This window comes from Mytilus galloprovincialis, chromosome 2, assembly GCF_965363235.1.
Source record: "Mytilus galloprovincialis chromosome 2, xbMytGall1.hap1.1, whole genome shotgun sequence".
In the NCBI taxonomy this organism is placed as follows: Eukaryota; Metazoa; Mollusca; class Bivalvia; order Mytilida; family Mytilidae; genus Mytilus; species Mytilus galloprovincialis.
In genome coordinates, this window is record NC_134839.1 from 106,164,090 (window position 1) to 106,229,394 (window position 65,305).

The following is a 65,305-nucleotide window of genomic DNA, read 5'->3' on the forward strand; positions in this document are numbered from 1 at the left end:
GTTTTATATCATGTTGTGTTTGTCGTTGACGGAATATGTTCGTTGTTGTTCAGCAGTTTGCATGTTGAGACGACTATAATATTATTTGTTTGTGCGTTTCTCTGTGACGAATGTTCTAGCGTGTGTTTGCGCTGTATTTCTGTCACGTAGTGTTGTCATTTCAGTTATGTTTTCTTTTAGCATTGTCATAAAGCGGGAGGTTTTGCTAACAATTGAACCAGGTTCAATCCCCATGTTCCTTAAAATGTCCTGTACCAAGTCAGAAATATGGCAGTTGTTTATATATAGTTCGTTTATATGTATGTTGGCGTTTGTTTTTGTTGCACTCCAGTGTTCCTGTTGTTCCTTTCTTTTCCTCTTATAGTTGATGAGTGACGAAGTCAGTAATGATTTTAAGTTTATTATGTAATTACAAAGTCAAGAAAGATTCTAAAGTTCAAATGTTCGAATGTTAAATAACTCATCACACGAGCACGTGATCGTATAGTGATATAACTGTTCAATCCTGAGGGAGTACGTTCGGATATTAAGCACATGAGTTCTAGCCTACACACAAGGGGGAGACCTTGGCGGAATCTCTCTGCACGAATCTCTTGTACCAATCTGTCCCATCTTCAAGTCCAAAGCTGGATCTTATATAGTCCAGTGGTCCATAAACAATGGCCCATAACTGTTGGCAGGTTACGTAGTAGTCTTGCTGTTGAATAATGCTGTCTGAGGTTAATTGTCAAACAATGCAATTAACCTCTGCAGGCTACATGTTATTTAACAGTGGACATTGTCATTTATTGGCTGCAGGGTATATGTCTATAATATTCGTACACATTGTTATTAAGTGTCTTAAGGGTAAATGCAGTTGTTTCGGTTATGCTATATTTAATTACACCTTGATAATTATTGTTATGAAACACAATTGTGTTACAGATGCGTTTCTCTTGGTTTTAGGTGTAACCCGGATTCGTTTTCTCTCAATCAATATATGACCTTTGTACACCGGTATATTACTATTGCCTTTATTTACATCAGAAGTTCTATGATTTGAATAAAATGCCTTTTAGAACTTCGCCAACCTCACATTTATAATTACATACAATATAATTACCGAGTAGCCTTGGTTTATTTGTTATATTTTGTAAGCTATCCCAACAGTGGCGGATCCAGGGGGGGGGGGGGTTCCGGGGGTGCGCACCCCCCCCTTTGTTTTTGCCGATCAATGCATTTGTATCGGGACATATGTTTTGCACCCCCCCTTTGCCCTGGGTGCCCTGGGTTAGCACCCCCCTTTCGAAAATTCCTGCATCCGCCCCTGCCCAATGCAAGGATCCTATCATTAAATTGACCCTGAACCTGGTGACAGATCAGAGGCGGCAAATTTAAGGGGGTTTTGTCTGGAAATGACTATTACTAAGGAAGGATCAGGAAGATCACTTAGCTATATGAGTATAACAGGATAATGAATCAATACAAACAAAGGTAAAATAAGTTAAAGGTGAAATTTAAAAAAAACGGTTTAATGAAAGTGGGCAGTATGAATAAAGGGATATGTTCAGTGTATCTCAATGAGATAGCAACCCGACCAAACACATACTGTTAAAAGTCATTTGCTCTTATTCTGACACCTGCAAGGGTAATAACAATATCCTGGGACAATCAATATCAGAGACAGTTTTCAGTTAAATAGCACATGTTGTCTGAGGAAGAATAGAGAGCAAATTATCAATAAAGTCTTTCTACATGAATAGTCATTAGTATTATAGCAGTATTCAGGAAACACATCACTGTAAAAGATGAATTTTGGACTTAATATAAACTCAAGTAGCTATAAGGCTCAGGAAATGTACTATTCAATAACATTAAAACACCCAACGTGCAAAGCAGGTAAAGCTACTGCATGTTGTAGGAACAAACGAGGTTAAAAGTACATACTGGTTTTCAACAGTGTTATAACAAATACCAAAGCTTCAAAACAGTTTAATTGTTAAGTTTGTCATTTCAATACTATTTAGAAGTTAACGTTCTCAATACCTTTGTACTTCTGTATTTTCTGTTGGCATAACAAAAGGTTTTTGTTTGGAGAAGAAAACAAAATATACTTTCCTTCCAAGAAAAAGCAAAAGTACTGTAAATACGCACGATATTAAGGCAATCAGAAGACGCTGTTTTATGCCTAGCTTGCGATGGTCTGAAACAACAACTAAAAAGTTTATTGCGTGACAAATTTCACCATTGGAGGATATAAAACATCCATATGTTCCACTGTAACTTGCCTGGATATACTTCAATGTCAACACTGTCAAATTACTGGATAAATGAGCGCCAAAGTTTGTGTTACCATTAGTAACTACGGGTACTTTATTTGGTATAACCCAGTTTATTTTTGAATCCGCGGAAACATTACAGTTTTTGTGGAAACAATAAAATAAACGAGTTGTTCCAAAATCAAATGTTAATTTAGTTTGCTGAATGTCCGTTGAAGAATCAGCAACGTTTGTGATTAATATTTTACGATACAGTCCATTATGGCAGTTGTTTACGCTGGAACTCACAAGCTGACTATTCTCCGCGTCAGACAGCATTATTGACACAATAAACCACAATAGTAACATTCCTAAAAACTATCACTGTTCTCTGCGTCAGATAGCATTACTGACACCCAATAGTAACATTCCTTCGAACTATGATATCTAAAATAAAAGAGTAAACATTCAAATATATATATATATTCTAAATATATATGAAATTCATAACTATAAAACCCATGTTAATTCTCAATTGTTAAGGGCAGTACACATCTGAGTTGTCGTTTTTGACGAGTTATCTTATTTATGGCATCTTTTTCGTGAAATAAAAATGGCACTCTTCAACATTAATTTATTTGATACTGGTTGATTGTAATGTAAGTGTTGATCAACTCGTCCCGAACATGGCGTGATATGCTCAAATTGACGTTTAACCAGCAACAGCTATCACTCCAATGGAATTGCGTGTTATTTATTAGTCTCTGATTGTGTAAGCGTATTGGCTGGTCTCCCAGTGCATTACTCAATAAAACGGTTATTTGCGACTGACATGGTCTAGTTTTGGAGTGAATGATGGATTATGCCTTTGAAGGTTTTGCCAGCACTATGTTACTGCCACTTATCAGAAGGTATCGTAAGCGCTTTGCTGTTTTATTATACCGGATACAATTTCGATCATTATATATGTGTATACATTGGTTAACACGATTACTATGACGAAAAGTTGTTTTTCACCGTCATATTTACTTGCCATTTTGCATGAGACACACATGGAAATGACTGAAAATGTCTGTTCAAAGTACCTGGCGAAACATACAATTTTGGATTACAACAACACATGAACAAGAAAGGACGAAAAAAAAAAAATAGATAAGTGTTGGAATAAATACAAATCTTTAAATGGTAATACAAAAAAGTAAGTACATAAACCTACCTACAACATTGCGATGTTCATTCCTGAATGGAGCTATCTTAATTAAGATAATATACATAACAATACACAGAGGTATATTCAAATGTCACAATGTACAATAACAAAGGAACATCAAAACATATTTCCTTTCCAATATCCAATTAACGTAATTACTTCAACTGTTATGTACTGTTAATGTACAACTGTATCTCGGATAAGTTGGATTACAGGTTTAATTTCAACTCAACTAGTAGAACAAGCTAATATAACTATTGAAGTTTTACATTCTAATTAATTTGAGTCTGTACCTTTCCAGTGAACAATTCTTAGAAAAGTGATACTTCGTGTACTGATTACGATCTTTTCTAGCTAAGTCTAACACAATAGTAATGCCAATCTCAGTCTTGATATCCAAAGTTTCAGTAATCGAGAAACCCATCAAAAGAGCTGACACCAAAACGTTCATATTGAAAGTGTAATCAATAAAAAGATAAGACTACAAATACAAATGCTGCGTTCACATGCTATTAGACTGTTATCAATCAATTCACTACACCGGAAATGTAGACAAAAACAAATAGATTTTTTGGAGAACTACAGTTAAAATTTACGCAAGATTTTATGGTTTGTAAATTTGTATTAAATGAAGTTCTATCTTTACTCATCACTGAACTGTTGTTCGTTTCAATGATGATGTTTACACATTTCACTTTTGAAATATTAATAAAGATTATCGTTGGTCATCTCAAAGAGAAAAGCAATTAAGTCGAGATGACCAATGATAATCTGTTTATCGCTATTTTTCCTATGACGACATTGTTAATTTCATTGACAACGGCTCTTGTGCCCTAAGTTTCTAGCGATAATTTTCATATCAATCTACTGTGCCGAGAAAGGAACTTATCAGTCAGTAAGATTAATGAAAAATTTCGTAAAATAGCGATAATTTAAGTTATTTCCAATACTTAGAATAGCCCAAATGGGTTTAAAGAGCATATCATATCTTAATAAAGAACCGCATGTCAGATGGGAGTTCCGGAATTACCAGATCTCTATACTCCAGTAAACTCTTGCTGAAACTTGACATGTCTTAATGAATCATAAAACAAAGTTATATGACCAATCTATTCCATTAAATTGCAAGTTATGTTCATCTTTCATTGGCTCTTTTCAGCACACATGTTTGACATACAACTTTAGTACATGAAGTCAATGTAAAGTGTAAAATGTACATTATTAATTTTAAATGTATTCACGTCTTTGAAGTCGGAAGATAAAAGGACTTGCTAAATTGCATAAACACATGTGTTATATCTCTTCTTATATATATCTTTATTACTCCATTTATTTCACTTGATTGGGCGGAGTTTAACCGATTCGCTCACAATAAACCAGTCCATCTATAGATAGATGTTTTAGGATAAACTCATCAATGAAGTGTCCAGTCATTGTTTTGTAAATTCCTTTGATGACACTGATAGTTGATTAGAAATCAGTAATAATTATAACGGCAATCATCTTTATCACACACATCTTCAAATAGACTGTCCTTATGCAAATTAAAACGTAAGCTCCGCCCGATCAGGTGAAATAACATTGGTAATACACATAACAATCATCGTATAGATCATACATATATGACTTTAACCACGAAAACATTTGTTAATGAACATGATGTCATGATGAACCAAATGTATCAGACTCATAACATTATAGTGGAAAGAATTTGACCTCATTATGAAAACGAGGTGAAAGCAAGACAACAACTCAGTTCATTCATTTTTACTCTAAAAAAAAACCCATCACATTATTAAGAAGTATAATGTTACACTAGCACATTTTAGCGCTACATTTCAACGTCAGTATATTGTACCATAGTAGACAACCTATATTCATCTTATCTATAATACTAGAATAACGAGGTCCAATTTGTCAGCCGTCATGGGGTAGAAACGACAAATCAAAGAATTCGACTTCATATATAGCCATGGAAGTATTATATTGACAATATAATACTTCCATGATATAGCTAATATAGGACAATGGTGTAGATTAAAAATTACACCACTCCAGACCCTTTTGTTTTCCACATAATTAATATTGCCAATAATTAACAAGTTTCGAGTCGAATCCGACACCGATACCAATAGTATATTTACCTGTTACCTATTATTACCTTATCTGTACGTTCCGCATCTGACAGACGCACCACCAAACGGTGTATTTAAAGGATTTTGCTATATACACGGGTCATAATCACAGGTTTGACACTACTAAATTTAAGCATTGTCAAATTGTTCCCTATTGTAGTATTTTAATCAGTAAGACTTTCTAAGATAACAATACGAATACTAAACATCACGGGTGTGTTCTAGTAATATATAAGTTTTAGAGTTTAGAGTTTTAGCAGCACTGGTTTGTACAGCACCAGTTCAAAACTTCAACTACCACTGGTTTCTATTACAGAGGAGTTTAAAGTCACCAAAACCAGACGTCATGATGTTAAGGGACAGTAAAGATGACAAAGTGAAAGAGGCAAATGTTGAGGTCAGGACAGGAAGGAAAAGGGTGACCAAGAGCGCTGTTGAAGATGCAGAGAGCCCATTGAGACATCGAGACATAGTGTGAGTGGTTACATCAGGAAGACTTGGTTTTGGCAACATTCAGCAACCATTATGGCAGTCAGTAGACGCAAGACATAGAAGGGAACTTGTTCAGCAAAAAGTTCGTCGTGGGGAAGAGGAATCGACAAGTAAGAGTCGCCAGTATGAAACAACAACGACAATATATGAAATCGGAGATGGCAAGACAAAGAAAGATCAGTTAGCACGCGCTGGGGAGAATGGACGGACAGAAAATAAGTTTCCTTCTTATATCAGTATACTACGCACTACCAACACCCTCAAACCAAACAATATGGAAACTGATTGAAGACCCTAGTTGTAAGTTGTGTGGTAAGCCAGCAAATCTAGACCATGTTTTGTCATGTTGCAGGACAGCTCTGAAGGATGGCAAATATACATGGCGCCATGACCAAGTCCTTCGAGAGATGGCAGCAGTCTTGGACACAAATGTAGAGGAGGAAGAAGACTAAGATAGAGAAGGGACCAAAGTTCATCAACTTCATCAAGGGAGGTGGAGAGTCATTCAAAAACACATACAGCAAAGTCAGTGATATCCTAGCAACAGCAAATGACTTGGGAGATGCAAGCAGACGTTGGGGGAAAAGACCATCTTCCCAAAAGAGGTTTTAACGAGGCATGCCTTTTAACAACAACCATCAGACCAGACATTGTGCTGTGGTCCAGAATCAGTAGACATGTCATACTTGTAGAGCTGACAGTGCCATGGAAATCAAGACTGGAAGAAGCCCATAAGAGAAAGCTAGCGAAGTACCAGGAATTGGTAACAGACATCCAAGAAAAGAATTGGGGGATATGGTATTTTCCAGTGGAGGTAGGATGTAGAGGCTTTGTTTCTCAAACTTTTTGGAGAGCCTTGGGCCCCTAGGACTAACTGGTCCAGTAAGAAGCTTGGTAGGAAAAGTTGGAAGACAGGCAGAGGAAGCTTCTAGATGGGTATGGAGGAAGAGCAGTGGAAGAGCTAGCTGGTTCCTAGATGAGCCTGATCAACTCAGCCGGCGCACCCTTGGAGATTGTCGTTGACAGGGCCGAAACAGTCGAGGAGAGGGGATCCAACTGAGCAGTGGAAACACTGTATTTAAGGTATTAACGGAGTAATTCTCCGGTTATAATATGTTTACCAACATCAAACGAAAAGAATGGACCATGTATAGTTTGTTACACTTAACCATTTGTGAGTCAAGAGTGCACACCCTGAAATACCTCGCCTTCTTTACTAACCATTTATATTTTTTTATAGTCCTAAAGATAAAGCTTTACTACAACTATCACATAAACTTAACATGATCCAAGAAAATGAGGTCAAGGACTCAAGGTCATATAAACAGAAGGAGAAGTACATGTACACCTTACAATCATTCAATACACTAAATAGAGTTGACCTATTGCTTTTAGTTTCTAAGAAACAGGACTTACAAAGAAAACCTAAACATTGAGGTTAAGGTCATACCTGCCATTTGGATGTATACCTTACAACCATTCCGTACACCAAATATAGTAGACCTATTGTATACAGTATCAAAAAATCGGACCAAAACACAAAAACTTTAACCATTGAACCATGAAAATAAGGTCAAGGTTAGATGACAAGCTGCCAGTTGGATATGTACACCTTACAATCCTTTCATACGCCAACTATACTACCTATTGCCTGTAGTATCTGAGTTATGGACTTGACCACCAAACCTTAACTGTGTTCACTGATCCATGAAATGAGGTCGAGAACATGTGAAAACTGTCTGAAGTGAATGAGGACCTTGCAAGGTACGCACATACCAAATAAAGTTATCCTATTACTCATAATCGGAGAGAAATTAAAATTACAAAAAAATTCTAAGTACTGAACAATAAACATTATTCCTGTCACATTTTGTCTAGGTTGGTTTAAGGTAGTCTGAAGATCAACATAAAATGGAGATTTACCATATTAGGTCAATGGATTTTTGTACTAGTAAATGGTTTGAAGATTAATGTTATTTGACTCTTGATAAAATTTTACTGTACTCTACTTTCACCAAAATGTCTTGCAGCTACCGTGTTCTTGTCCTATGATTTTACTGGGGTTCCATTATTACTCTGTGGTACAATTTTTTTGTGGATTTCATGGGTACCTGTGAGGAGCCTGTAGTTCTGTGGTTGTTGTTGGTTAATGTCTGTCATATTTGTTTTTTGTGAACTGTAATAAATTAGTCTATTAGTTTTCTCAATTGAATTGTTTCATATTTTTCAAGTATGGGCCTTTTATAGCTGACCTTACAGTTTCCTATAATTGATTACTTCCACTTATTTTTAACTTTGATGGATTGTTGTCTCATTGGCAATCATACCAATGTTCAATGAAATACAAATATTCTTTAGACTTGTATTCAGATTTTTTTTATGAAGCCATGAAGGTATTGGTGTGTTAAAATAACACAGACTTGTCTTAAATGCTATTTTGAATCTGTAAATCATTTCACTAACTAATAAAATCTATTAGCTGAAGTAGCACAAAACAATCTAGCTCTCTAGAACTGGGTATTGCTGATATAGCAATATCAAAGCCTGAGATACATCGTTTCTTAATTAAATCACATTACAAGAAGAATAAAAGAAAATAGATATTATTATTTTAAAACATGATAAAGACATATGTATATATATATTAGTGTAATAATTTACTTTTCGGTTGGAGAATGGCATCGTTGTTTTAATGTATCTACGACAGATGAAGTTAATTCTGATAAATGTTGATGAATTCTAAATATATCCTGAGTTTTCAGGTCCTTCATGTTCTCAGTTTTACACTGTTCAACTAAACTTTGTAATGTTGATATCATAGAAGTTTTGTCAACAGATTTTTGTTCTGGATCAGTTTTCAGTTCACTAGATGTGCCTGCTGTAACGGGATCTGACACCACTGTTTCTATGTCCTCTGTATTGGGTATTGTATGATCACTAGTATGTAAAATAGCTTGAATTTCAATGTCCGCTTTATTCAGAGTAGATACCGATTTGTCACCAGTTATACTGTCTGCATTATCCACTGTAGATTTATCATCTTTTAGTTCAATAGGTATTTCTGCTATTGAAACTCCACCGTCAGCTTGCATGTTTTGTAAATCTTCTGTTGAACCTTTGCTGTCAGCCTTATTGTTTTTTGAATCTTCTGTTGAAACTTTGCTGTCAGCTTGTGTTCTTTGTAAATCTTCTGTTGAAACTTTGCTGTCAGCTTGTGTGTTTTGTAAATCTAGTGTTGAAACTTTGCTGTCAGCTTGTGTGTTTTGTAAATCTAGTGTTGAAACTTTGCTGTCAGCTTGTGTGTTTTGTAAAACTGGTGTTGAAACTTTGCTGTCAGCTTGTGTGTTTTGTAAATCTGCTTTTGAAACTTTGGTATCAGTTTGATTTTTTGGTAAATTTGTTGTTAAGTCCTGAATATCTGCTTTATCTACCTTCTGTTCCTCTCTAGCATTTCCTGAAAAAAAAAACCAGTAGAAAAATAAGAAGGGGTAGTTTGATTACAAATGAGACAACTATCTACCAGAGACCAAATGACATAGATGTGAGGAACTTCAAGCAAGTTCAAGAAACCTTTGCTTTAAATATAATAATATTGAAACATAAGCAAGCACAATGTCTAGCCAGCTTCACTAATTATAACTGAATTATATGTCAAAGAAATGTCTTAAATTCGATAATGAAGTCATTTCTGGTGAACCATATAAGGCATTTATTACAACCATTCTTTTTACCAGTAATGAGAAAATGATAAAAAATAATGATCATTAAACATGCAATTAAAGTCAAAGTCATGTGCCCCTGTCAGTACATATATGCACACCTTCTATGAACAAATATAAATAAATAAATGACCTTTTATTCAAAGTATTTTAGATAATGACATTAACATAAAAAGGTTATGTTAATCAATGAACTAGGTAAATGAAATCAAGGTAAGTTGTAACAACAAGTTGACGTGCACACCTCACAATGATTATTTAGATAACATCCTGTTGACATTTTACTAATAACAGAGAAATGAATCCAAATGTGAAATGAGAGGTCAAGATGACAATGATTCTATTGATTAATTACATCTGAACATGAATTACAGTAAATCAGTGTCGACTCTATTTCTAAATTTAAGAAAGAATTAAAAAACGACGGTCCATTAAGTAAAATTGAAATGTTTTTATATTCCAGGAAAGTACTTAGGAAACTGAATATTATCTTAACGCAATTGCAATGTTCCACTTAATTCTTTAACAATGACCTATTTAGAGCTAATATTATAAATGATCCTTCTTGTCATTGTGGGCTAGATATTGAGGATGTCTACCATTACTTCTTTGTTTGTACAACAAACTGGAAATAAACATCATGTAGAAAAACCTTATTCACTAATCTTAACTGTCTATCAGAAAACTTTGTTTTAGATACAAAACTATTAATTTGGGGACACTTGGAACTTTTTTATTTAAATTTTCAAACATGTTCACAAAATTTCCTAAACAGGTCAAACAGATTTCTTATGCCTTGATAGAGCGTTATTGTTATTGGCACGAAACATCATTATCACAGTTTTCATGCTCAACTTTTGAGTCAACAAGCCAGAAGCTCAATTTTTAAGCCCGAAAGCAATTTTACAAGTCAATGCCATAGGACTTCTGGTTAAGCGTGAAGACTGTCGTCATCATCAATACACACGTCATCGTCACAGAATTATATGAGATTTCAAACTTTCTTTTTCTCTCTCTCCTCTTTTTACCTATGAAAGCTAGTATTATATTCTATGAACTGTTTGCTTTATATGCATGTCCTTTATGTTATACTATTATTGTAATTTTATATTGTATTATGGAGATAAATTCATTTGTATGATTTACTTGTGTCTAGTTCATTTTGCTTTAATTCAGCAAATAAATTATGTTTCAGCAAAACAGTAAATGATACAACAAACATTGCCAGTTTTTGAAATGATTATGCTAAACAATGAAAAATATTAAAATATTCACCAAAATTAAGTCAGAAAATAAAAGTAAGTACATGTTCATTTACTAGGAAATATATCCATTTAAAAAAAAAATGGTGGGATATGGAAAGGTTTCTATCTTATTCCTTTTCATATTGAACTTGTTTTGCTGGAAGATACTTGTACAATTATCTCATGCAACTTAAAATGTGCAGTTACCTTGTTTTTCCTGTGTGGAAACAGTTTTAGTCTGTTTAGCACCTGTTTGTTCTTCATACTTTCTGAGAACCTTCCGTACCACAGATACCTTAGGCGATCTGATGGGTAATTCATCTACTTGTTTTTCTGTCAATGATGATAAATCTCCTATAGTGTGAATATTCCTCGCTTTAACTAGTTGTCCCAGTCCTCTTGCCCTGAACAAATAAAATATATGCAATATCTTTTATTTAATGAATTAGCTTCTGTGGTCGATAAGCGTGTGAAATGTATTTTTTTTCTATGGTTCAAAAACCAAACCACCCCCTTCCCAGTTAGCCATACAAAAAAAACCCAAACACCAATGTCTGCTCAACTTTTCCATTTGAGAACCCTTTTCCTTTGTATCTTATCTACTGTGAGAATTTTACTATTTGTGTGGTAAACATCTTGTGTTTTTTTGGTGTAATAACAAGGGGCTCCAAGGTGCCTATTTTGCTGACCTGATTTACATTACATTGACTTAAGTTCCTTTAAGATGTTTATAATTAGTTCTCAAAGGTACCAGGATAGTATAAAATGAGTGATTTGACACCTTTTAAAAAATGCCAATAAAAACGCACAACATATACTTAAATCTTTATTCAAAATCCTGATTAGAGGTTTTGTTCTAATAGGGTATTCTCATGATTAGAGGTTTTGTTCTAATAGGGTATTCTCATGATTAGAGGTTTTGTTCTAATAGGGTATTCTCATTATCAATCCACTATCATGATTAGAGGTTTTGTTCTAATAGGGTATTCTCATTATCAATCCACTATAATGATTAGAGGTTTTGTTCTAATAGGGTATTCTCATTATCAATCCACTAAAGTTACAAAACACTTTTAATTGTAGTCTCAGAGAAGTAGACAATGGGGTCAAATAGATGATTGTTTATATATAGAGAACCTCTCATTCGATTGTTTATAGAGAACCTCTCATTCGATTGTTTATAGAGAACCTCTCATTCATCATTTTACAAAGTTCACACTAAGATTCACTGTGGTGAACATTTTTTTAATTGAATTTGAACCAAATGAGAATTATTTATAGACTACTTTCTCGACATCATTCCTACAAAATCTGACTAAAATTGGCGCAGTATTTTTAATTATAGCACCAATGAAAAATTCTTATGTAGAGGTAACAAACGCCTAATAAATATTAAGAATGGTATCTAAGAATCACTTGTAGAAGACTTTCCTTTCCTTCAAAAATTTAATGTTGAGTGCAGATCTCTAAAGGCTTCTTGATAATTATTCCCCCTTTCTCTTATTCTCTATTAACAATTGTAAAATCACAGGTCCCTTAATCTGAGAAAGGTAGAGGTTATAATCTAGAACATACCACATGGATGATGTCAACTGTGGTAGAACTTTATCTACACTGACAGCACAACTTTGGAGTTCAGGAAATACTGCATCTGAAGTGTTCAGTTGAGATTGTTGGGTACTGGCATAACTACTCTGGCTCATATCACTATCTTTCTTACTCTGAAAACAAAAACTTGTACATGAGTGACTGTCAGATAATAACTACTCTGGGTCATATCACTATCTTTCTTACTCTGAAAACAAATGTATACAATGTTAATAAAGTTGTATAAGATAATAACTACTCATGCTCATCTCACTATCTTCATTACTCTGAAAACAAATGTAAACAACTGCCAGATAATAACTACTCTGGCTCATATCACTATCTTTCTTACTCTGAAAACTAATGTAAACAATGTTAACAAACTTGTACATGAGTAACTGCCAGATAATAACTACTCTGGCTCATATCACTATCTTTCTTACTCTGAAAACAAAAACTTGTACATGAGTGACTGTCAGATAATAACTACTCTGGGTCATACCACTATCTTTCTTACTCTGAAAACAAATGTATACAATGTTAATAAAGTTGTATAAGATAATAACTACTCATGTTCATCTCACTATCTTCCTTACTCCGAAAACAAATGTAAACAACTGCCAGATAATAACTACTCTGGCTCATATCACTATCTTTCTTACTCTGAAAACAAAAACTTGTACATGAGTGACTGTCAGATAATAACTACTCTGGGTCATACCACTATCTTTCTTACTCTGAAAACTAATGTAAACAATGTTAACAAACTTGTACATGAGTAACTGCCAGATAATAACTACTCTGGCTCATATCACTATCTTTCTTACTCTGAAAACAAAAACTTGTACATGAGTGACTGTCAGATAATAACTACTCTGGGTCATACCACTATCTTTCTTACTCTGAAAACTAATGTAAACAATGTTAACAAACTTGTACATGAGTAACTGCCAGATAATAACTACTCTGGCTCATATCACTATCTTTCTTACTCTGAAAACTAATGTAAACAATGTTAACAAACTTGTACATGAGTAACTACCAGATAATAACTACTCTGGCTCATATCACTATCTTTCTTACTCTGAAAACTAATGTAAACAATGTTAACAAACTTGTACATGAGTAACTACCAGATAATAACTACTCTGGCTCATATCGCTATCTTTCCTACTCTAAAAACAAATTTACACAATGTTAACAAATTTTTGCATGAGATACTGATAAGTATTGCAAAAAGCAAAATCTATTTAATGTCTTTTTTTTAATCTATCTTATAAAACATCTTATAACCTATAGAAACAGCTCTTGCTAGCAGCTACCATATTTCAATACTTACTAATTCAGAATCTGTAACTTGACTCTCACTTACTGAGGATGTGAAAATCTGAAATATTAAAAAAATATATACACATTTCTGCATTATCTCTTCCAAATTTTATTTTAACAATAATTGTTGTACTTATAATTAGTAAAAATAATTAAACATTGACATGTTGTTATATTGTGTCATAGATCAAGGGTTTTCTGTTCAGTGTATATTGAGTTGTGTTAATATGTCCTGTGATTGAGTTTAGCTACTTCAATTGCTATTTCATAGTGTGTCTTTCCATGTTGTGATGTTACTATTGTTTCGGTTATGAGTGCAGGTTGGTTCTTAGTTATTAAAACGTTTAAAACTGCTGCATTTGTTTGCACCTGTTCGAAGTCAGGAACCTGAAGTTCAGTAGTTGTCATTTGTATATGTGGTTCATGAGTGTTTCTCGTTTCTTATATACATTATACTGTAGATTTTCCTGTTTGAATGGTTTAACACTAAGTCCTTTTGGTGGCCCTTTATAGCTAGCTTACTGCTCAGTGTGAACAAAGGCTCTGTGTTGAAGACCATTCTTTGACCTATAATGGATTTCTTTTACAAATTGTGATGGTCAATGAAATAATGTTAACTATATCCCAAGTATAGTTGTGAATCAAATTCACCAAAAAGACTAATTTTTATACGGCATTAAAATATATCTGTACAATGTATTTAAAAAATTTCATTTTACATATCAAATGATGAATTTATATCTTTAGAACTGGACAAGACATATAACGGTTAAAGTATATCTGCCTCCATGCAAACCATATGAAGCTGTGGATTTTTTTCTAATTCTGAGTCAATCAGTATCTCCATATCTAACTAAGCAGGTTAAAAACATTCAAATAAATAACATAACATACAATTAACAAACCTTTTCAAGTGAGGATGAGACTTTAGATGATGTTGACGATACCAGTGGAGAAGCTGGTCTCTCTGTTGTTTCAGTCATCTGTTTGGATTCTGATAAAGGTGTAGCAAATGATACTCTTCTTTGCTATAATTCAAAAAATATTATGATGTTAGAAGTTCCAACTGACAACTTTTGACACCTTAACAATTTATATCAAAATAAACTGAAATTATTCTCTCAATCATATTATTATCCAAAAATATCAAAGTTATATTGGTGTTTACCTTTTAATCTAGCATGTAAAATTTCAGAAACACTGAACATAGAGCACTTGTGTTACCTCCAAAAAAATAATCTGAGTGAATAAACTAAACATAAAATGTATCAATATCTTTAGAGTAAAGGTCAGCTTTTATATTATTTCCCAATGCGTTTACATCAAATAGTCAGTATTTTGTGCAATAACAATATTTTCCTTGCTGTATTACTAGATGCTTAACTATCACATTTTGTTATTTATAGAAAATACAACCTTTGAAGTTCAACCCCAAATCTGTGATTACTTTATATACTATTTACATATTTATTGCTGTAAACTATAAAACTGTACCTTTGAAGAAGGACACTTTCAAATATTTATTGTATATAATTATGAAATTGTACCTTTGGTGGAGGAGATGGCGAGTCCTTTGCTTTCTCTCCACTAAGTCTTCTTCTTTTCAATATTCCTGCACTTGGTGAAGCAGATGGAGAGTATATATGGCCTATTTTGATTGGATGAAAACTTTTACGCTGTCTTGGAGATTCCAGACTTAAGGAGCGGATTGTTGGTTTAAGTATGCTACGCCTTGCCATGATTGACCTTTTCTCAAATTTACGTGATACTGTGATCAGTTTACTGTCGGAATGTCTATCAGCAAAGGTTAAACCTTTTCTTTTATTTATTACATCTGGAGTTTTACGTGGAGTTTCATCCTGCATCATATCATTAAATTTTTTCAGATTATCAGGGTTAATAATTTCTTCTGGTTCATCAACTTTATCACTTGTAGACTGAGATTGAGATGGTATAACAATCACTTCGTTGGCTTCAGTAGTAAGTTCTGACAAAGCACCTTTTTCGTCTTTTTCTTCGTCTATCTGTGCTATATCTTCACTGTTCCTTTTGGTCCTTTTTGATTTAGATAATGATAACATATCACCTGCTGACTTCTTTATACCACGTGTACGTAAAGTTCTACCTGAGGATCTTAACCTTTGAGACAAAGGAGAAGTCTTTCCTTTCACAGCCCCTGTTAATTTCTTTGGCCTGCCCTTTTTTGACTTATTTGACAAACCCTCTGGTGATGAAAAATTTTCTAAATCTGAAATGGGACTGACATCTTTTGGCTTCAACGAAGAAAGGGGGACATTGTCATCGCTTTCACTGTTAAATGATGTTGACATTAAACTGGTATCCATTTTTTCTTCTGACTTATTGTTTATATTTTCTGAACATCCATTTGTATTTTCAGAATTGTTGGTGCCATTAATGTAATTCTCTTGTTGATTATCATTGCATTCCTTTTGAGTATCATTATTTTTATCTTGACTATCATCTTTCTTGTCTTGATTATTTATCTTTTCACCACAGTCATCAGTACTTTTAATCTGTTTATAATTATTTTCTAGTTCCTTATTCTCAGAATTCTCAAATGTTTCAGAGCTTTGTTTTCTGTCATCCTGGTTACTTGAACTTTTAGTACTGTCTTCTAGGTCACCTGTTGTCTTGTTATTAACTTGTTGATTACCAGAACTTTGATCATTGCTTCCCTGGTCACCCGGAATCTTATCTTCCATCAGTTCAGATGATTTAACAGTTTCACCAGAAGTATCATCTTCCTCTGGTATTTTTTTCAGATCCTCCATGATTGAATCCTGCACATCTTCAATATCTATAGCTTCTATTATTTGTTTGTTTTGTTTAATCTAATCAGAAATGTCATTGACTTCTTCAGTCAGATTTTCCTTGATAGATTTGAAAATATTCTCACTTTCCTGAACTTCTGATTTTTGGATTGATTCTAGCTCTTTATTTTGTGTCTTTAAAGTCTCCTTGCCATCATCAGTGTCTAATTTAGTATCTAAATCAAGTGGAATGGCGGTCTTTCCTTTTGATAAAGATCTCCTTTGAGCTACTTCCTTTTTCTTTTTGGTTGTGCTAACCCTTGTAGGTGTATCAGTAATTGAACGATTTTCTGGTGTTTTCTCCATTTTTTGTTTATTGGTACTGTCTGATTCAGGTGTTTTGTTAACTTTTAAATGAATTTTACCAGTCTCTGCATCTTCTGTGAAAGATTCATTAAAATCAACATCCATGAAGTTGTCAGTCTCTGTGGTTAACTCGCCAAACTTTTTCTGTTTGAATATCTGACTTTGTTCATTAGTATATGTGTTATCTATTTGAACATGACCAACTGTAATTATATTGTCATTAGCTGATTTTGATGAAGAGTTTTGAAGACATTCTTCCATCGAAATCAAAGCCTGGCTTTCCTCATTTCTTAATGAATTAATTTGTGATGATTCTGATAACTTTTCTGACTGAGATGTTAATTCAATTTTGGTGTCAACTTTTCCATCCTCTATTTCAGCTTTTTTACCATTTACTACAGGGTTATTGACCTCTGAATGATTTTTTCCTCTCATAACTCTTCGTCTTTTTGGTGTTGATACAGTATCAGATAAATTATGTCCATCCATGCCAGAATCTTCTTGACTAGAAGTTTCTTCTTTTTTACTTGTTAGAGAAGCATGTCTTCTTTTACGTCTTGGTGGTCCAGCACTTTCTGGTGATAATTTTTTTGGTGTTTTCTGCTTCCTTTTTCTAGCAGAACCTATTGTAGGTGTAGCCAATGTAGGTTCTAACAGAGGATTATACGTTCCTGGATCAGATTCCTGTGTACTTTCACAAGTATCCGTTTCAATAACAATAGGGGGACTTTCGTCAACAGACTTCACAGATTTTTCTGCTTTGGTTGTTGTTTCACTCAGTGTAGATTCTAAACAAGGGTTATATTCCTGTAAATCCTTTTCAGTAAACAAACTTTCAGAAGCTGACAAACTTGATTGTTTAGGCCCACTTTGTTCAACAGAGAATCCTTGAGAGGCTGGTATATCCTCATTCTGTGCTGGTTCCTCACTTTGTTCAGGTTGAATTGGTTTTAAATCAGAAAAATCATCATGTTCATGGAGGAAAAGCTGAGCAAGTTCTTTGTCACCGCTTCTGTTAGAAGACGGATCACTTGAACATGGTGTAAGACTTGAAGTTTTACTTGGTCTTCCACGTCTTCTAGTTGGAGTCAGACTAGAACTTGTGCCATCTTTTCGTGATGGACTATACTGTAGTATTTCATTTTGAGTCAGCTTCCTTAGTTTTAATACTGGAGTACCAAGTTTGACACTTTTATTAGAAGTAGGAGAAGCAGGAATGAAATTAGAGTCTTCACAGAGGTCAAGGTCTAATTGGTTAACTGGTTTAGGTGGAGTTGTCAGGATAGGATTAAATCCTGTTGATTTTTTTGGAGACTGGGTTTCTTCAATGACAGCTATGACAGGGGATAGTTTACCGATCTTTATAGTTTTGTCATTCATTTTATCTCGCATGTCAGTTGTTGGTTTCACAAAAACTGCATCATCATTTGGTGGCTTCATCTTTTTAGGAGACTGTGTTTCATCTACCAGTGATATTGATAAAGATGACTGCGAAGAAATCTTCTCTTGTGATGATAGTAGCTTGTTGGATGTCTGAGAATCATCTGATTTGTTGTGTACAATCTTCTCATCTTTTTTACCATTTTCAATAGATGATCTACGTGTTCGAACTCTTGGTGAATTAAAAACATTTGTTGATTTTTTTCCTTTCGTTTTTTTAACATTACTTCCAGACTCTGACTGCTTTGTAGGAGATTTAATTATCCAAGAATCTAGTCTTCTTTGTGATGGTGAAGGAAGGCCTTCCTCCTTTAAAGGAGAATCAGACTGTGAGGATTTACCAGGGGGTGACAATCTTGGTGTACCTAATGACATAAGCTGCTGAACACAACTGATTTCATCCTCTTCCCTGCCCATTAGTGACTGATGATCATCTGTCTCATTCTGTTTAGTGGGTGTACCTTTGGAGGTTATGTTAGGTAACATACTCTTGATGACATTAAAGTGAGCAATATCTTTTTGTGAGGCATCAGGACTTGTAGCATCAATATTGATTTCATCAGAAAACCTGACAGATCTCTGATTGGTTTTAGAAGTCCCCTCTGTATCATTTGTGGAAGACTTTTTCTTGTTTCTCTTCCCATGTATACTTGGTTCTCTCTTCTTTAACTCTGGTTTTTGTGAGGATTGTTCACCTTTATCTTTTTCTTGTCTTAGAGTTTCAGACTGAAAACAAATAAACAACATTTGTGTATCACGAGTTAATAGGTCAACATGTTGTTTTTATATAGCTAGTTCATATATGTGAAAAATTATGTATCAGCAAACATGCAAGATGGCGTCAGAAAGGGCCCAAACTTTACAACTCATCACTGTCAAGTTGAAGACCAAATATGAAGCCACTCTGTACATTAGTTGTAGTTCTTGAAAATAAAGATGGAAATATGTGTTGGACAAACAGATAGGCAAGGGAATTGTAATACAGTCCCAACTATTATTAAGGGTGGGGAATGATTAATCATTTTCTTTTTTACATATTCATCGATGCAGTCATGAGGTTTAGAAAAATCTTCTAAAGCTTTCAATGACAAACAACTTTAGACCACAGATCCCTGCCTAAAATTATGGGTAATAGATCTCTTATGTCTTCAACAACAAAGTTGTTTAAATTTTGTTGCCATGGCATCATGGACAAGTGGCATGCCTATATTAGCTTTTGTCCAAAATTCAAGTTTTGATCCATGTTATACTGTTCATATGGATGTAAATGAATTTTATGTATTTAAATCAATTCCTTGTTTTAAATTCTGTTTTGAAATTGGGTAAAAATTTCAAAAACTTTCAATATATTGATTATCTGTAAAATTTGTAAAATATTTACTTACATCTTTGGCTGGTAAAATCTTTGGTAGCCTATATAAAATACAGAAAAAGCATGTTTATATAATTTTAATGTATCATTGTTGTTTTGTTCATTTCTTCAGTTTTAATAGTTATAAATTTCACTATAAAGGGTGGTTCCATCAAAATATGCAAGTTACAAAGGAAAGGCACTTCGAAAAGGAGTGAACTACCTTAAAGAGGCAATTTTATATAATCTCTTACACTTTCATTGTACTCCAAACTGTAGGTTTGAATTTAAAGTGCCTTCAATGGCTCCCATAAATATTTAATGAAACAACCTCAAGACAATAAAATCATATGCAATTTTTATTCAAATTGAATGAGTAATTAAACAGCAGAATTCATTTAGTAAGATATATTCTTTTTATTGGCGAGAATTATTAGGTCATTGAATTATTATTAATTGGCTGTTTCTTTATTTTTTTAATTGAATTGATTCATAATTTTCATGTCAGGTTTTTTTTATAGTTGACTATATGGGTTTTCTCATTGTTGAAGGCTGTACAGTTGCCTATTATTGCTTACAGCCACTTTATTTGAACTTTGATGGGTATAATCTCATTGACAATCATACCATATCTCCTTTTCAAAAAGCATTACTTTTTAACCTTCATATGTATACTTTGGTTAAACATATGTGTAATTGAACAAACTTTATCTGTTTACAAGTTTCTACGTACTGTGACTGAGAATTCCCCGTGTTAAAGTGGGACATCAAAGAGATATCTTGAGAGGCATCCAATGTGTTGTACATAGCTGGTACTGTCCTGAAATATAAACTTTCAAATTAGTACTTTATATATGTGTTGTACACAGTTTTCAGATATATTATGTAGTTACAAAGTATAACTTTTTATGTGCCAAAATGAGATCAAACTTTGAATTGTTCACTTGACTATCGGGGGTAGAAAAGGCACTACCCTAATTGCCAGGGGAAAAGTATGTATAAACTCTAAAACAAGAAACAGTTAAAGGTGAACAATCAAAAAAAAAAAGAGAGAACAAAAGTATGTATACTGCTAGGCATTCATTTTTTTGTGATATGATTTCTCTGACAATCAAAATTTAGGATATTTTCCCCAAAAGTACATCTATTTACATAATAGCACAAAATCATGAAATCAATTCATTATCTCTTTAAATTGAACACATACCTTTTTTCTTTGAAAATTTCAATTTGATGTTCTGTCAATGGGTTCCTTTTGGGAGGTGGTGATTTTATAACTACAAAAACCTGAAAATACATTATATACAAATCATTTTAATATTTAAATCATTGTATTCTATGAAAACAGCGATATAAATATGAGTGTTTGAACAGATAGACAGATAAGGTCATGGCAATATTATAATAAAATTTCTAAGGCTGACAAGAAATCAAAACATGCATTAACAAGTTCTCTTGCATATGTAATCATTTGTAATAATAAGAATAAGAAGTTTATTTATCAACCGATAATATCTATCTTTTGGCATCAACATATACAGTCCGCCAAAAGTTAAGCATCACCGAAATATAACTGGCAATATTTTTTTAACTATTGCGAAAAAAATATTAATGTTTGGTGTTATGAATTACCTTTAACATACACTATGAAAATTCATTACGACCAAAAAGATTGAACTCCGATAAAGCAGTCAAGCAACCTTTTATTAAAGGTCACCTGCATGTTTACAAATGCACTGTTTCTCCAGGTGGTCGTGAGAGTGTTCGTACATTGGTCCGTCGACTTCATAAAGGCACCAAAGAGCAAGTCGAGGTGTATAGAGACCTGTACTTACAGACAGGCACTCTACCGTCAGGTTTCAATGGGTTAATAACTATCTTTGCTTGAACATAAGAAGCTGACAAAACACTCATTGGTCAGATGGGAGTCAGTTTCTTTTACTGACAGTAGATGCCATAATATGAATTTCGCAGGAAAACAAAACGGCCTATGACCAAAACAATGTTTGCACAAGGACTGCATTCAGTGCCGGTGGTGTTCCAGTATGGGGTTGCTTCTTATACTGTTATAAGCTGGGTATGCATATTCTGCAGGGTAACATACACCAAACGTACAGACATACAGTAATTTGGTGCCTTAAAACATTGTAGTCCCTCATTTTAATAATCCCCCACTTGCGTCAACATTGTCAAGACCCTTGTACATGGACGACAACGCTAGACCACACAGGGCAAGGATTTTAACCAAGTCCAAAGAGCAACAAGTCATTTACACTATTTTTGGCCTTCCATGTCTTAATATATAAACCCTATCAAACATGTCTGAGATGCCATTGGTGGAAATCTCGATCGCAGAGCTCCACCTTCACAATATTTTGTCGATTTAAAAGTGGCATTTGTTATTTAATGCAACAGATTTCCTCAACTAAAATTTAAGGCTTGTACAGAGAATGATACGTCGTGTTATGAAAATGTACTGGAAGAAGGTTGTTACACATGCTGTTGACTCAAATATTGACATTAAATTTGCCAAACATACTAATGATTATGTGTAGAAAATTTTAATGATATTGGGTGATCAATTGTTGTAAAGAAATAAAATCACAGTGAAACTTAAATTCCGTTTCTGAATTGTGTAATTTACACTATTTCTATGAACGAAAAACGTACATGCATAGAACCTTCATAATTGACCAAAATTATATTTGTGGTTTGTTTATGGTATTCATTAGCAAAATTGCTTTATGATTGTTTTCTTTTTTTCGAGGAATCATTGATTTTTTAAATTTGAAAAAAATCAATGCAATAAAAACAGGTGGTGCTTAACTTTTGGCATAGTAAAAGGTGGATCACTTACTTCATTCTGAAAGTCATCGACTGGTAAAATTTTCTTCTTTGCTGAGTTTGGTGTTTTTTCTACTGGTCTTGCTGACGATTTGTCCATATGAGGTGATACTGCTTTCTTGAGAAAACTTCCACAGATCTTATGTGGTGATGGTATTCCAGGGATATGAGGTTCTGGAGCTTGGGAATCCCCCTGAAAGATGGCATACATGTTAGGAGTTTTGAATCTTATAAAAATTATCTATATACATCAAATATGAACTGATACTATAAGGTCGGTTTAAATAAAATTTATAGACGCATTTGTACATGGATAAAGACCTTTACATGGAGTTTTGACTGAATAAGTATCAAAAACACTTAATTTTCATGAATTTGTTATCAAATGATAGATCCGCTCACAATATCTAAGTCCCAAGCCCAGAATTTTGTCAAAAATCAGTGGAGCAAAACTAAATTTAAACTCCTAGTAGACTCACATACCAAAAATGAGCTTCACATGCGAAAGTGATTAGAAAAAAAAGTCAGCACAACTGATCCTTGCAGAATGACTGAGAAGAGTTAAACTATATAGCCACGACCCGTGTGTGCTGGGCCACAAAAAAGAAAACAACTCAGTAGTAATTCAGTCATTTTCGCACGTAACATTTCCTTCCTAAATTATTTCATATAAGTATTGAAACTCAAGAATACTAAACATGTAACGCAGTGGATTAATAATAATGAAATGTATATTTTTGTTTACCTGTGTAAGTTCACTACAAGGTGTCTCATCTACAACATCTACTTCATTATTGACAACCCAATTGGGTAAACTGATCCGAAGACGATGTTTCTTAGTCATACTTTGTAATAACTCACTACAAAGAAAAAAAGTATTATTTATTAGACAGACAACATCTCTAATTTTTAACATGTATTACATTTTATGTGTACAAGAAGAAACAAATCCTACTGTAAAAATATCTATTACTGTACACAAATATCTTGCAGTTTTCATGTCATACAAAATGTTTGATAATTGCTGGCACAGTCAAGCAATAAAATGATTCTAATGACAAACTATTAATCACTATCTAATCTAGAGAAAGTCCATGGTTTTGAGAGATAAGACTAATGTTATAGACCCGAGACTTTCTGGATAGTCCAATTGGGGGTCCTAAATGAATTGGTCCAAAAGTTTTGAGAGATGAACCTAATGTTATATACCTGAGACTTTCTGGATAATCCAATGGTGGTCCTGTACTAAATGTATTGGTCCAAAGGTTTTGAGAGATGAGACTAATGTTATATACCTGAGACTTTCTGGATAGTCCAATGGTGGTCCTGTACTAAATGTATTGGTCCAAAGGTTTTGAGAGATGAGACTAATGTTATATACCTGAGACTTTCTGGATAGTCCAATGGTGGTCCTGTACTAAATGTATTGGTCCAAAAGTTTTGAGAGATGAGACTAATGTTTTATACCTGAGACTTTCTGGATAGTCCAATGGTGGTCCTGTACTAAATGTATTGGTCCAAAAGTTTTGAGAGATGAGCCTAATGTTATATACCTGAGACTTTCTGGATAGTCCAATGGCGGTCCTGTACTAAATGTATTAGTCCAAAAGATTTGAGTGATGAGACTAATGTTATATACCTGAGACTTTCTGGATAGTCCAATTGGGGGTCCTAAATGAATTGGTCCAAGAGTTTTGAGAGATGAACCTAATGTTATATACCTGAGACTTTCTGGATAATCCAATGTAGGTCCTAAATGTATTGGTCCAAAAGTTTTGAGAGATGAGCCTAATGTTATATACCTGAGACTTTCTGGATAGTCCAATGGTGGTCCTGTACTAAATGTATTGGTCCAAAGGTTTTGAGAGATGAGACTAATGTTATATACCTGAGACTTTCTGGATAGTCCAATGGTGGTCCTGTACTAAATGTATTGGTCCAAAGGTTTTGAGAGATGAGACTAATGTTATATACCTGAGACTTTCTGGATAGTCCAATGGTGGTCCTGTACTAAATGTATTGGTCCAAAAGTTTTGAGAGATGAGTCTAATGTTATATACCTGAGACTTTCTGGATAGTCCAATGGTGGTCCTGTACTAAATGTATTGGTCCAAAAGTTTTGAGAGATGTGACTAATGTTATATACCTGAAACTTTCTAGATAGTCCAATGGTGGTCCTGTACTAAATGTATTGGTCCAAAAGTTTTGAGAGATGAGACTAATGTTTTATACCTGAGACTTTCTGGATAGTCCAATGGTGGTCCTGTACTAAATGTATTGGTCCAAAAGTTTTGAGAGATGAGCCTAATGTTATATACCTGAGACTTTCTGGATAGTCCAATGGTGGTCCTGTACTAAATGTATTAGTCCAAAAGTTTTGAGTGATGAGACTAATGTTATATACCTGAGACTTTCTGGATAGTCCAATGGTGGTCCTGTACTAAATGTATTAGTCCAAAAGTTTTGAGTGATAACACTTATGTTATATACCTGAGACTTTCTGGATAGTCCAATGATGGTCCTGTACTAAATGTATTAGTCCAAAAGTTTTGAGTGATGAGACTAATGTTATATACCTGAGACTTTCTGGATAGTCCAATGATGGTCCTGTACTAAATGTATTGGTCCAAAAGTTTTGAGTGATGAGACTAATGTTATATACCTGAGACTTTCTGGATAGTCCAATGATGGTCCTGTACTAAATGTATTGGTCCAAAAGTTTTGAGTGATGAGACTAATGTTATATACCTGAGACTTTCTGGATAATCCAATGTAGGTCCTAAATGTATTGGTCCAAAAGTTTTGAGAGATGAGCCTAATGTTATATACCTGAGACTTTCTGGATAGTCCAATGGTGGTCCTGTACTGAGCCTAATGTTATATACCTGAGACTTTCTGGATAGTCCAATGGTGGTCCTGTACTAAATGTATTGGTCCAAAGGTTTTGAGAGATGAGACTAATGTTATATACCTGAGACTTTCTGGATAGTCCAATGGTGGTCCTGTACTAAATGTATTAGTCCAAAAGTTTTGAGTGATAACACTAATGTTATATACCTGAGACTTTCTGGATAGTCCAATGATGGTCCTGTACTAAATGTATTAGTCCAAAAGTTTTGAGTGATGAGACTAATGTTATATACCTGAGACTTTCTGGATAGTCCAATGATGGTCCTGTACTAAATGTATTGGTCCAAAAGTTTTGAGTGATGAGACTAATGTTATATACCTGAGACTTTCTGGATAGTCCAATGATGGTCCTGTACTAAATGTATTGGTCCAAAAGTTTTGAGTGATGAGACTAATGTTATGGTCCTGTACTAAATGTATTGGTCCAAAAGTTTTGAGTGATGAGACTAATGTTATGGTCCTGTACTAAATGTATTGGTCCAAAAGTTTTGAGTGATGAGACTAATGTTATATACCTGAGACTTTCTGGATAGTCCAATGATGGTCCTGTACTAAATGTATTGGTCCAAAAGTTTTGAGTGATGAGACTATTGTTATATACCTGAGACTTTCTGGATAGTCCAATGATGGTCCTGTACTAAATGTATTGGTCCAAAAGTTTTGAGTGATGAGACTAATGTTATATACCTGAGACTTTCTGGATAGTCCAATGGCGGTCCTGTACTAAATGTATTGGTCCAAAAGTTTTGAGAGATGAGCCTAATGTTATATACCTGAGACTTTCTGGATAGTCCAATGATGGTCCTGTACTAAATGTATTGGTCCAAAAGTTTTGAGAGATGAGACTAATGTTATATACCTGAGACTTTCTGGATATTCCAATGGTGGTCCTGTACTAAATGTATTGGTCCAAAAGTTTTGAGAGATGAGCCTAATGTTTTATACCTGAGACTTTCTGGATAGTCCAATGATGGTCCTGTACTAAATGTATTAGTCCAAAAGTTTTGAGAGATGAGCCTAATGTTATATACCTGAGACTTTCTGGATAGTCCAATGGTGGTCCTGTACTAAATGTATTAGTCCAAGTTTTGAGTGATGACACTAATGTTATATACCTGAGACTTTCTGGATAGTCCAATGGTGGTCCTGTACTAAATGTATTAGTCCAAAAGTTTTGAGAGATGAGACTAATGTTATATACCTGAGACTTTCAGGATAGTCCAATGGTGGTCCTGTACTAAATGTATTAGTCCAAAAGTTTTGAGAGATGAGCCTAATTTATATACCTGAGACTTTCTGGATAGTCCAATGGCGGTCCCGTACTAAATGTATTGGTCCAAAAGTTTTGAGTGATAACACTAATGCTTCGTCTAGGATGAGATAATGTGGCCTCTACAAAAGGTGACATGATCTTCAGAAAGTCTGAGTCCAATTGTCCATTGTAGTGTTTCTGTACACTATTACATATAGTCTCGGTCATTTTTTCAGTCTGAAATAAATCAAAAAAGCCAATCAGATACATCACAAGTGATTTTTCTGGATTAAAGTATCCAGAACAAAAAAATATACTGTTAATTTATCAATATTTTTTTTTATCTATTTTGAAAGACTTGAGTATTTTTTCTTCTTGTGCAATTTCAGTGGCCAACCAATGGCTATTATTACACCATCAATTAGTTTTCCTCATGATTCCCTCCAACGTTTTGGTTTAGGATACCTGGTGTGAAAATATGGCATATATTTTTAAGCTTTCTATACATGATGTACATGTGAACTAATTTTCAAGTTGATAGGGACTATAACTTCATGGTAAACTACAACAACCCAAAATATTTATCCTGATATTAAACTGAACAGCTTAGAATTTCAGAAAATATAATGGGCCTCTGTTATCATAAGCCATAGGCAGTACAGAAATGAAAACCCTTTAATATGATTTTATTATGTATTTTTTTTTACAGATCTCACTGATTTAAAACCCTTTAATATGATTTTATTATGTATTTTTTTTTACAGATCTCACTGATTTAACATTTCACAGGCGACAACCAAGTGCAATTTGTTAATAAAATATACACACTATTGATGATCTTTGTGATTTTTCTTTATATGCTAGAAAACCAAAATGTATCCCTTAACAAAATGTTCAAACTTATTTCAAAGTGTCCTTGCATAAAACTTCTAATCTACTGACCTTTTTAATGAATGGTACACCAGACCACCCACTGGATAATTTATAGAGACCTGATATTGTAGTAGCTGTCTTCTCTAGTAGTTTGACCAGAAATGTTGAAGATGTTATATGAGAATACAATATTGTTATTGTTTCAAACACAGTTGAAAGTATACTGGTTAGATTTGGAGATCCACCATCAATTTTTCTTGTCAGAGATCTCAACTGAAAATGTAATAAACAAGAATGTGTCCACAGTACACGGATGCCCCACTCACACTATCATTTTCTATGTTTGAAGGACTGTGAAATTGGAATAAATTTTCTAATTTGGCATTAAAATTAGAATGATCTTATCAAAGGGAACATGTATACTAAGTTTCAAGTTGATTGGACTTCTACTTTATCAAAAACTACCTTGACCAAAAACTTTAACCTGAAATTTGCACTATCATTTTCTATGTTCAGTGAACCATAAAATTGGGGTCAAAACTCTAATTTGGCATTTAAATTAGAAAGATCATATCATAGGGCACATGTATACTAAGTTTCAAGTTGATTGGACTTCAACTTCATCAAAAACTACCTTGACCAAAAACTTTAACCTGAAGCCAAAAACTTTAACCTGAAATTTGCACTATCATTTTCTATGTTCAGTGAACCGTAAAATTGGGGTCAAAACTCTAATTTGGCATTTAAATTAGAAAGATCATATCATAGGGCACATGTATACTAAGTTTCAAGTTGATTGGACTTCAACTTCATCAAAAACTACCTTGACCAAAAACTTCAACCTGAAATTTGCACTATCATTTTCTATGTTCAGTGAACCGTAAAATTGGGGTCAAAACTGTAATTTGGCATTTAAATTAGAAAGATCATATCATAGGGCACATGTATACTAAGTTTCAAGTTGATTGGACTTCAACTTCATCAAAAACTACCTTGATCAAAAACTTTAACCTGAAGCCAAAAACTTTAACCTGAAATTTGCACTATCATTTTCTATGTTCAGTGAACCGTAAAATTGGGGTCAAAACTCTAATTTGGCATTTAAATTAGAAAGATCATATCATAGGGCACATGTATACTAAGTTTCAAGTTGATTGGACTTCAACTTCATCAAAAACTACCTTGACCAAAAACTTTAACCTGAAGCCAAAAACTTTAACCTGAAGCCAAAAACTTTAACCTGAAATTTGCACTATCATTTTCTATCAGTGAACCGTAAAATTGGGGTCAAAACTCTAATTTGGCATTTAAATTAGAAAGATCATATCATAAGGAACATGTGTACTAAGTTTCAAGTTGATTGGACTTCAACTTCATCAAAAACTACCTTGACCAAAAACTTTAACCTGAAGCGGGACAGACGGACGAACGGACGAACGGACGAACGAACAGACGGACGAACGAACAGACGGACGAACGGACGCACAGACCAGAAAACATAATGCCCCTCTACTATCGTAGGTGGGGCATAAAAAGGAATAACTCAAAGTTTGACTTTAGCAACTATTTATATTTATGCATACATGACTTCATATTAAAAGACTAAACATTTTGCATATGTATATTTTTTTAAATGTTTGATAAAATATGAGCAGTTCATCTGTAATATATAGACATTTTATGAGTCCATAGTATTTACATGACCATCATCCACTTTAGTTCTAAATGCAATACTTTTCAGTACTATTGTAAACTGTTATGAGCCTGTAATTTTTAAAAGTGCTTATCCTTTGTTGATATCTTTGTTTTAAATTATTACACATTATATCATCGCTCTGCCTTTTTAAGCTGACTTTACAGTATGTGTTTGTTCATTGATGACATATGTACAGTGGCCTATAACTGCTTAAATTAACTTCATGTGGACTCTGTTGGATAGTTGCCTCATTGCATTGGAAATCATAACACATCTTCTTATTTTATATTGTGGATATCCTTTTGGAGAGTTTGTGTGTGTGTGTGTGAATACTTTGGAATGAGAGTAAAATTGTGAAAATTCAAAAACTTAAGAAGATTTGAATACCTTTTGTGGACTAGACATGAAGTCTTCTGTTAACTCAGAGAAGATAACACTCAAATGACACAGCAGGTCAACAAATGACTGTAAATTTTCTAAAGGTTTCTGTTTTTTCTTAGCCCATTTAGCTGGACTTATACCACCTAAAATTAGATTTCAGAATGAATATAACATTTAGAAATGGTCCAATCTATGATTATATCACAATGTCTTTCAACTGCTGCTTTTTGCATAACTTTTGAAAACATGTAGATAAAATGAAATCTATGAATTAAATTAACTTTACTAAATACAAATATTTTAAACAATCATAGAAAACCCATATTTCAATAAATAGTAGAACTTTAACTCAACAAAAATAAATAATACTGACCATATAATAATATTCAATGTTAATTGCAATGAAAGAGCCAAAACATGTTTTTTTGTCTGCAAAAGTACTATAAAAAGTATTTCAGCTTCAACTATAAAAAACATTAATTCATTATGTTTAATACAATAAATAAAATTGTAAAAGTATTTCACCCTTATCAAAGGACAATATTCATGGCTATAGTCAAGCATATGAATGACAACACCTCAGTTATACCTTTCCACTTTTATGAAGCAAACTAAAACACATATTTGTATTGACATGTATTGATGAAAACCTACCTATATTGAAGTTTCCAGTAGTTCCTACAGAACCAAAGTCCATACAGTTTATCATCGCCAAACACCCTTGTGCTACAAAATCTAAACCATTCAAATTCTGAAATGGGAATCATTTTTTTTATGTTTATATCATAAGACGTTTCTAAAATAATCAGCACTATAATACACAGTAAACCATCACTATCATGAAAAGGTATTTGTTCAGATATGAGCTTAGTAAAAATATTGGAGAAACAAGCATGTGTCCATAGTACACGGATGCCCCACTCCCATTATCATTTTCTATGTTCAGTGGACCGTGAAATAGGGATGAAAAATACAATTTTGCAATTAAATTAGAAAGATCATATCATAGGGAACGTGTGTACTAAGTTTGAAGTTGATTGGACTTCAACTTCATCAAAAACTACCATGACCAAAAACTTTAACCTGAAACTCCCACTTTCATTTTCTATGTTCAGTGGACCATGAAATTGGGGTCAAAAGTGTAATTGGGCTTTAAAATTAGAAAGATCATATCATAAGCAACAATTGTACTAAGTTTCAATTTGATTGGACTTCAACTTCATCAAAAACTACCTTGACCAAAAACTTTAACCTGAAGTCGGACGAACGAACGGAGCCACAGACCAGAAAACATAATGCCCCGCTACTATCGTAGGTGGGGCATAAAAAACTTTTCTTTTCTTTGACAACTGATTGGTACCTACAAAATGTTATTTGGCTGTTCCAAATGAAATTATTTGCTGTTTTGTTTTAAGTCGCTTGCACATAAAATTCAATGGATTCTTTGGAAAAGAACATATTTTAGGATTAAATACATGTACATGTATATGGTGAAAAATTGTATGGGTAAGAGTCCAGAAAACATTTTAGTGACAAGTGTAGATTGTACATTATTTTACGAGCAGTGAGGATTCCATGCCTAAAAACCTATGATTTTGTTTCTGGAATAACACAATCAACCATGCAAATACAAATTCAAACCTAGCAATTCACCAAAACTTTGGAAAAATGTGAACCTTAAGGTGGTACCCAACACTTTTACGAAAATTAATTTGGCTCGTTTAATTTTCATAAAATTTTGTCAAAGTATTTACTTTGAGACTTTAATAAAAAATATAAAAATTTAAAATTTTTTGAACCAACCGTTTTATCAGAAAAAATACACTGGTTATATAGCAATTTGACAAACACCAATTTTGATCATTGAGAAGCTTCATATTCCTTGTACAACACAACATAATTAAAGCGTTAAGCTGACTTTACAGAGTTATCTCCCTGTAGTGTTAGTTACCACCTTAAGTCATGAAATATATTGCCTTATTCAAAAAGAAGATAAATGTAACAAGTGTAGCCTTACTAGGAAACAATCCTTTGGGATGTCTTTGAGTATTATATGACACAACTCTTCACAGCAAACATTGGATTCAGCTGTGGTCACTAGTGCTGAGAGACGAGACAGGGTGCTATATAACTCTGTCCAGGTCTTCACCATTGTCTTGTATGTTGGCTGAAAACAAAAGTATATAGTTAACCTTTCCATACACCATGTTTTCACATAAAAGCCACACAACAACAACTGTGTTTCCGCTTAAAACTAAGATTTTTCTAAAATAGAATGTTTTGAATCTGATTATTAGTCCAATATATTTTTTTACACAAATTATCATGTAAGCAATTGAGTATAATTATCAAAAAAAAATATGGCAACCTATTGTTATATCCCAACTCACCTGAATGGAATACGATAAACAAAATGAAAATAACACAGAAAGTCAGACTCAGACAACTTCTCAAACAAATACATTAACAATGTTATAAAATCATGAAATAACTTGTCACAAAGTGCTTTTGAGAGATAAAAAAGAGATGATATATTTAACAATAATACTTACTGCCTCAACAGCATATGTCATCTTATATTTGACAGGAAATGTCAACATGTTGTACATACAATCAAAGTTGTGTTCTAAGGAATCTCCTTGGTTTATTTCATTGGTCTAAAAATGCAATAGTAAGCAAACATAAACTCATATATTAAATTTATACACATATATAACATAAAGTCTGATTTATTCTTACAAAGATTTCAAACATACTTTAATGTAGGATAGTCGCAAATATAAAATAATATTTCGTCATTAATAAAACCATATTGGGTAACAAATAAATTTAAGAATTCAACATAGTCTCTTCTAGTCTACAAGATGTACTATGAGCTATTGTTTACTTATTGTACCCCTATACATATGTATAATAGGTAAGACTAGTAGTTCTGAGAAAAATGTGACAAACATTTCATACATTTGCATGACCTTGCATATAAAGCTTGTTGAAAAAAATATAACATAATTGTGTTTCTGACAGGAAAGATGTGAACCAGTACATATGCACCTACTTAACCCTTTCGCCGATGAGTCCCGGTTTACCGGGATTCACGCTTCAGACAGCTGACGATGAGTCCCGTTTTATCGGGATCGGAATACCTCTTTTATATTTCCCGCTCATAACCGTGCAAACATGAGTTATCTTTCTTTGATGAATACCCGGATGAAAATGTAAACATGGTGCTTCCGTTTGTTGAAAACCGTGTCAAAATCAGAGGAAATTTACGGAATTTACGAGAATTTGAAATGAGGGAACATTTTTTTTGAAAGAATATGAAGAATTGAAGTCAAACTAGTATACTTTTTTGACATAAAATGTCGTTTTATGTACAAAACACTTGGAATGGACATCGTTCAGTGTGAGGAATTTGTACAGCCTCGTAAAAATTTTTCAAAATTTTGCCGTTTTGGGTTAAAAAATTACGATTTGGGGTCAAAGAGCAGAATTTTAAGAATTTCACCTAGATAATGCCGAAAATTTGAAAATTTGATTATTTTATGATGAAAAAATTATCAAAACATGAACAAAACTGTGAACATAGTGTTAGTGAATGAAATAAATACACAAATAACTACAAACAAGTTTTTATTGACATTTATTATGAAGATCTCCCACTTAAGTAATAGTAGCCAGGGAAGCCATCATCTCAGAGTAGCTTCAGTCTGGGCAGCAATCGGTGAAAGGGTTAAGAGGACATGTATACATGCCATAATCTTGCCTGCGAAATGACAATTTAAGTCTCCAAAGAATTTTGAAATTTGTAAAATCTTGACCGGGTATAACAAATGAATGCAATGAAGAAATGAAGAAATAATGGCTAATGTTTTTCTGTTTGATCATATTTTGAATAACATACTTTTGTTATCTGATCATGTAAGCAGTGAGCTAATTTACTCCATAGTCTCCAAATACAATCTGGTTCCTTGATGAATTCTCTGTTCCTACCCAAAAGCTCTAAAACGGACTGACAAAACTCTAGGTAACCAGTTCCGTTCTCCAAACCAACAGATGTTAAATTACTGAATATGGTCATATACCTTAATAAAAGAAAATATAAAACATAAATTACATAGTATTACAGTCACACTTATATGAAGCAAGTCACTAGCTTCATAGACCTGTTAAAATAATATAGAAAAATCTTTCTGGCTAGCTTTTGTCATGCGATTTTTTTTTAATTAGTTTATCGCAATATAAGATTGCTATATCTGGGCTATTAAACATTTAAAGATGACAAGAGAATAGTTTTCAAAGAGAGCAACTTTTCTTAACCACCATAACTGAATAAATTTCACATGTTAGTTAGAAAAGCTTTAAATTCTGTTTAAAATTTAAAAATAAATGGTATTGAAAAATTAGGATGCTTATTAGTGTAAAACAGCTAATAATGTCCACTAATTCATAGAAGCATCTGTTGTAATTTTTTACTTACTTTTCACTTCTCTGTGATCTGGACAAAACAGAAGGAGTTAATAAAAGTTCCATTAGAAACAATGCAGGACTTCCCTGAAATACATAGTGGATTCCTGTTTAATACATCATCTCTTTATTGACAAATTCATGGCAAATCGTCTAAATTTTCAAAACAAGAAAACATTCCTTGAAGTATCATGATTGAGATTTAATAATGAAATTTGACTAACAAATCAATTTTACTAGCACATTAAAAATTCTTGATCAAATCTGCTGCTCAATGCAATTTTAGTTATCATCTTTAATTCTTTTCATTTTAAACTTTTTTGGTCTATTTGTTTCACTGTACAATATAGTTATATTCTAATACAAATTTAATCTGAAAACATTAATTTTGGTGTTCTAACAGATTAACAGCAGCCTTATCTTGATTTTTATATACTATGCTTAGAACTGACTGACTGCCACAGCTAAGGTGGTAACAATGATCTGTTACAGCTAAGGTGGTAACAATGATCTGTTACAGCTAAGGTGGTAACACTGATCTGTTACAGCTAAGGTGGTAACAATGATCTGTTTAAGATTTTATAGTCTGTTTGTTATGAACTACCTCAAGCCACTGTTAACTGAGAATTATTGTGAAATTATCTTCCAAGTCAATATAGATGGAAGACTCTTTCAATGGTTCAGTATTTCCTTCCCTTTAATATGTATCACTTACATGTATTTTCTCCCCGTTGCTAATGTTGTAAGCTGTGGAGGACAAGGATTTTCTGGGTAAACAGCAGACAGCATCAAACATGGTCTGATAAAAAATAAAACATTGCATCTAATATGTACCACTTTGTACTTAGATATATTCATTACTATAAATTATAAACAGGTAATAGTACCAAAAAAACACATACTACATAATAAAAAATACAACAGCGATGAAAGGAATTGCCAAAGATAAACAACTGTATGTATTACTGTGGGTTCATTATTAATCGTTGGATATTGCCCTAGATAAACAACTGTATGTATTACTGTGGGTTCATTATTAATCATTGCCCTAGATAAACAACTGTATGTATTACTGTGGGTTCATTATTAATCGTTGGATATTGCCAAAGATAAACAACTGTATGTATTACTGTGGGTTCATTATAAATCGTTGGATATTGCCCTAGATAAACAACTGTATGTATTACTGTGGGTTCATTATTAATCATTGCCCTAGATAAACAACTGTATGTATTACTGTGGGTTCATTATAAATCGTTGGATATTGCCCTAGATAAACAACTGTATGTATTACTGTGGGTTCATTATTAATCATTGCCCTAGATAAACAGCTGTATGTATTACTGTGGGTTCATTATTAATCGTTGGATATTGCCAAAGATAAACAACTGTATGTATTACTGTGGGTTCATTATTAATCGTTGGATATTGCCCTAGATAAACAACTGTATGTATTACTGTGGGTTCATTATTAATCGTTGGATATTGCCAAAGATAAACAACTGTATGTATTACTGTGGGTTCATTATTAATCGTTGGATATTGCCAAAGATAAACAACTGTATGTATTACTGTGGGTTCATTATAAATCGTTGGATATTGCCCTAGATAAACAACTGTATGTATTACTGTGGGTTCATTATTAATCATTGCCCTAGATAAACAACTGTATGTATTACTGTGGGTTCATTATAAATCGTTGGATATTGCCCTAGATAAACAACTGTATGTATTACTGTGGGTTCATTATTAATCATTGCCCTAGATAAACAACTGTATGTATTACTGTGGGTTCATTATTAATCGTTGGATATTGCCAAAGATAAACAACTGTATGTATTACTGTGGGTTCATTATTAATCGTTGGATATTGCCCTAGATAAACAACTGTATGTATTACTGTGGGTTCATTATTAATCGTTGCCCTAGATAAACAACTGTATGTATTACTGTGGGTTCATTATTAATCGTTGCCCTAGATAAACAACTGTATGTATTACTGTGGGTTCATTATTAATCGTTGCCCTAGATAAACAACTGTATGTATTACTGTGGGTTCATTATAAATCGTTGGATATTGCCAAAGATAAACAACTGTATGTATTACTGTGGGTTCATTATTAATCGTTGGATACCAATTTTTGTGGATTAAGTGGGTGTAGGTGAACCAGGAATTCAAATGTTCAACAAATTACAAATTTTCTATAGGCTTTGTATACTGAGATTGACTTAACCCACTAAATCCAATACACACGGAAATAAATGAATCTACAGTATGTTATTACACTAATCATCACAATTACTGGAGTATTTTAACTAAGGGTCTACTCACCCAGATTTTTGGAAGCTGTAAAGCCTGACTCAACACTAGAGTTTGGAACTGTGTCAAGAAGAAGGAAAACATTTCTTTAACATCAGACGTGATTCCACTGTCAAGGACATTCTTAATATGTGCTATCAACGCAAACCAAATATGATGTAATACTGCCTCTGTAAAAAAATTAAAAAGTAAACAAAATGAATGAAGATTTTCCTTGCTTTCAATTCTATTTAAACTGCTATCAATCCTTCGAAGAGGCATGACAGGTGTTGGATTAATACATGGGAAAAACTTCAATATTTGCTGATTGAATTGAAGGATTGAGACAGCAACCATACAACATAAGAAACCACAAAAAGACATAAAATGTTGAACTTTTTGAATTAATTGCATCACAATTTACTCAATGCTGAACAACTCTTTCACATCACACTGACCTGTTGTAAATTCAAACTTTAATATGTCTATAGTAGCGGTGATTAGTGGTAGTGAATGCTTCAGGAAAGCAGCTGGTCCAGTTAGAAATTCTATTTTTGGAGATTCTGAAATAAAACAACAAATTTAATTTAAATAAAATGTTAGTGTTTTATTTATACTGATGTGATACAACATTTGTCAAAAAATATCGGCATTATATATTATGTACATAATTTATGAAATCTCTGTAATTTAAATATTTTGATATGAGCGTCACTGATGAGTCTTATGTAGATAAAAACGTGCATCTGGCGTACTAAATTATAATCCTGGTACCTTTGATAACTATTAAAGGATATTGATAAATGACATTGTTCATTTCATAAAAACTGACCCTCACCAATGCAAACTTGATGCTATAAACTATCAATATATGTTCCTCTTACCTAATTGATATTTAACAGCTGAACCACCAATATCAGAGGGAAATTCCCCAAAGAAATGACCTATAACTTCCCATGCATATCTCTGTAGCTTATCAAACACAGGTAATCCACTAGTAGAATTAGGCAGGTTCAGATGTGGTGTCATTGGACTTATACCGGTCTGCATACCTGTCAACAATAAATTGCATCCTTTATCATTCTTATATCTCAAGAATATCATCGAAAACTACATACAGTGAAACCTTTACAGAATCTGAAAGATTTTACTATAGATTTTATGGAGAAGAAGTTTGTTCAATTCAATTTCTTACAAATTAAGCTAAATATCAATTTTGTTGATTAATTCTGTTCATATATGTTCTATTTATAATTTCTTAAGTTTTCAATTGCTCAAAATCAAATGTTAGCTGAAAAAATCCAAAGTTTGTAAAATACATAAATAAAATGACAGATACATCTGAGGTTTACCAAAAATAATCATACTGTTTTGTAATAATATCCTGTTTAAAAAAAAAGAACCTACTATGGTATGTTTTTTTCAAAAATAACAAACCATATATTTGCAATAGTGGACTTCAACTGTTTATTACTTTTAAATTTCATTTTTTATTCAGAAATAACTCATATTTGTCAAATGTTCATGAATGTATTTGTTGAGCTGTATATTTATCAAATTTAAATAAATTGCACTTTTTACATTTTGAAATATATTTACATATGAAAATTGGCACACTTAATCTTCTCTGGAAATCAAAACAAATGACATTTAAAAAAAGAGGGGTCCATGAACTCGTTTTCAAAATAAGTTTGATTGATAAAAATCAGTTGAAAAACTGAATCTTTTCCCGATAAGACATAGTTTGACGTTGCGAAAATAACAATTTAAGTTAGCAACCTGATTACCTCCCCTGTAACTGTATCATATGCCCTTATTGTGTCTTGTACAATTAAACCTAATCTTACTAGTGAGACCAAGTAATATATATAACTTCATTCTATTTAACTTACGAGGACTTCCAGTTGAAGTGCTGGTCTCAAGTGGGACCAGCTAATATAACTATATAACTCCATTCTATTTTACTTACGAGGAGTTCCAGTTGAAGTGCTGGTCTTGACAGATCCTCCAAGACAGAAATTCAGTAAGGGCAAACATACCTAAATATAACAAAATCATTAACTGACTCTGAAAAAACTTTTATTAACCTATTTCAAGTTCTGATATAAATTCAAAATCACCAGATTTTATCAATTTGTAGTATAATACTAATAGGGCAATGCATGTTTTATGAAAGTAGCATTCCATGAAATACATGGATACCTGAAACCTACAACTATCTCACTCTAACATTGCAGTACAATATTTAAAATCAAAATTTGTTTTTAGTTTTCATATTGTTTTGTATATAAATCAAGCTGTATCACTTTTGAAACCTTCACAATTTCAGGGCCTTTTATAGCTTTCTATGACATATGGGTTTTCCTTATTGTTGAAGGCCATAAGACAACTTATGGTTGCTACCTTCTACATCATTTTGGTTTCAAGAGAAGAGTTGTCTCATTGGCAATCATACCACATATTTTCATCTTGATATGGCATATTGATTTTACAGAAAGGACCTGTTCTTTAAAATTGTCTGTTTTATAAGTAATATACAGTCAAATGATTGGTTCTAGGACATATTTTAATAATAAACATATATAATCTGTTTTTACAGTTTCATTTTAAAAATAAATGTTATCAATATCAAATGCTTAAAATTACCTGAAATTGCATGATCCTTAATGTGGTTTTACTAGCATTTATTTTTAAAAGTTGAATTTATAGAATAATACAGTTTTTGATCAATGCCTGAACATTTACTGACCAACCTAAAAGTTAATACACAGACCATATTTAAAACCAACAATTCATACCTGGTCAAAATATACTGCTGCCTTGCTACCCAGCTTGGTTATGAAGAACCACCATATTTTAAACTTTTCCACTGCCACTGGCTCAGTTTTAGCATTGTTGAACTTGAAAACTTGCATTATCAACTTTATACGTTTAGAATCTGATAAAATGCCTGCAAAAAAATATCCAAGTACACATTTCTTGAAAATTTGCATTTGTGTATATGTTATATAATTTTAAGTATCTGTGTATTCAGACAATCACCTTTTCCATCAAAATTAACCAGGATAGAGGATGAAAAAAAGATGTGAAAATAAAATCTATTGTTTTGCATTATACACTGATACAGTTTAGTTAATTTATAAAAACAGTAACAACATCCAAAAATACCATTTAATGAAAACCTTGTACAAAATACAAATCTGATAGTCAATAGGGTCAGACAGGAATTGTATGTTAGCAATGAGAAAATTCTTAAAATTCACAAGATATCAGTTGAAATTTTTATTATCTGTTTCTGGAGTTGTAAATACACATATCATTTTAAAAAAAATCTTTTCTTCTGGAAATTTATAATGTCAATTGAGAAATGAAGTGTTATTTGGTTGTATAATGTACATACTGTTGTCAGTTGAGAAATTAAGGATTAACTGTTTCCATGCTCTGAAAGCTTCTATCTTTACTTCAGCATTTATACTTTTAAATCCTTCCTCAACTAAGGGTAACATATGGTTGATGAAATTACCATAATGTAATTCCTGAAATAAATAAAAATAGAAACACTTAAATACAATTTTGCAATAATACACATTCAGTATATAGCTTTACCTCTTATATCAACAATACATGATCAAGATGTGTGAATTAAAAATAAAATTTTCAGAAATATTTCCTTTCATTTATAATTAAATTTGATTGTTAAAATAGGTAAGCAAATTACATACAATGTCAAATTTTAAACATACAAGAAAAACTTGCTAACCCTATCAACTTTTTTATTGTTAGTATATATAAGCTGCTAGTATTTGATAAGGGGCTTAATTTACAATTTACTGCATTTAATCAAATGATGCGAAAAATACTTATGATTGTCTTTAAACAGTTTAAGAACTTAAAAAAGAAGCTTTTAATCAACAAAGTAAAAAAGAAAACTTAAACTTAATTTTAAATGAGATAATAAAACAAAAGTTGAAAACAGGTCCAGCATGTTCTAATAAGTAAATCATTTTGAATGTAAATAAATCAAAGGTTAAAAAAATATTTGAAATTTGTCAGATGCAGATGTTCTGTTAACTTATTCGATCCAAAGGGATTTCTGGAAAATCTGGCATTTTTGAAAATTGGCAAACATATGCAAATTAGTATTACATGCAAATGAGTTGACTCTTGATGCCTAAATAAGAGCCAGGAAAAGGCAAAGAATATAGTTCATTCTGTAAATCAAATATCAACTATATAATTGAAACTCATGAACATTTAACTATTGTTAATTTTTTCATGCATAGTTGCAAATAATCCTTATTTAGAAAGCTTAACTAAGCCTTAGAAAAACTACAGAAGCAAAACTTTAATGTCAGGGTTAGATGACAACTTGATAATTATATAATTAGGTCTCACATAGTTTCAACATATTTGAAAACAGGGCTACAATAGAAGGTAGTTACACTGGTTGATCCAGTATGGATATTCAACCCTTTAAAGAACTGGTGCTACTTTCATCCTCAAAATAAAATGAGTTGTGGTATGTGACCAATGAGACAACTTTTCATGAATGTCAGAGAACAGAGATAAGAACAGTCAAAATTGTTTTCAACTTTGTAACATGAATTTTATAACTGGTTTATTTACTGCAAATATGTGAAGACAAGCAAATAAGTCCAAAATGACAGTTGAATGTTAAAACAAAATCTAATATCCTGTTACCTGCAATATCTGAAATCACAAAAATAACTGAAACTTAGCTTTTATACAAGGTGAAACATGTTGTGTCAATTAAAGGGTATTGAATTAGAGGACACTTGAAAATAGTCATTATACTTGAAAAATTCTTCATACAGAAATGCATAAATATTTCATAGCACTTTTGCTTATAAAATCGTTTTTCTACTTCAATTTTTAGTTCAATTCTACTATTGATGTGAAAGTTAAAAATCAACATGTGAACAAACAGTGACAATTCTTGAAATTATGCATGTGTTATTTGGTCACTCAATTTTTAATATTTGAATACACCTTAACGCTAATCCCGGCTGCTTGAACTTTTGACACATATAACAATCACTTTTCCATTGTGGCGTCAGATATTTTGTTTTATGACGTCAAAATTTTACGGGAACCTGGGTGATATCCAGTAATGGCTGACAAATAACGATAAGGTTTATTCAAGGTTCTTACATTAGTATTCTATAAATAAACAAACATATTGTTTGTTGTAAAATATTGAACTATTCTAAATTTGTTCAGTAAAGGTATAATTCATTGGGCTATTATCCAGTGTAACCATATGAACTTACCTTCCCCAGAACATGCACATACAATGACCATAATCTTAATGCATGTACTTCCTGTTTCTCACTCATCATTTTCTTTAACTCTGGTCCAATAGCCTAAAATATATAACATGTTTGGCTAGGTTAATATCTACTTTAAATTTTATTTGTAAGTTGTTACAATCTATCACAAGCATCATCTTTAGCAGTGCCTTATATCTAATGGGTTATCTTTGTATTCTCTTTATAAAATGTAGGCGCAAATTCTGTTTTGCTCACCTGATATCTATACATATGTTTGATAAGTCAATTGGACAATCCAGGAAAGAGAACATAAGATATCTTAACATATTTTTTCATCAAAGATGGGTTCTTAATGGTAAAATAAAATTACAGACATCAAGTTCACTAGCCATCTTTGTCAGGTTAACCAGTAAAGCGCTTCTAATTATGATGATTCCAACAAACTGCATAAATACTAAATATCCAACCTTTTGGTCATCAATACTAAATATCCAACCTTTTGGTCATCAATACTAAATATCCAACCTTTTGGTCATCAATACTAAATATCCAACCTTTTGGTCATAAATACTAAATATCCAACCTTTTGGTCATCAATACTAAATATCCAACCTTTTGGTCATAAATACTAAATATCCAACCTTTTGGTCATAAATTCTCTTAAAGTTTATTATTAGTCTGCTGCACTTCCTTAAATTGTAATAATAAAATCACATGTTTGTCATGAATCAACTGTTGCACAAGTTACTGTACTTGAATGGAAGACACATTATGTAAAATTTTTGTGTTTTAATATAGCATACCACTTTATATTCATCCAAAACTGGTTTCGACCACAAACTGATATTGTCCTTTGTAAAGACTTCTCTTGCTATTGATAAAAGTTGAGATCCATTCTGGGGAACCAGATGAACCAATGATAATAATGTCGCCTTTCCCCAGTCCCCAAGGTTCTCTTTCATCCCTTCTGGGTCTTGCTGATATAGCCTGAAAGATGACCTTCTGTTAAAATGTCAGTTTTTATTTCTATTAATAAAAATACAGTTTGAGAAAAATTTCAAAATTAAAGTTGATTCCTGTTTAATATCTTTTAAGTAGCAAATCATTAAAGATTGCTCAATTGACATGCATTTTCTTGTTCCATTTCTAAAACAATTATTTATCATACAAAAAAGTCATCTAGTGGTGATTGTTTTCATTTGATTTTATGTGAAAACATTTAAAAAATTATTCTGGCTACAATTTTACAAATATTATAATTTAATCCTAAAAACATTTATTAACATTATTCATATTGCTTGTTGAACTCTAAAATACTGTACCTTATAACAGCTTTAGAGGCTTCATTTTCAACTGTAGCAGATTTACTGATCCACCTGTTCCATACCTTTCCAATAGCTTTTATCAACTTAGTCAGCTGTAAATTATAATACAAGTTTGTCCATTCTATGTTGGTGTAGAAAATATGTTCAGAAACATTGTTCTGGTGGTTTGATATAACTCCATACAATGCGATTGATTAATGACTATTTAGAATAAATTAGCAAATTATATATAATTAGATAGAAACGAGCCTACTCAAGACAGTAACATGTAAATCAGATACGAAAATTCTCTAAAAATTACTAGACATATACCTGGAGTTTTTTTTTTTATTTAATGGCTCACATGATAATAGTATGCAATGATCAACATTCCCCAAAACAAAGATTATTCTGACACAAAGCTTACTCCTAGTATATGTTGTGTGCTTAGCAGAGAAGCAGTTTGTACAAATTTTAAAGTGTTTGGTTTGAACAAACATATGACTCCTCATTTTTACATGTTCCATTAATATCAAAGTTAAGCCTGACCTTTAACTCCACATTAAGAACTTGATTTCCCCTAAACCATAGTTATAGGACAAGTTTGACTCACCTCTGATCTGACAATAAAATCACTTAGGACTTGGTTCCCAATACACCACAATGCTCTAGTACATGCTATTTTATCTTCACCAAATTTTACAATACATTTTTCAATGGCCACCAAGCATTTTGTTTGAAGTGGATATCCTAATGACCTGAAATAAATTTCAAGATAGAAACATTCTTAAATATATTATAATGTACACGTTTTTTCAATAACCTGAAATAATTTTCAAGATAGAAACACTCTTAAATATATTACAATGTACATGTTTTTTTTTAATTAAGATGTTAATTAAACTTTATTTGTTTAAATACTTTATCAGCCAAATTAGGGGATACTGAAATTGAAATATTCACTAATTATTACCCATCAATCAAACTGTAAAGGCCGAACAGACAAGTGCATCACTACACAATCCACCTCATTGAGGAGTGGATTTAAATATGGGTCAGATACAAATGTTACTGTAAAAAGAGGGAATATAGTGTAATGTCATTTTAATCTATAAATATAAATATACTGCTGCTATGAGTTCTGAATTCATTTCTTACCTTACAATGTCTTTGTCATGAAGACAAAAACCTAAGACATGTAGAGCACCGTGGCTAACTTTGAGATGACTATCCAAAATATCTCTTATTGCCATGGTTACCACTAGTTTTCCATGTTTAGACAGGTCAAGGTCAAACAATGACAAATCATCATCTTTCATGTGCCTGTAAAAATAAAAGAATGTCTCTATACATTGTACATGTTGTTGTAGCTTTTAATAATTGTGTGTACAATATAAAATATTCTATAAGTTATAAAGTCTTATCACTCAAAGCGTCACAAAAATAATAATATAATTAAGTGATTTTAAATATTCAGATCAAGAACATAATTTTATAACATTGTAGCGTTACAGGAATATTTCCAACATTTTACTATATCATTAAACAGTAGCCTGGATTCAGACATGTGTTGATGTCTGCTAGATAATACTTTCTGTGTCATCACACAGATATATATCTTCAATTTAAATTAAGAGTAAAAAACATTTGAGCCAGCCAGACATTTTATATCTGATCCCGATTTTAATCCCTTAAGACTAAGTCACAAAAGGCAATTATGGTAATCAGATGGCCATTCCAATGATAATGACATTAGATTAAAAAACGATTTTAAACTTTACTTTGTTTTGGATGTTTGGATGTAAACTGTTAAATTGGCAGTGCATCATTCAAAGTGTGCACATCAGCGTGCTCATATCTGCCATAGACTCTTTATTTGTGCAAAATGACATGTCAAAAACTTCATTTTTGTTTTTAAAATCACGTTTTTCTAAAACTGGATGTTGACTTGACAATGGTAAAACATGGACCGTAAACGGATACGTAAAATCCGTGTACGTTTGCAAAGCATGACTGAGTGAAAAAGCTCTTTCCATGTTATTTCTTCAACAAAATGCTTGAAATGAACGTTAAGATACAGGTATCAATGATAATTTTAGCATTTTGAAGAAATAAAGGATGCATAATTAAATTTCCCACCTTTGCACATGCGCACACGTGTTCTAGTTCATTCGACGTAGTTCTGACGATTTTTCATTTAAACCTTTTAAATTTTTTTATCAAATCATGTAGATAACTAATTTCTTATAATTTTAATCTTTTGGACTAAATCAATGAGCTACAAACCGCTGAAATGTAAGAAAATAATTGTGAATAGACCGATCAATTCATACGATGTGCGGTACTGAACATAGTTTACCTGTCACCTGAACAGGTAGATATCACCTGTCCACCAACTGATTAGCCTTGATTAAAATTAGAAAATATTGAAGTAGGGGTTGTTTTGATAGTAATTAATCATCATGTCCCTTTTATGACCGGAAATGTGTAGATGTTAAAGGCAAAAGGTTGGGTCAAAAAGATCGTGACTTATGTTAAAATGACCGATAAAGCCTTGAAAACTAAAATGTATATGACCGTTTCATGCTTTGCCCAGCCGTACTTTTACCGTTTTGGAAGCCCTGGTTTATGGCTGCTGAATTTAGGACTTTCTGAGTCATCACACGAAAATGAAGCTAGTTTTATAGCTGCAGGATTTAAATTGAGAATCAGAAAGCTACAGTTCCCATGTGTTGATGGCTTACTTTGTCACCTGACTGTAAGCATCAGCTTTGTCTTCATGGCTGCTGGAGTATTCTAGAAGTGCTACCACAGCAGCTATGTTGATATCTCCAGACTTTGTTGTGGCCATTCTGAAAGATAAATAAATTTAATTTAAAACATATTCATAATTCTGAACAGTGTGTGCAAAGTTAAATTTATTGATTAACTGATTCTTAATATTAATGTCTACAGCAGGTCAAAAGAATGATGATTTAATATTCACAAGGCTCACACAACTTTAGAATCAGAGAGAGAAGTGACTTCTCTTTTTGAAACTGATAGAGAGAAGTGGTAAATTTTGAAAGAGAGTGCTCCTTTGAGCATGGCGCTACAATGTTTGGTCAGGCCACACTTAAAAATAGTCAGTAGGTAGGCAGGCATTTTTTTTTTCGACAAAGAGAAATTAAAGTGTCAAATGTTTTTTAGTCTCCAAGCCTATCTGATTTTCTATACAGGTATAAACACCATATAGAGGGTTTGTTCCCAACCTGTTTAATCATGATTTGGTGAGTGCACTGCTTTAAATATTTTTTTAATTGTTTCAAAATAAAGTTAGATCAAATTGACCAAGCTGTTACATGTACATTTAGTAATAACAATTTATTTCGTGTTTTTTCATTAAAATCTTCAAGGTTTTTCTCATACCAAGCTACATTGTAAATACATTCAACTGGAATTTGGATAAAAAAATTGATGCAAATGGACCTAGGAAGCAAACTTGTGAGGTGGGAACATGAAGGGTGCAAAAGTGTTTTGGGACCAAACTGACCCGATACCAGACTCAGGGTTTGAAATTAGCAGGGGCCCACTCACCAATCATGGATTTTTCTAGCATTCCACAAGGTCGGGTTTTCGGACCCATTCCCAACGGCAAAAACCCTACATTTTTCCCAATTTTGGGAGTAAAATTCCCAAATGATCACAAAATTTATTTTCATCTTTATTATTCATGACAGAGATGTTTATTTTATTCAACAGCTAGCTTCATGTCAAAAATTGTCAACAAGTAATGTGTAAATCCAAGTTGAAACATATTGAATGACAAACATCATTTGACAAACAATGGCTGCCATAAATAAACAGGAAGTGTGGGAAAATACTAAAACCATATCAAATCCGGAAACGAACAAGTATATAATTCTGGGTTTGTCAATCAAATACAGTTAATAACAAGAATGTGTCCTCAGTACACGAATGCCCCACTCGCACTATCATTTTCCATGTTCAGTGGACCGTGAAATTGGGGTAAAAACTCTAATTTGGCATTAAAATTAGAAAGATCATATCATAGGGAACATGTGTACTAAGTTTGAAGTCGATTGGACTTCAACTTCATCAAAAACTACCTTGACCAAAAACATTAACCTGGAGCGGGACAGACGGACGAACGAACGGACGAACGAACGGACGCACAGACCAGAAAACATAATGCCCCTCTACTATCGTAGGTGGGGCATAAAAAATGAAAAGAACCAAACATGTGACAGCTATCATAGCAACACTAAAATTGAAAAGTAAAAGATATATATAAAAGAAAATAGAAACAGGATATATTTTATACAGAACTCAAAATATTTTAGTTCACAAATTTTCATGTCAAAATAAAAAAAAATAACAATCCTTTAAAAAGTTAGAACTCATTATTTTGATACTTAAATAAACTTTAATGCCATGTTGTTATATTTAAAAACAAATTTAATGAACTAAACACACTAAAACTAACATCTGGTATATTGGTTGTTTTTCCCAATTTCATTGAAAACTGCGCTAAAAAATTCCCAAAACTGGCCAGGGTCCTTTTTCCCAAAATACCCAGATAAAAACCCCTGCCAATGGCCCCTAAAATTTGGCGTGGGCTACTTAAAATTCTGCTTTTCTTGTACATGTTGTATAGGACTATATATGTGTATGTGGGCTACAAAGTTTAAGCTATGGGCTACCATGCCAAAATTTTAACTTCAATTCCTGTATCTACATAACAGAACCATAATAATAAATAAGCTATATTTAGAGTCGGCAAGGTATACAAACAGAGACAACATAAGCTCTAATGAGCTTTAAACTGACATACACCTTATTGCTATTTTAGTACAGTTTAGTCACATAATTTCGTGGATACATAGGTTTGTGGACTTCCGGAAATCCTAAATATTTTGCATGCGTGTTATTGTTATGACATCATCAATGGAATGATTTGATTGCTATAGGATATCCCTACAACAACTACATACAAAATGAATCCCGTCATTTCAAAGTAAGGTCAGACTTAATACTTATTTATTTAATAAACAAAATGGCTGATTTCTCTTATTTCTTTATGTCTTATTTCGGACGACCTCAATAACTTTATTCCCAAATCCAAGTGTTGTCTGATTATGCTACTTTCTAATGAACATTATCACGTGATTAACAAGAAGATTCCCTGTCGGCCAAAAAAAAACTATGGAAAGCAATCAGTGACATAATCTTACATGTTTTAGATGTATCTTAACAATAAAAGATGACTTTTGGTTATCAAATGAACTTCAAAAAGGAAGTTATTGAGCACAATTCTTGTAAATTAAGTTCAACTACATGTACCATTGATTACTGAGTTTTATAGAGGATTTGTGTAAACAATTTTAATTCATTGTGTTTATTTGTTTTCTTTAAAAAATAAAAGATTTGTGCATCACAAAATTATTATTTTTATTTTTTAATATTTACAGGTTCAACGTTAACTCAAAAGGCAGAAAGATATGCAGTGAGAAACTGAAAATAATGATAATGATATATACAGTCATTTGTAAATTGTTTGACTGTTTACAGTTTTATTTATATTTAACATTTACTGTTGACAGTTCTTTAACAGTTGGACTACTTTTGAGTTTTGAACATTTGCTTGATTTAATAAATTTGAACTTCATATTCTGTGGAAGAAAAAAAATCAGGATTCCAAAGGGGAAAAAAATGACTGAACTGTAGCTTTAATCTCATTTTTTTTTATAATAAACGGGAAGTAAAAATAACTGTAACTAGCAACTTTGTTACTTATTATTTTAATAATTTTAAAAAAGTTAAAAAAAATATTTTTTTTTTTTTTTTTTTAGGTTTTCAGTTTCAATAAAAAAACTAGAGGCTCTCAAGAGCCTGTGTCGCTCACCTTGGTCTATGTGCATATTAAACAATGGACACAGATAAATTCATGACATAATTGTGTTTTGGTGATGGTGATGTGTTTTTAGATCTTACTTTACTGAACATTCTTGTTGCTACAATTATCTCTATCTATAATGAACTTGGCCCAGTAATAACAGTGGAAAATATTTTCTAAAAATTCACAAAAATTTATGAAAAATGCTAAAAATTAACTATAAAGGGCAATAACTCCTTAAGGGGTCAATTGACTATTTTGGTCATGAAAACTTATTTGTAGATCTTGTTTTGCTGAACATTATTGCTGTTTACAGTTTATCTCTATCTATAATAATATTCAAGATAACAAAAAACGGCAAAATTTCCTTTAAATTACCAATTCAGGGCAGTAACCTAACAACAAGTTGTCCGATCCATGTGAAAATATCAGGGCAGATAGATCTTGACCTGATAGATAATTCAACCCTGTCAGATTTTCTCTAAATGGTTTGGTTTTTGAGTTATAAGCCAAAAACTACATTTTACCCCTATGTTCTATTTTTAGCCGTGGCAGCCATTTTGGTTGGATGGCCGGGTCACTGGACACATTTTTTTTAAATTAGATACCCCAAAGATGATTGTGGCCAAGTTTGGATTAATTTGGCCTAGTAGTTTCAGAGAAGATTTTTGTAAAAGATTTCTAAGATATACGAAAAAATGGTTAAAAATTGACTATAAAGGTCAATAACTCCTAAAGGGGTCAACTGACCATTTTGGTCATGCTGACTTATTTGTAAATTCTAACTTTGCTGAACATTATTGCTGTTTACAGTTTATCTTTATCTATAATAATATTCAAGATTATAACCAAAAACAGCAAAAATTCCCTAAAATTACCAATTCAGGGGCAGCAACCCAACAACGGGTGGTCAGATTCATCTGAAAATTTGAGGGCAGAAAGATCTTGACCTGATAAACAATTTTACCCCCATGTCAGATTTGCTCTAAATGCTTTGGTTTTTGAGTTATAAGCCAAAAACTGCATTTTACCCCTATGTTCTATTTTTAGCCATGGCGGCCATCTTGGTTGGTTGGCCGGGTCCGCCACACATTTTTTAAACTAGATACCCCAATGATGATTGTGGCCAAGTTTGCTTTAATTTGGCCTAGTAGTTTCAGAGGAGAAGATTTTTGTAAAAGTTAACGACGATGGACGACGACGACGGACGCCAAGTGATGGGGAAAAGCTCACCTGGGGCCAGGTGAGCTAATAAATTAAATTAAATACTTGGTCTTTAAACAATGTTTTTTATTTTCACTGATTTGAAAATGTACAAAAATATGCTTGTATGAAATAACAATTATATGCTCACCACTGGGCTTCAATACTGTGTGTTCTTCTTGTGTTATATTTAGAACAAACTTTTTCCACAAAAATTGGTGACGTACTTGGCATCATATGCCGATTTGTGTACACAAGTAATGTAGGTGAACACTTTATTTTTTTTTTTTTTTTGGGGGGGGGGGGTATCTTTTGATAGTCTTCATATAAAGAATGAAAAAAAGAACAGCTAGAACATGTAAAAAGGTTGACAATATTGAAATCAATTGTTGTTTAATGTAATTTCATTTCCTTAGTTTATGATTCAATTTGGACCAATGGAAGAGATCTGCATCTTCTAAATCTAAACATTTGATTAATTAAAGTTGATAGTTAATTATCTAAAATTCAACTGAATTTTGTCATTTAACTACTACAATATTTTTTGAAATTTTAATTGTGTACCACTGAGCTGCAGGCTATGGCCATTTTCCAATTTTTGTGACAGTGCTCTTAGGATTTTTTATTTTTTTCTTAAGAAAGTGAGGACTGAAAAGTCTATTCAGTTTTAAATTTCCATTGATTAAAGTTCCCAATTACAACTCTCATCACAGGGATACAGGTACAAATAAAAACCAAGATGATTGATGAAAACTGTGTGAAGCTTGTTTCCAGATCCTACATTTTGAAATATTTGTAAATTTCATGTTAAAATAAATAGGTTTAAAGCACAAAATGCAACAGAAGTGCTCCTGTATTAGAGGAATATTCTCAAAACAGAATTTTACAGGAAAAATTGAAAAAAATCGTTTTTCTCCAATCTCATGTATCCCCACATTCTTTGTTTACTTTGAAAGTTACATGTTGACCTACAAATTAAAGCATTGCATTTTGATGTTTGAATCATCTACAGCAAACACAATTATGTTTAAATTTAACAAATATCAATTTTTATTTAGTGAAGGAACTCTGAGAATGATTTGAATAACCAGTTAAGTATATCCCTGCTTCTACGTAGTGTGGCATTCCAACAATGACATCACTATAAAATATAATGTAGGTTGGATATAATTAGAATATCTCGTCATACTGATTTTTCTGGATTGTAAAAGAATTGTAAATAGTGTAAAGGAGAGCTCAAGATATGATAATTTTGCGAGAAACAGAAGGGAAATGTGTAAAAAAAAGTGTTTAAAGTCATTCTATTCATGTACGTATCTCCTTCTCATTAATCTCCGTAAGATTTGTTGGGGTGTTTTCCACAATATCAAAAACAAAATGAATGATGTGAGATGTCAGTCTGGTCAACCACATAGGGGAATGACGGCTTGAATAGTCTTATATCCACGAATATAGATGACACTACCCTATTTGTCCGCCATTACTGGACATCACACAGGTTCCCGCAAACTTTTGACGTTATAAATTTAAAATATCTGATGCCACAATGGAAAAGTTGTTATTGTATGACGTCAATAGTTCGAAGGGGTTTCATTATCTTTCATGTTGACTGGTACTTTCCACGTTTCTAGTTGGTACTTTTCAATTTATTCCATGAATATCTTATATAAAAAATCCTACATTTAGGCAGTACTTGTCAATAGCATATGAGGGTAAAAGTACCGGGTACCGCCTCCTAATGAATGGCCTGGGAAGACAGATTCTCGGGTCAGCAGAAAATAGCGATAAGGTGTATAAATAATTTGGAAGATCTGACATGGATTCCAAGATTGGCAAGAGAATTTAATTGCACAGGTTTGTTAGAGAAACAAATTAAGGTATAAACAAAAATATGGTCATGTTGTTAAAAGATTATGATAGATCTGAATGTTCCTGTACTTGATGTAGACACATTTGCAAATACTAATTTTACAATGCAGCTAAATAATTTATGGCGTTATGAAATGTCGACTTTGTCGGTGCACAGTATGTTTCCCCCACATATTACCAACATCGAATGCATTTTAACCGGTGTGTTATTATAATTTTTCATGATTTTCTTTGTTTATTTGCACTAATTTGTATAAAATGTAAGAACAACATACTTATTTCAATGTGTATTCATGGCCTGTTGTCCGCGGGAAATGTACATTTCGTTGATTTTTGATTGGCTAACATGGTCAGGATGTCTAAAATCATAACTAAAAGTTGCACCACTACCGGAATGTCTATTTCCGGTCAGATGTTTACTCCTGTTTAACATAACGCAGGTTCAATGTTTAAAAGTACTGAAAAATCATGTCAAAATTTATCGAAGCTAATTAAGCTTAGTTTGGTCCCCACTAAGACATAAACAGTTTTTGGGAATGATTTTTTTTTCTATAAAATTCCTTATATTAGAGACATATAACTTATGTATACAAAGATCCACAAAATGTACAGAAACACTATCATTATCAAGTTCGGTTTTCATTACTTTCTCGTTTTTTTTGTTTAAAATGTTCTGATATCTATTGTCCCACTAATTTCAAGCTATGTCTTTTGTTTAAAAAAAAATCACACGGGATAAAAAAATCTAAACTGTTAAAAACGTCAGTTTTCATATTAATTTGTTAAACAATACACTGTACTTGTTTTCAGTTTCATTGACTTTAATTAAGCAAAATCACAACCATTGAAAGGCCGACTGTAAAACTATATCCAAAGATCTTACTAAGGTATTGATATACTTTGATAATAAGCTTATTCAAAGGATTTTACATGGAATGTATCTAAGTTTATAGGTTTTATAAAAAAAACACTACCGTGCAAATTAGGATGCATACATGTGATATGGCGTTTATAGCAATTAATGGCTTATGCTAGGCTATATAAAAAGATAAATTAACCTCTGATGAACACATCGAACGATTACAATAAGTTAATAGACACACCATAAGAAGGCACAAAAGGAACGCCACCACCCCAAAGGTTAACTACAATAGCCGCTAGGAAACGATATTTGGAGTGCATTTCTTCTAACACAAACCATGCAAACGGCTAAGCGCGCACATGTTTTGATCATTTGTTTCTTACATATGTTTGCAAAGTTTACATTGACTTTGACAAACTATGCACTAGCTAAAAAAATGCGTCTACAGTTTGTCGTTCATCGTTTGTCAGAACAAACGCTACATTAGTTTCTAACTTCATCCTGATTAAACGATGTATTGTTTAGACGTTTTTAAAAAGTCTGTTTACCAACAACATGTGCATGTATTATTGAAAGTCCAAACAGGGACCCGGTCAGTAAACATTGATTTTGTAGCCTTTAGGATACAACAACAAACGCTTCACAACGTTTACAAAATTTTGGTCAGAAAGAAATGCACTCTTGAATATTCCCCTGTGAAACTGAAAAAGGAACAATTTTTGCTGTTAATTCAATTTAATATAAAGGTGATGTGACTTGTGCAGAACCACGCATCTTTCCAACAGGATGTATTAAGGTAATTTAACCTGGGAAACCAGTGACAGCCAGGAAAGTCTGGATGACAACTGAGAACAGAACAGTGACAACCTGGAGAGACAGGAGACTTTCAGGAGAGACTGGGATCAAGGGGTGCAGAGGCTTGGCAGGCCGAAGCACATCTTCTGTGAGGAAGAACCCACTTACATCTAGCTATGGAACGATATATAATAAGACACCCCCAAGGTTGTGCGAGAGCGGGGGAGGATGAGCAACCTACAGGATTGGTAACACCGGAAACGACACAGGAACGAACAACGACTACGAATTTGAACAACGGAAATGTATGCATCTGTGGGAAAGTTTGCAAGAACCAACGAGGTCTGAAGATACATATGGGAAAGATGAAATGCAAGCCAAATCAGAGCATAACACAACGCACAGGGCAACCTGGTGAGACGGAGGAGGAGGTGGTTCAGGATACAAACCACAGCGACCACAGCCTCCATGTGTTGTACAATGAGGAGGACAGCATGGTAGAGGGGAATCAACAGGAAAAGGAGGGCTTAGACAACAACAGACAGCCACAAGAGCCAAAAAGAACACCAGACACAAGTGAGAACATAAGAAGAAAGAAAGTAAAATGGCCCAACAATAAAAGTAAAAGTGAATGGCAACAGTTTGATGAGGATGTGGATGCAATTTTGAACACAACATTGGCAGGTAACATAGACAGGAAGATAGAATCAATGACATCATTTATTTACAACATAGGTATGGACAGATTTGGTGCAGATGAGAAAGAGGTGGTGAGGCGAGAGGGTCAAAAGAACAGAAGAGAATCCAAAATAGCAAAGATGAGGAAAGACCTAAGGCAACTTAAGAAAAGATATAATCAGGCATCAGAGGATGAAAAACCAGCATTATCTGAGCTGAGGGACACCATCAGGAAGAAACTCAAGATCACAAGGAGAGCAGAGAGAACTAGGAAAAGGAGGAAAAAGAGAGAGAAAGCAAGAGCTCAATTTACATCAGATCCTTTCCAATTTACATCAAGATTGTTGGGGAAGAAAGGGTCAGGACAACTAAAAGCTAGTAAAGAGGAAGTAGAAGAATATTTAAGAGAAATGCACAGTGATCCAAAAAGGGAAGACGAACTCCCAGATATAGAACAACTTATACGCCCGGAGAATCCAGAGCAGGTTTTTGATGAATCACCACCAAAGTTGAAAGAGGTAGTAGATGTTATCAAGAAAGGAAGGGCAGCATCAGCACCAGGTCCAAATGGAGTACCATATAAGGTATACAAGAACTGTCAGAGAATTACAAGACGTCTATGGAAGTTAATAAGAGTCATCTGGAGAAGAGGTCGACTAGCAGAGAGTTGGCACAAGGCAGAAGGGTGCTTTATACCAAAGGAAGAGAAGTCAGAAACATTAAAACAGTTTAGAACCATCTCACTGTTAAATGTAGAAGGAAAGATATTTCTTGCTATTCTTGCTAAAAGGATGACAAACTACATGCTGAGCAACGAGTACATTGACATTGCAGTACAGAAAGGAGGGGTACCAGGTGTATCAGGCTGCATTGAACACACAAGCGTATTATCACAGATAATCCGAGAAGCGAAAGATTCAAAGGGAGAGCTCGCAGTTGTCTGGCTGGATTTAGCGAATGCATATGGGACAGTACCACACAAGTTAGTTGAGTTGATGCTGGAGAGATACCATGTACCTGACGGTGTAAGAGAGCTGATAAGAGAGTACTTCAACCATCTGCAGCTGAGATTTACCGTTGGGGATTTTACAACATCATGGCAACGTTTAGAAGTGGGAATAGTGACAGGATGCACGATATCTGTCATCCTTTTCTCCGCAGCAATGAATATGATTGTGAAGTCAGTAGAGAAGAAGAGCAGAGGTCCATGGATGAAGTCAGGAGTACGGCAACCACCAGGAAGAGCATTCATGGATGATATGACAATAAGCACAAAGACAGTTATCGAAGCCAGGTGGACACTACAAGAGCTTGATAAGATGATCACCTGGGCAAGAATGAAAGTGAAGCCTAGCAAATCCAGAAGTTTGGTAGTGAAGAATGGTAAAGTCAAGGAGGAAAGGTTTAAAATAGGAGACGAAATAATACCAACAGTCTCAGAGAAGCCAGTTAAGTGTCTCGGAAAATGGTTCAACAACACCTTGTCAGATAAGTTGAATGTGGAAGATACATATAAGCAGTTGGACGACTGGTTAAAGGCAGTAGATAAGAGTGGACTACCAGGAAAGTACAAGGCATGGATTTACCAGCATGGGATATTGCCTCGGCTGCTGTGGCCACTTCTTGTGTATGATGTACCAATGACAACGGTAGAGGGAATGGAAAGAATATCAAACAGTTACTTACGTAGATGGCTTGGAGTACCACGCAGTTTCAGCAGTGTGGGCCTATACAGTTTAGGAACCAAGTTACAGCTACCACTCAAGTCAATCACTGAGGAATTCAAGGTGACCAAGGTTAGACAACATCTGACGTTAAAAAACAGCAGGGATGAGAAAGTACGATCAGCAAAAGTAGAAATAAGAACTGGAAGGAAGTGGTCAACAAAGAAGACGATAGAAGATGCTGAGTCACGATTAAAACACAGTGAGATAGTGGGCAGAGTTGCTGTTGGAAGACAGGGGCTGGATGTTACACCTACAGCAAAATGGAGAACAGCAACAGTGGAAGAAAAAAGACATCTGGTACAGAAAGAGGTACGATCAATGGAAGAAGAAAGTAGAATGGTAAAGGCAGTGAGCATGAAGAAGCAGGGAAGCTGGCTAAACTGGGAGGGAGCAAGACAGCAGAAGTTAGGATGGAATGAGATCTGGAAGATGGAGCCACATAGGTTGCAATTTAAGCTGAAGTCAGTATATGATGTATTGCCAAGCCCAACAAATCTAGCAACATGGGGATTGATAGACGACCCAAAGTGTGTTCTTTGTGGTAAGCCAGCAAACTTGGAGCACATATTATCATCATGCTCGAGTGCTTTAAAAGAGGGGAGGTATACATGGCGACACGACAAGGTATTAGGGACACTAGCAGACACCCTAGAGAGAAACATCAGGAAGCCAAGGAAAAACAAGGAAGGACTTACTTTTGTCAATTTTGTTAAGGAAGGAGAGAAAGGTCAGAAGAAGAAGGTGGAAGGAAGTGGTTTATTGGTAACAGCAACTGATTGGCAAATGTTGGTAGATCTTAAACAGAAGTTACAATTCCCTCCACAGATTGCAGTAACAAACCAGAGACCTGACATCGTCATTTGGTCCGCCTCAACAAAACAGGCAATCCTACTGGAATTAACTGTACCATGGGAAGAAAGAATAGAAGATGCCTACGAAAGAAAGAGACTGAAGTACCAAGATCTACTTGCAGAATGTAGAGACAATGGATGGCGGGTTTGGTTATTTCCAGTGGAAGTGGGAAGCAGAGGGTTTGTTGGACAGTCTATGTGGCGAGCATTGAGAGCACTTGGTATTGTTGGAGGGGAAAGAAGTAAACTGATAGGGAACTTGTGTAAAGAGGCAGAGACAGCATCAATGTGGTTATGGAGGAAAAGGTCAGAACAGTGGAAGCAGTAAAGTGTAGAGGCAGGGATGGATAGCCAAGTGGTTTCGGGCTGGGACTTGATCACCCCAGTCGGCGCACCTCTGGAGGTTGTAGTGGACAGCGCCGAAACAGCCGAGGAAGGAGGATTCACCTGAAGACGGAACCACGCATCTTTCCAACAGGATGTATTAAGGTAAAATAGACCTTAATCCGGAATTTCTTTAGACGTTGCATAATGCGTGTTTATAGGTGTAGTTAGAAAGAAGTCCTGTAATCTTTTGTTTAATTCGATAAAAAAAATCAACCACAAGCTATATGGTATATGGAGAGCTCGGCGCCAGTGTATTAGAACATCGTATGGTAACCCTATTGGTCTAACATTGCAAATAGTAAGGAAATTGACAAATATTCTGTATAGATATATATATCTTAAAACTCAACAAAGATTCTTTTGAATGGATTTTCAAATATTTTGATAAATCATAGTATTAATTACAGATTTAATGCAACATTGTTAAAGTTGAACATGAAATAAAGAATATTTTACCAACACAGACTTTGAAATCAGAAGTGGAAATCTCTCCAAAAGCATTATGTTGTTAATTCTTTAAAGAAAACTTTGAATTCGAACAACATTTAGATTATATATTACATTATAAAGATAGAATAACCTTATGTAGGTTCAGAACTGGAAATCACCAGGAATTTCTAGAAAAGGAAATGTACCGTGTATTTTGTAATTGTCGAGAGATAGGTGATACAATGCACAGCTCTAACAAAAAGTAGAAGAGATTTTCGAATTAATGTTCTTAAATTCGATTGGCAGTTTATTTTTAAAAGACATATTCGAATTTTGAAAAATGTCAGTAAATTGACCTGAATTGTAGATACAGAAGTATGTTCTTCTGGTTGATTATCAATTTCTAATCTTTTTATGTTCTTTTAATACAAACATTTCATGTGCAGAATCTGTATGTTATCATGAAAAACATATTTGTCTTTGTACCGTTAAATAAAGGCAACCGCTGTGCATAACTTGTATACGAAATACAGAATTTTAAGTCTCTTCCTTTTATGCCATTTAGTTTTACCCAATATCAACATTTTTGGGGCCACTATCTAAATTCACTTTGAGTTTTATTTACTACCGTTAAAAAAAACTCTTCTCGAATGCACTTTGCAAAACCTCATTCGTCAATATTTTTTACATGTCATTGCTTTGCTTGTACCGATAGTTTGACCTTCTTACTTCATGTAGTTAAATAAAAAAGTAAAAAGCAAAATATAAGAAAAGTTTCAGTTTTCCACAAAAAATAATACAACAATGACACGACTGTCCCTTTCTAGATTTGGATACCTCAGTTTTAAACGGGAAAATGATAAAATCTGCAATACAGAGTGGTTTTTCATTTCCTTTTGTTAATTTTCCTTTCCTTATTTTGGACTATAATGTTTCATCGACTCCTTCTTTTGGTGTGTGTATCTCTCATCTCGTTCGCGATTCCCTTGTCTGTAGTAATGTTTTATAGAATTTAATGAACATAATCTATGTTTACCTTGTAAAACATATGCATTTCGACGCAACATGTTACAAAAATCTTTACTAATTTTTCGGTTAAAAAAAAAATGGTTTGGAAGTTTGACTGTTTTTGAAGGTACCTTATTACAACCGGGATATCACATCTCATAATATTACGGGGATGTTGTTTATAGAGTAAGTAATTTTAGATAAGATCCATGCGAATTTATTGATTCATTTAAAGCAACCTGTCGATACGTCACGGCTGGTAATCTACACACGCAGAACATTTGGTTCTGCAATTAAAATCGTGAGAGGATTTTCCGGTTGTGCTTGAGTGGAGTAATTGTCACCGCTTCAAATGGTATGTACATTTCTAAATCTCAATTTTCTTATTCAACTGATCAAAATATTGAAAATCAGAGAATGCTATGCTGTGGTGAATACTTTAACGAAGAGATACACGTATCATTCACTGTTGTACGTAGAGTTGAACTCTGACAAAATCAGTTGCCCCGCGAGAAATTGCCTAAAAAAGTGACATTTCAATTTTGAAATGGTTCTATTTACAGACCTACAAGTTCACATTTAGTTTTTTTTCGGGCAATGGGTATGAATGTTGTTTTTGGCGTCGTGAACGCTGTCCGGTGTTGATAGACGTCTTAATAATTCCAAAAACTACATTTTTTCATTAAGTCATGCGTGAGGGGATCGGTTCTGATTGAGGACATCGTGAATGCGTGAGGGGAAGGACAAACATTTTTTTTAATCTTTGGCTTTGTGACTTTTGTTGACTCAATAAATGTGATCAATGCTGATTAAAAAGCACAGATTTATCCTTATACTTTAATAGATGTAAACTGATCACTGATTCAATGAAATCAAACTATTAATTGTTTGTTCAATTTCAGAAAATGCTTTTGTTCAAAGGAAAAAGGAAAAGAGAACTAAAATTGACTCTCTACAAATAGCCATGGAGATACAAGTTATCCCCGCCCTCGAAGCGAACTAAACCCTCTGGAAGTAGTCCTGTCGTCAAATATACGTCACAGAGATCACCACATACAATGTATATTTAAGAAAAGTATATCGCCGATCAAAACTTCAACACCTATATATATTAGACGTAATCTGTTCACCCAAAATCACGAAATTTTCGAAACAAAAAAGGCAGATATACAGAATTTATTATTCACGAACATCGATGAAATCCAAGATAATCTCGAGGAAGACCATAAGGAAGAGCATGTATTAGACAACGAAGAAGTCATAGAAGAAGACCACGCAGTAGACCACGAGAAAGACCACATGGAAGACCTTGAGGAAGAATATAAAGTTTTTTTTAAAGTGCTTTAGATAAACTCTCAGACGTAGGGAAAAGGGAAAGATTTTTGATTTTTTTTCATTAGTACAGAGTGGACATTATCCTTTAAACAACATTGCATTCGAACTGTTTTTGGACATTGTTTAGTGGTTTGAAAAGGACGAATCAAGACGAATGAGATACTCTGCAGTATTTTTTGTTATCGTTGACAACATTTTTTGTTTTTATTCTTCGTGAAACATATTATTAAACCTAGGTTTCCACAATTTATTTCATAATTCAATCTCATAAACTTTTCTAAGCACACATAATAATGAACAATGCAGCCTAATTTAGGTAAGTTTCAACGACTCATAACTTGAATATAAAGATATAATTTGTACTTCCCCTCACGCATTCACGATGTCCTCAATCAGAACCGATCCCCTCACGCATGACTTAATGAGAAAATGTAGTTTTTGGAATTATTAAGACGTCTATCAACACCGGACAGCGTTCACGCCGCCAAAAACAACATTCATACCCATTGCCCTAGAAAAAAACTAAATTTGAACCTGTAGGTCTGTAAATAGAACCATTTCCAAATTGAAATGTCACTTTTTTAAGCAATTTCTCGTGGGGCAACTGATTTTGTAAGAGTTCAACTCTACGTACAACAGTAAATGATACATGTATCTCTTCGTTAAAGTATTCACCACAGCATAGCATTCTCTGATTTTCAATATTTTAATCAGTTGAATAAGAAAATTGAGATTTAGAAATGTACATACCATTTGAAGCGATGAAAATTACTCCACTCAAGCACAACCGGAAAATCCTCTCACGGTTTTCATTGCAGAACCAAATGTTCTGCGTGTGTAGATTACCAGCCGTGTACGTATAATTTTATACTTCATCATGTTTTCTTCAGACTGTTTTATCACCGTGGAGAACACTCCATGCGAGATATTGATTTGTTTGACACGAGGTGATGGTTTGCAGGGGCGTAGCTGCCGTTAGGCACTTTAGGCACGTGCCTACACATAATTTTTTCACAAATATTTTTTTTAGTAAAAAAAATAATAAACAACGTTATCTGTAGATGAAAGCCGATGAAGTATTCAAAACTCTTTTATTATCGAATGTCATGTGTACACTCGTCTCTCGTCCTTAGTGAATGTAATATTGGATAGAATTCGAATGTTTTTACGATTTTAACTTATATAGAAACTATAAACTAGAACTTTGGTTCAGATCATTTTACTTCTATCAACAAAAACTTGAATGAACCTCAACTTAGACACATGAGTTTTTTAATTAGTCGTTGTTAGTTTTCAACTAGCTTACCACTTGTCTTCACCCGACTTGCCAATGTTGGTCGTCCGTTTGGCTGTGCAGGATGTATAAATACGCAGTCACGTCTGGTCAGAATGGGGACATTAAATCCGATGCCTAGTTGTAGAGAGAATGCAACTCTTTGAGGAGTTCGTAGTTGGTCTACTGAAAGGCCAAATTTTTGCTCCTATCCAATAATCTCTCATTTTCCAATGCATGGCATTTTTAAATTTCAAAACCTTCGTCCTGGACGACACCTATTACAGGACCTAGTTCTAAGTTGTATTTATTGTAAAAAAAAAAAAATCAACGGTCCTGAACTTGCATAAATATTTGACACTGGATGTAAAAAAAACAATCAATCAACTGGCTTCCAGTAATTTTGATACTCTTAAATCTGCTTGTAATGGCCACAATTATTCAAAATTACTAAGCAGGTAGGGATTTTACAGTAGAGGATATAAAGAAATACGATTTTTTTAAATTTTGTTAGGCATCGACTATGTCTGTATGTGTTTGTGTGGCTAGGGTAAAGGTTTAAGATTCAAAAGATTGATGGTTGATGTCTAGCCAAAAGGATAGTTCTATGTTATATTAGTAGTACTAGAACACACCCGCGAAATCGCGGGCATTCAGAGCGTAGTTTATAGTATGTAAAGTGTTGTTGGAAGAATTATGTAAAATATTGAATGACTGGAGAATTTCAGCAAAAGTATCATAAGTCAAAGGTTATTGGGGACTGGAAAATGTGTTTTTTTTTTTATCCCTCCTTCTTTATTTCCAAAATTCCCAATTTTGGTTTTGTATCAATTTCAATATGAACATTTAATACATTTAGTGGGGAATTTCAGCAAAAGTATCATAAGTCATAGGTTATTGGGGACAGGAAAATGTTTTTTTATATCCCTCCTCCTTTATTTCCAAAATTCCCAATTTTTGGTTTTCTATCAATTTCAATATGAACATAATACGTTGAGTATGTTATGAACATTTAAGTAAGGAGCCTGTAATTCAGTGGTTGTCGTTTGTTTATGTGTTACATATTTGTATTTCGTTCATTTTTTGTACATCAATGAGGCCGCTAGTTTTCTGGTTTGGATTGTGTTACCTTGTCAGTTCAGGGCCTTTTAAAGCTGATTATGCGGTATGGGCTTTGCTCATTGTTGAAGGTCGTACGGTGAACTATAGTTGTTAATTTCTGTATCAGAGAAGGTATCAAAAGTTCACATGAATAATTTTAGCGCTTATATAAATCTGTATATTATGAACATTCATTACTATATAAATATAGTGTATTTACTTTCAATTTTAAGTTTACTAATCGATCCATGGTGGTCATTGATATAGTATACAGACCCTCTCTATTTAATAAACTATGTGACCGCCGTGGATAGTAAACTTGAAAATGATAGCAGATAGAATTCTTAAAATACAGTATACAGAAAAAACGCAAACCGGAAGTCTAATCAGACTTAAAATTTCGTCCAATGACGGGACAATATCCGGATGCCTTTTTTCTCCTTTTTCTCCCAAAATAACTCAATCTGAATAATCATATGAATGGATGACAAATGCGACTATGCACTGTACCTATAGGACACAGAGGCGTGTTGATTAATTTATTGTGGAAAGAAGAGAAGCGACACCAAAAATGAGGTCTTCTCGTTTAATAGTATAGATGCCTATTTTTTTAATGAAGGATAGTCAGTATGTACTATTAATTAAGTTAAACGTATTATATATATATCAGAACGGAATAGATATATACAATGCATATTGTAAATATTTTTTTAATGATAATTACGGATTGTACTGCGTTATTTAATTCACCAGTCAGATGTTAAGGTACATTATTCATAATTCTTCGAACTTTTCATCATGTATATTGTAGTTATCATGATTAAATAACCAGTAAATTTAATATTTGCTAAAACGCTGAAAATCTTTTACCGTCGGGGGCTTCGCCCCCATGAACCCCCTACTAGGGCTCTACCCTGGACCTGCTGGGGGCCTCAAGCGGCCCCCAGACCCCCTTCCGATTGGTGCCTACAGTTGACTGAATACCTAGCTACGCCCCTGGTTTGAACCGGAGAAAAATCGATAAAGGTAAGTAAAAATATAAAAAAGAATCTTGTTTTGATAATTGTTATATGACCAACTAGTGTATTGCACGGAGGGCCTTGAACCGAATCATAATAAATATATTTCCTGCAGGCAGAAGTAAACGAATCCAGTGCTCATTTTTCCTTGTTGCAGTTGCCGATTTTAAGACTTCATATGCAAGTTTCAGGATAATTAAAGACTTTTGGCGATTTTCTTCTTTATGATTTATACAGACATAATATCATAGATTTTAACCAAAGCCAGCTTCTTGGTTAAAATTTATTGGATTTAAAATATTTTTTTTCTAAATGTAATGTGTCTATATTTTATAATTTTGAATACTAACAATTACAAATGTACTAACAAATTTTCTTGATATACAATCTATTGTTTAACGAGGCCGGGATAAGGTACCGGTACTTTCTGTATCAACTAACAAATGTGAACGTTTTCAATAAAGTATGTATAATTCAAAAAAAAAAAAAAATAAAATAAAAAATGTAATGTGTCGCTCGCAGTGTCAGATTTTGCGTCTCAAGAGGACGAATCATTACTCTAAAAATGAAAAATTTGCCCATAATTTGTTCTTTATCTGAAATTTTATAATTCCAACACAACATTACAAACGTAACGTACGGTATTTCATTTGACCCATTTTTTTTAAAGAAACTTCTTCCTGACCATGATAGTAACTGAAAACGAATCAAATCATGTTCAGGTATAAAACAAATTACTTTGAGGCTTTTTTCTCTTTTTCTAACATTAAAAACAATCACACTACCTAAAACACTAAAATTTTGGCCAAATTGACTATAAAAGTACCTTAAGTTTGTGATGAGGCAACACAACAAAGTAGGTAAGTTTGAATTACAAAGTATCAGACAAAGACCAAATAACAGGCAAATATATCTTTGTTTTAACAAATTCCTTAGCCCTTCAGACGAAGAATTTGACACCCGAGCGACACATTATAAAAAAAATATTGTACAACCAATAAGTTTTGACCAAACAGTTGGTATTTGGTAAAAATATATGATAGGAATACATCACCATATAAATCATACGGGAAACATCGCCAATAAGTAGTTTTTTTTTATCGTGAAGTTGAAAACTGGGGAGAGGTTTTTGAGAAAACGGAGCACTGAAAACATCTGCTTTGGCTTGATTGAAATAGATGTATGATGCGGTTCTTCTGTGCAATACATTATTTGGTGCTATTATTTCTCGAAAAGAAATTTTGATACCTACCTTGGTCGATTTTTCTCCGTTACAAAACAGTCACCCCGTGTAAAATATAGCAAACATCCCCGTATGTGGCCTTCGACACGGTGTTTATGAAGTTTATGAACTAAATCCATTTGAAAAATGTACTGATGGATATTTTAGTTTTATATCTTTTGAAAGATCATTGATACTTTAATTTTCTGTCATTTCAAAATATGTCGTTAACTATTATTTTTGGAATAACTTTTTGAATTTTTATTTTCCGTGGTTTCAACATTGTATTTGATTCGTCCTTCCAATTGTTTTGATGCATGCGCACTGGTGAGAAGACATAAAGCGTACTAAATCGCAAACCGATAATCTTGAATGAGCTTCTCATCCAATGGGCCAATATTACTGCTGTTGGATGTATTCATCAGCCCAATGGTCACAGCACTTTTTTTATCACA

At 33.4% G+C, this 65,305-nt stretch overlaps 3 protein-coding genes and 1 long non-coding RNA gene across 5 annotated transcripts; 1 reads left to right on the plus strand and 3 right to left on the minus strand.

Moving 5' to 3' along the window:
- Positions 1 to 1,955: 1,955 nt before the first annotated feature.
- Positions 1,956 to 3,876, minus strand: LOC143062491 (uncharacterized). The gene is made up of 2 exons (XR_012974786.1): positions 3,741 to 3,876; positions 1,956 to 2,684 (listed from the first exon to the last, which is right to left on the minus strand). It is a non-coding gene; the product is annotated as an uncharacterized LOC143062491 (long non-coding RNA).
- A 4,785-nt stretch (positions 3,877 to 8,661) lies between these two features.
- Positions 8,662 to 16,887, minus strand: LOC143065272 (uncharacterized). The gene is made up of 6 exons (XM_076238744.1): positions 15,501 to 16,887; positions 14,859 to 14,981; positions 13,964 to 14,011; positions 12,613 to 12,758; positions 11,245 to 11,441; positions 8,662 to 9,528 (listed from the first exon to the last, which is right to left on the minus strand). Exons 1-6 carry the CDS (start codon positions 16,743 to 16,745, stop codon positions 8,732 to 8,734), a joined length of 2,556 nt encoding a protein of 851 aa, XP_076094859.1. The 5' UTR covers positions 16,746 to 16,887; the 3' UTR covers positions 8,662 to 8,731.
- LOC143065271 (telomere-associated protein RIF1-like) lies at positions 16,738 to 52,540 on the minus strand. 2 transcript variants are annotated; one of them, XM_076238742.1, is made up of 28 exons: positions 52,439 to 52,540; positions 45,940 to 46,047; positions 44,354 to 44,518; positions 43,809 to 43,953; positions 43,214 to 43,308; positions 42,695 to 42,878; positions 41,892 to 41,984; positions 40,001 to 40,136; positions 39,399 to 39,550; positions 38,570 to 38,639; positions 37,485 to 37,652; positions 37,059 to 37,163; positions 36,634 to 36,791; positions 35,017 to 35,100; positions 34,315 to 34,388; positions 33,739 to 33,919; positions 32,390 to 32,494; positions 31,855 to 32,004; positions 30,492 to 30,588; positions 29,844 to 29,980; positions 27,830 to 28,033; positions 26,922 to 27,124; positions 23,471 to 23,585; positions 22,739 to 22,918; positions 21,089 to 21,168; positions 20,615 to 20,701; positions 19,916 to 19,943; positions 16,738 to 19,256 (listed from the first exon to the last, which is right to left on the minus strand). In XM_076238742.1, exons 2-28 carry the CDS (start codon positions 46,044 to 46,046, stop codon positions 16,806 to 16,808), a joined length of 5,754 nt encoding a protein of 1,917 aa, XP_076094857.1. In that variant the 5' UTR covers position 46,047; positions 52,439 to 52,540; the 3' UTR covers positions 16,738 to 16,805. The 2 variants fall into 2 exon arrangements, with proteins under 2 accessions (XP_076094857.1, XP_076094858.1); XM_076238743.1 differs by lacking the exon at positions 52,439 to 52,540 and adding an exon at positions 46,772 to 46,790.
- A 1,774-nt stretch (positions 52,541 to 54,314) lies between these two features.
- On the plus strand, positions 54,315 to 57,404 carry LOC143062594 (uncharacterized). The gene is made up of 4 exons (XM_076234258.1): positions 54,315 to 55,082; positions 55,563 to 56,065; positions 56,324 to 56,564; positions 56,940 to 57,404. The coding sequence occupies exons 1-4, from the start codon at positions 54,315 to 54,317 to the stop codon at positions 57,402 to 57,404; spliced, it is 1,977 nt and encodes a 658-aa protein (XP_076090373.1).
- The last annotated feature ends 7,901 nt before the right edge of the window (positions 57,405 to 65,305 follow it).

Excerpts from the sequence above, each read along its gene's own strand:
- LOC143065272 (XM_076238744.1), bottom strand. The coding sequence starts at position 16,745 with ATGGAGGATCTGAAAAAAATACCAGAGGAAGATGATACTTCTGGTGAA. Across the intron at positions 12,759-13,963 it reads AAGTTACAGATTCTGAATTA|AGTAAGAAAGATAGTGATAT; the intron begins GTAAGTATTGAA and ends TTTTGTTTTCAG. Across the intron at positions 9,529-11,244 it reads TTCCACACAGGAAAAACAAG|GAAATGCTAGAGAGGAACAG; the intron begins GTAACTGCACAT and ends TTTTTTTTTCAG.
- LOC143065271 (XM_076238742.1), bottom strand. The coding sequence starts at position 46,046 with ATGGCCACAACAAAGTCTGGAGATATCAACATAGCTGCTGTGGTAGCA. Across the intron at positions 27,125-27,829 it reads GTGTACCATTCATTAAAAAG|ACTGAAAAAATGACCGAGAC; the intron begins GTCAGTAGATTA and ends GATTTATTTCAG. Across the intron at positions 23,586-26,921 it reads GACTATCCAGAAAGTCTCAG|TGAGTTATTACAAAGTATGA; the intron begins GTATATAAATTA and ends TTTTCTTTGTAG.
- LOC143062594 (XM_076234258.1), top strand. The coding sequence starts at position 54,315 with ATGGTAGAGGGGAATCAACAGGAAAAGGAGGGCTTAGACAACAACAGA. Across the intron at positions 55,083-55,562 it reads CAAATGGAGTACCATATAAG|CTGAGATTTACCGTTGGGGA; the intron begins GTATACAAGAAC and ends AACCATCTGCAG. Across the intron at positions 56,565-56,939 it reads TGGAAGAAGAAAGTAGAATG|GAAGGAGAGAAAGGTCAGAA; the intron begins GTAAAGGCAGTG and ends AATTTTGTTAAG.